The 54,411-nt window shown below is 36.4% G+C and overlaps 1 protein-coding gene across 1 annotated transcript; it reads right to left on the bottom strand.

The window, feature by feature from the left end:
• Window positions 1-15,224: 15,224 nt before the first annotated feature.
• On the bottom strand, window positions 15,225-43,982 carry LOC110709260 (urease accessory protein D-like). The gene is made up of 8 exons (XM_021887474.1): window positions 43,601-43,982; window positions 43,440-43,505; window positions 43,274-43,348; window positions 42,471-42,515; window positions 40,002-40,235; window positions 38,780-38,862; window positions 29,357-29,525; window positions 15,225-15,669 (listed from the first exon to the last, which is right to left on the bottom strand). Exons 1-8 carry the CDS (start codon window positions 43,697-43,699, stop codon window positions 15,556-15,558), a joined length of 885 nt encoding a protein of 294 aa, XP_021743166.1. The 5' UTR covers window positions 43,700-43,982; the 3' UTR covers window positions 15,225-15,555.
• Window positions 43,983-54,411: the final 10,429 nt, after the last annotated feature.

The following is a 54,411-nucleotide window of genomic DNA, read 5'->3' as shown; positions in this document are numbered from 1 at the left end:
CCAAAAGTTGAACTCTTAGACTATAAATTATGAATATCTGACTAAAATTTAATTCCTAATCAATATACCTTAATTCCTGAATAGAATAATAATATTTAAGACTTAAATTGTTAAGTCTGAAAAAATACAACAATACATGATATAAATCATCTGATATCTGACTAAGCATAGTAATTCCTGACTAATAAAATCTTATTCCTGATTATAATAATCAAATTCATGATTAAATATTGTAATGTTAATCCAACACTCTAAAATCTAAGATTGTCTAATTACTACATTAAATATCTTTATACATGAAAAAATTAGATTAATACCTGATTATAAAAGCTAGTATTTGAATTTAAAAATATATTACCCGAGTAAAAACAATAAAATAAATTTAATAACTTACCAACTCTGCTTCTGTTATGTTTAAATTTGGAAAACGATCAACCCATTTTTGAATGGAAGCATAAACATCATTAGCATCATCTTTTTTCAATTCCATATTGAGCTCAATTTTTTTCAACTTCTCCTTAAAAGTTGCATATTCTTCTGGATTATTTTCCAAAGAATTCAAAATTTTTTCCTGTTCTTTTATCTTCTTGACATCTTTTTTATAATTTTCTCTCTTTATTAAATATCTCTGTACAGAGTCCTACAAAACAAAAAAATTGAAACATATATTATGTTATATACATAAAAATTCTAAACATTATAAGTAAAGATAAAAAAAAAAAACTTACAGCAACTCCTGTAAAAAAACAAATCTTTTGTACTGAAATATTCCTCTGTCAGCTATTTGGCTCTCTTCAATATTCAAAGCAGAAGCCCAAGTATCATGAATAACACTATTAATCCAAACAGAGGGGCACACCGAACAAAACTCCCCTTTCACCAAAATAATATCGCTTTGGGAAAGATCTTCAGTTTTAAACTGACAGATAACATCACCTGTATCTTGCACATACAGACTGTTGTTACTCTCCTTAACTCCCTCATCTTCTCCTGTAGGATCTAACTCATACAACTCATCGTATTTTCTAAAAAAGAGGAAGTCACACATATATCTTTTATGCTCAGTTAAAATTTTCAAATACAAAGGCTTATTTTCCAGCAAACTCCTAGAGACAATCATTTCTCGATTTTGAATCGGAATCTTATCAATAGGGGGATCTACCCAATCTGAATCCAAACTAGATGCTTCCAAATTAGCATGCAATTCCAACAGCTGTTTATCTCTTAGATATTGCGATCTCTCAGCCTTTTTTTCAGCATATGCATCAGCAGCAATAAATTTAATTTCAGGAGGGACATTTTTATTAGTAGGAAATTTGTCCACATCAATTAACTGAATGTGAGTTTTAGGAGGCCGAGGGCCTATTTCATAAACTCATCTTGAGATAATTCAGTAGCAGTAGGAGTAGGAGTTTTATCTATTACAATAAGGGTAGGAAGCAGAGCACTAGGAGATTTTACAACTTCAGTTGGAACAGATTCATTAGCAACCGTTTCCGTTTCAACATATTTATTTCTCAATAAATCTAAAACTTCTGTTATATCTCTAGGCTGAGCTTCCTACAGAAAAAATAATATGTATTAAAATAAAAAACAAATAACTTAAATACAAACAATAATAACCTATATTAATTATTGAACTAAAATTTCTAATTCCTGATAGGAATATTCTTATTACTGACAAAATTAATCTAATAGCTGATTGAATAAAATTTTTTCCTGATTAAGAATGTATTATTTTGAAAAAAAGAAGTAAATTTCTGATCAAAAAATTATTATTCCTGACTAAATATTCTTACTACAGATAGAGGTAATCTAATAACTGACAATGACAACTTTATTCCTGATGAACAACTAGAGTTATAATTTACATCTGAACAAAATTTTATCATTTCTTGCACAAATCATCTAATAACTGAGTAAAATATAATTATTCCTGATACAGTAAATCTAATTAAAAACCCAACAACTATATTTCAAATCCTGACAAAAATATTTCAATTACTGACAAAACTTATATAATATATGACAAAATAAATCTAATTCCCGACTTGAATAATTTAATTCGTGAAAAAAATAACAAAAAAATTACCTGATTCACAACATCAATAGGTGATTGATGTTCTTCTGTAACTTTACTCTAACCAAAATCATCAAATTTAGTAAAAACCTGCAAACATATGTATAACAGAAATAAAAAATAAATAAATTTATTTATATAAAATATTCAATTTTAATACAATAATTACTAGTATTTTAATAAATTATTTAAATAAAATACAAATATTAGACCTTAGATGTGTTGTCATCATCTTTGTCATCTTTTGTTTCTTATTCAACAGTTACCGGAATTTCTTTTTCGGTAACTTCTGCAATTTGCTCCTTTGATGGTTGAGGAGAAGGAGGAGTAGGGGTAATTAAATTAAATTTTGGCATAGACTGATCTCCCATTGAAAAACTCCTACTTCTTGCACAATCCTAGCCTGATTATCATTCAAACCAGCAGAATAAACTTCATTGAGTCCCCTAGCTTTCCTTGGTGTCCTAGGAGGTGATGTTGAAGAACCAAGAACACCCTCCTTACCAACTGAACTAACCACATTTTCACCTGGTGCTGTGACAGGTTCAGAATTTACATCAGTAGTTTCAACATCTGAAACAGGAACATCAGTTACTTTGTCAACAACAGCAACTTCTGCACCAAGTGAAACATCAGCGATAGGTCCTTGGTGAACAACAGCAGCTTCTGAACCAAGTGAAACATCAGCTTCATCTTCATTTTTCTCTGGTATCTGTTCAGGGATACCAGTTTCAGGTACATCAAATTCTTCTTCTTCTTTAGATTCTTTTTCTTCATTTCTATCTTCTAATTTATCACTTTTAGGTATATCTTGACTAAAGACTTTTGACAAATCAAGATCAGCAATAACATTATTCACCTGTATAAAATAATAATTAATATCAAAAATAAAAATTAAGTTAAAATTTCATATAAAAAATAAAGATAAAGGTAATAAAACTTACAATTTCATCAGACTTAAGTTTAAGATCAAAATTATCCAATTTAGTGGCTAACTCTTTGCTCTTCATAGCAGCTAACACTATTTCATCAATTTTAGCTAAGAATTGTGGATTGGAATATATATCATCATCTCCTTGAGATTGAGATTCTTGTGAACTTTTTATTGCGTCATCCTTCAAGTTAGTAGCAAAGTGAATTTGGTTCTCTGATACAATCTTCAAGTCACGACCAAATTTCATCATTTTCTTTTTCACAGCCTGATAAAAAAAAATTGAGTTTAAAAAATGAATGAGTTAAATATAATAACATATCCAACATAAAAGACACTCAATATTCTAATTCCTGATAAAAATTAAATAATTTCTGAATAAAACAACATTATTCCTGAAACTGATACCTTATTTCCTGACTATAAAAAATTAATTGCTGACAAAAAATAACACAAACCTGACAAAAATAATGTTATTCCTGTTAAAAGTAATATAATTTCTAATGTAAACAATGTTTTACCTAATTGAGATATATTTTTTAACCATTCTAATTCCTGACTAATAATATATAATTCCTGATCATACTAATCTTATTTCTGACTTGAACTTGCTAATTCCTGAAATTTAGAATGTTAAAATAAACCAAGAACTTAATTAAATTATCTAATATACTAAAAAAACAAACTAAATCCTTATTATAATAATCTTATTTATGGACTAAAATTGTTAAATAGAAAACAGTTACTATTGACATCATCAATTGGGTATTTAATTTTTTTTATTACTGATAAACATATATAAATTCCTGATATAAATATTCTTATATCTGGCTTAATAATTTCTAACTTTTAGAATTATATGTAAAACTTGAATGCAATTGAGATATAAGTTATTTCCTGACTAAAATTATTCCATTCCCGAAAAAAACTATGATATTCCTGATCAACATTATCATATTAATAATGATATCAAATTTCTTACTCCTAATAAAACTAAACTAAACTAAACTTAATGACAGGTTATAATAAAAAAGCTTTCAGAATTTAGTGCATAATAACAGATAATAAATAATGAACTCTTGAATTAAAAGCTTTAATAAATTAATAAAAAAAAAAGAGATTTTAAACTTACATCAATATCCATTTTATCAATCTCATCATCAGTTGGGTTTTCTTTAGGAATTTTGTACATGACATATCTAGCTTTTTCATCATCAGCTTTGAACTCAATTGGGGCAGATTGTAAACCCTGACCATCCTTATTTTTACCAGAATCAATTAGGGCAGATTGTACACCCTGACCTTCCATATTTCCACCAGAATCTTCATCATCATCAGTATCTTCAAGTTTAAACTCAATGTTATCTAGCTGAAAAGATTTAAGAATCTCCTGTTCACTTTTGCCAGCATACTGTAATGGTAATGTATGAGGATACAACTTCACAGAACCATAATCAATATTTTCAGCAACCGCTTTAATCCTCTCATTCAGAGATTCACATGACCAATTCATTACAAATGGCTTCCTATCTAAAGTGGTCCCAAACTCAAACTTTTGCAAAAAAGCAATTATAAAGGCAACCAAACAACCATTTACTTATTTTGATTTACTTTTCAATTCTTGTCCTTCCTTCTTCTTCAAAACAAAGGGCTGAAACTCTGCTATAGATGTACATAACCAATCCATCACATAACCAGCCCAGTTGTAAGTCTTTATGAAACGTACATCTTCCAAAGACTTTATGATGTTAAAATTAGGGGACTTATCACCAATTGGAGCCAAAAAATTATAAACAGCAAACATAACAAAGAGTCTCTTAAATTCATAACCACCACCCCTATATTTCTCAAACAATGATTGATAAGTAAGAAAATTAACATACGTCTTCTTCTTCTTACTTTGAGCTGGTCTTTCAGATTCCTTCTTCTTGCTTTCAATACCTTTTTTAGATTCATCACCAGTTTTCCTCTTCTTTTTTTTGTTACTTTTAGATTCATTTTCTTTTTCCAAATCTTCTTCTCCATCCAAACCTAAAAATTTACTCCACTCTGATTTCAAATAATCATCAGGATTAAAACCTTTTTTGTTTTAGGAAATCTCTTTTACAGGTATATCAGTAAAAGGAATGCCCAAAACATCAGCAATATCAGAACTGTCAATATGAATGGCATGTTCTTTTTTTACCAACAATCAGATTTCTTGCCTTAGGATTATAATGAGTTACCATATAACCATACAACTGGTGACTGATATTATCCTTCAAGTTCATATTAAGCAACCCACCAAACCCAATATCTTTTACATCCTTTTTTTGCTGATCACTTAAATCTTCCATGATTTGACAAAGATGATTAGGACCAGATTTATTACCAAGCTCTAAGTCTTCAATATCATCTTCACTAAGAATTCTGAAAGTTTGAAAAGTAAAAAATCACATTAAAATTGAGAGATTTTTAAAACATATATTTAAGATAAAAATCTTTAAGCAAATCACAAAGTATTGAGAACCACTCTGAGTGAAATAAAAGACTAATAACTGACAAAATTAATTTAATATCTAACTAAAACGTGCTAAATGCTGACGTTTAAATTGTTATTTCTTAATAAAATTAACCAAAGCATGAGATTTATTTTCTTACCATTCTAATTCGCGCTTCCTGACTAATAATATTTAATTCCTGATAATATTAATCTTATTTCTGTCTTGAACTTGCTAATTCCTGAAATTTAGAATGTTATGCTAGACCAGAATAGACAAAGAACTTAATTAAATTATCTAATATATGAAGAAAGCAAACTAATTCCTGATTATAATAATCTTATTTCTGGCTTCAAATTTTTAAATACAAAACTGTAACTATTGACATCATCAATTGAGTATTTTACTTTTTTTATTACTTATAAACCTAGATCAATTCCTGATATAAATTTGCTAATATCTAACTAAAACTTGATAATTTCTTACTTTTAGAAATATATGTCTGACTTGAATACACCAATTCCTTAAGCACACTATCTAATATCTGACTACACAATCCTAATTCCTGGCTAATAAAATATAATTCTTGAAAATAATAATCTTATTCCCGACTTACCAAAATACAATATGATAACCACATATGTGTGTTTATTTCCCAAGAAAATATACAAGTATTCAACATGAAACAACAAATACAAAATGCTATGTCTTTTTGCGAAATAAATAGAATACAATTTCACACCTAACAGGTCGACTTCGTTTAGACCCAGGTTTAGGACCACGCTTCTTCAATGGTGGTTCTGAATCGACCCTACAAAACGGAATAATAAATTATAAAAATGATTGTTAAAAAAAAATGAAGTATAATAAACCTTTCAGCCATTGCAACTGTATTCTCTTCTTTTCGAGCTTGTTTACTTCGTTTATGATAAACTTTTAAGGGAGAAGAATCTTTAATCGACGACATTAATTGAGTCGAAAATGAAGAATGTTAGGGTTTATAAAGAAGTAAAAATTAAGTCGATAGTAATGGAGTGAAATTAAAGCTAGAAAATGAAGTAGTTATGCGAATTAGTCGGAAACGTGAAATTAAGTCGATAATAATGGAGTGTAACTGTTAAAAATGGAGTGGAAATGCAGAAAACGTGGGTAAGAAGAAGAAGGAGGAAGGCGGAATGATGAAAAAAGAGCTATTTAAGGTTCGGGCCGCGCGCGGGCTAATCTTTAATAAACGGGCCGAGCGCGCGGGCCAGTAAATAGAGTGAAACGCTAAACATCGCCCGCAATTTACCATATAAAGCCCACAAATATGATATGATTTGACCATTATGCCCTTTTTCTAAAATTGAAATAATCTCGGTGTAAAAAATGTGGAGCCGTACTGGCTCGCCGGGGGAGACCGGATGGCAGGCCGGAGATGCGGGGGACGCCGGAGGTACGTCGTCGTCGACGGAAAACGAGGTAAGTCACCGTTAAAATTCACGGTTTACCGTCGGAGTGGCTCCGGCGCCTAGGGTGGACGCCCAAACCGTAGCCTGGACGTCCAAGCCGGACGCCAGAACCACCAGAGTGGCGTCCAGCCCAGACGCCCAGACCACCAGAGTGGCGTCCTGGGCAGACGCCACTCCACTGGGTGAGGCGGCCCTGCCAGGCGCCAGTCCAGTGGCTGTGGCAGCCCTGGCAGACGCCACCTTTAATAATTAATTTTTTTTTTCTTTTTTGATTTTGTTGTTGTTTTTTATTTAATTTTTTTGTAAAAAAAAAAATCGAAAATGATTTTTTAAAAAAATTCGAAATGGGTTTTTTGTAAATTAAATTTGAAAATTCGAAATAGGTTTTTTTAAAATTAAATTTGAAAATTCGAAATGGTATATTTTTAAATTTAGTTTGAAAATTCGAATTGGGTTTTTATAAAAATTAAGTTTGATTATATATAATTATGTTTTTTTTTTTGTGTTAATTCTGTGGAAATATAGAAATTAAATGTATTATCCATTAAATGTATTTATTGTAATATATAATTGATGCAGGAATATGGTGGAGATGGAAATGATTACAGTGGGATATTTGGACATGATGGTCCATTCGAAGAAGCTCAACAGGCGATTGATTGGGCAAAACAGGTTGCAATTGCAGCTGGATTTTGCTTGGTAGTAGCAACTCATAAATCTCAACAGGATGGTAGAATGGATCGCATTTTGAGATGTGACCGTTATCGCAAAAGAGAAGAAAGAGATTTTCGTACAGCCACTCGGTTTGACACAAAGCGGAAAGGTTGTGGGTGTGAGTTCAGAGTAAAGGTTCGACAACTACGGAGTCGTGACGGTTGGGAAGTGATAGGTTACTCTAAATGGGGGTATCACAACCATGCGATGATAGTATATGAAGAGGGTCATCGACAACTGAGCGGCTTAAGTCCTGCTGCGAAACTAGTTGTGAAAGAAATGAGTGATGCTCAAGTGAAGCCTGCTAAAATAATAGCATCTGTGTTAGAGAAATTTCTAGAAGACCATCCAAACCGAAGACACATCTACAACGTCAGACAGCAACTCAGGTTTGAACGGTCAGAGGGAAGGAACCCTATACAGCAGCTGCTACACCAGGCACAATCACGTGGTTACCTGTTCTGGTTTGATTCTGATGAAGATACAGCGGAGGTGACTCATCTTTTCCTTGTGCATCCTGATTGTGCTGATATGATCAAGTCTTGGCCATTTGTGATTTTGATCGACTCAACGTACAAGACAAACAAGTACAAGTTCCCTCTGGTTGAGATGGTTGGGATGGCTCCAACGAACCAGAACTTTCTGATTGGTCATGCAATCATCAGGGATGAGACGGCTCCAAGTTATTATTGGGTGTTGGAGAAGCTGAGAAACTACATCGGGCCTAATGTTCATCCAGCAGCCATCGTCAGCGACTGTGAGGGAGGTCTCTTTGCCCCCATAGCAGAGCTGTTTCCCGAATCGAACCACTTATTGTGCACATGGCACATCAACAACTGTGTGAAAGTGAAAGCCTACAACCTTTTCAAGAAGAATTTGGAAATGGCAGAGAGATTGGTGAATGGTAAGTGGCGGAAGATCCTACAGGCTACCACAGAGGAAGCGTATGAGCGAGCATTGGCTAACTTCAGGGATTCGTACCAGTGGTGTCCGACACTGGTGGACTATGTGATGCATCAATGGGTCCCTCACAGGGAAAAGTTTGTCAAATATTGGACAAACCAGGTACTTCATTTTGGGAACACTACAACATGTAGAGTTGAGAGCGCTCATAGAGCTACCAAGGACTGGATTGATTCATCGACCGCTGCTTTGGATACACTGTTCGCTAGACTGAACAAGTCAATTGAAACTCAGAAGAACGACATCAGGAACTCTCTAGAGGACTCCAGACGACGACATGGTACGATGTATAGCCATTTTATATTTAAGATTCTCCAAGGTCGTGTGTCGCACTACTGCTTGGGGTTGATTCTCACTGAGCTGAACAGGGTGAGGGACTTGGCTGACGAAGTGTATACTCGGTGTGGGTGTACTATTTCAGTAACTCATGGATTACCTTGCGCATGCACCATTCACCGCGTTATTACAGAAGAAAGGGCGTCGTTACATGTTGATCAGGTCCATTCATTCTGGAGGACGCTTGTTATTGGTGAGCATGCAGACAATCAAACGGCCGACCGTGAACAGGAGGAGTTGGAGCAGTTCCGTTCGATGTACGACCGAGTGTCCTCCAGCCATCCTTCTATTATTCGTGACGCTACTCATGTACTTCATGACATGTTCCACCCGTCTAACTTAGATTATGAGGAACCCGAAGGAGTTGACCGTCCTCGAGGTCGACAACGGCGGAACAGGAGTGCGTTTGAGTATATCCGTGGTCTTGGTCGTGGTCGTTCTCGTGGTCGGACATCGTCATCTAGTCGTAGTCAATCTTCATCGTCTGTGAATATGCCCCTGAGAACTGGTACGTTTTGGTTGTTTTTATTGCACATAGTTTTAAAGTGTTACTCCTGCCTTCTTAACTGTCTATAATTAATTATATGGTGAATAGGAAGAAACGATGTTGATCAGTTTCCGTACAAGGAAAGGATACCTGCGATCATCATGTCGTACTTGGAAGGGTGGAATGATGTAATCGGAGATGGTAACTGCGGATTCCGGGTCGTGGCTGATGTTTTTCAAATGGGCGAAGACAACTACGGTTTGGTGCGTGAGTTGATGTACAGCGAAATTGCCTCTAACCGAAATGTTTATCGTCATGTGTACCAGGATGACTTGGATGGCGCTCTGCGGCGTATCCGGTGGGGAGGTGGACCTTGCGGCGAAAATCATTATTTTGACGCGCCCCTAGATCTGTTTGCCGTTGCAAACATTTACAAATGCGCAGTCATGCATTTCGGCCTGGGAGTGCATAGTCAAGCTTATTATCCTTGTACCACGGTTCTCCCTTGGCGGTCGCGTGAGACTGTCACCACACCGGTCAGAGAGCTAGCTATTGCGTTTCTTGGGTCGTCATACAGACATTTCATCCGACTAGACATGTCAACCGATTTTCCGGTGCCACCGATTATACCTCGGTGGTACAACATTCGCACAACGAGCGTAGAGGGTTGGGATGCGCTATATAATGACCGGATCCACGAATGGAACACCCTAGCTGCATTTTAGTTTTTCATGTTTACATTCTTTATTTGTAATCTTATTTGTACGTTGCTCTTTTAATGAGAACATTAATATTTTATATTGTATTGCTTACTGCATTCTATATGTTGCATGGGTAAGTTGCGCGGATCCACGAACGGTTATATCAAAATTTAAAAACAGCACTGATAATATGTTTAAGTTGGAAGCTAAAAGAACAATCTAAAATGTTACAATTTTACAACATAATGTCCAACATAATGCTCTATAAATAAAATACAATAACCATCAGTAATTCCTCCTCGACGACGACTCCCACTGCGCAAGGGTCTGTTCCAGACTATCAACAACAGCTCTCCCTGTTGCACTCATGCTGTCCTTCTCAAGAGAGAGTTTCTGTACGTCTTGCATTATCTTTCCCATCCACTGCATACAACAAAAAACAGAAGATGAAATACAATAACAACAAATAAAACTTAATTAAAAGACAACGATAAATATAATAAAAGACATACCGCTTCCGTGGCAGTAGGCGGTGGCACATAATCATCATCGCTGTGGTCGAGATCAGCGATCAACCTCGGGTGCGAATACCGGTTGAACCATTCCATGTAGTAATGGTCACACATGGGAGTAACCCCAGAGGGCGGCCGCTGCAACTCCGCAGTCCATAAGCGGGCCACCATCGGAAACTGGTCCCACGTCCCGGTCATGATATCCGGCCATTCCACGACGTAGTCCCTCGACGATGCAGGTCGGACCGCCTTCATCGGGCACGCCGGGGGAGGAGGGACAACTTGGACAAATCCAAGCTGGCGAAGACAACGCTGGGGCATGTACGCCTCGACGATGTCACGATACTGAATGAGTCCCATGTACAGGGTCCTGGGTACCCTAACACTAGGGTTCGGGCCGAAAGGCATCCAGTTCACCTGTACAATAACAACATATAAAATTTAATAACATGAATATAATATGTGCAAATAATAAAATGTAGACTCTATAAATAAACGTTACCTCTAAGGGGGACAGCCTGTCCAGCAATAACCGTATCGATCGGAGGCGGTCAACGGACTTCTTCTCCGAGCGCGGACTCCACGCACAAGCACGCGGCATCCCCTCATCAATAGGAACTGGGTCACGATGTGGTCGCAATGCAGGAAAGTACTCGTATATCCAGGTCTGCAATAGAGTCAGACACCCAGTGATACCTGCCGCGTCAGCCCGACTCGCAAATCCTAGTTGGCGATACAAATACGCCAACGTAGCCGATCCCCAGGAAAACTGGCCTACACTGTCGGGGTCACACGCCTCTACGATGTCGCATGGCCTGAGCTTGTTTCCGCCGCTCTTATCCGGAAACAAGGTACATCCGAGGAGTAGAAAAACATAAGCACTCAGCTGTGCGTCGGGCGTCCTACGTGCACTCGGGTACAAACACCGCTGCAACACGGATGCGATCTTCACACCTCCGTGTTCCCAAACACCTAGCGCCTCGGTGTACAGTGCAGCCCTGTCCACCGCCAACAACTCCGCCAGCGAATCTGCCTGATCCGCATCAGCCACAGCACAAAGTCGTTTACCCTCAACACGAATCCCCAGAATGGCCTCGACGTCATGTAACATGATCGTCATCTCACCGAACGGAAGGTGGAAAGAGTTTGTATCCGGCTGCCATCGCTCAATGAAAGCCGTGATCAGCGTACTGTCAATCTTATCGTGCATGGTGGCAGGAACGTGCTTCACCCCAGTGCCCTCCAGTCGCTCGAACATCTCGCTCTCCGCCGGCCAGGCCTCAGCCCATGTACGCAAAAAGCTACAAGTCTTTTCCCGGGTATGACATTTCAACAACCCCGTAACTGAAGGCCTCTCCTGGTCCTCCCAAATACGGGCAGCTATGTGTCCTAGAAAGCTAGGAATCACACTCCAGTCAACAGGCCCACCGGGCACCTCACTCCTAACAACCCAAGAATCATTACCGGCCGTCGACCGTTTCCTGCTTGCCCCAGATACAGTGGACGCAGATGATGTGCCAGATCTACTAACAAACCTACCACCCCTACCCTTACGCACCTCCACCATATGCGTCTCGTACATGTCATCAACCCTCTGACTGAATGGACCGTAATCATCATACGGTCCACTGCCATCGTCCACATCCTCATCCTCATCTGCGCCCTCCTCCTGCTCCTCCTCCTGGTCACCCTCCTCAGCATCATCATCGTCATCTTCATCCCGACGGTGGATCCGTTCTCTACGAACTGAGGCCGAAATACCACGGGATCTGACATGTCTATGCCCCGACCTCTCCACTGAATAACTTCTATTAAGAAGCTCTATATTCTTCCCCCCACCATGACGACCCAGTGAATTCTACACAAAATTTTAAAATATATAAACATACAAAAATTTATACGATAAATAATCATCATCGCAAATCAAATAAACTAAAAACATACAAATAATTGTAAACAAAATATAAACGTAGAAAAAATACAACGAAATTGAAAAAATTTATAAAAATAAACAACAACATATAAAAACAATTCAAAATTATATTACAAAAAAAATAAAATAAAATAAATTAAAAACTATTTTTTAAAAAAATAAAAAAAAAAAAAAATTGGGGGGGGGGCGCCCTGGCTGGACGCCCAGCCGGCGGTGGTGGCGCCAGCTGCAGACGCCGCCACCAGTTGGCTGGCGCCTGGGCTGGACGCCACAGCCACGGCTGCGGCGCCTAGAATAAACGCCACAACCGTGGCTGTGGCGTCCAGCCCAGGCGCCAGCCAACTGGTGGCGGCGTCTGCATCTGGCGCCACCACCGCTGGCTGGGCGTCCAGCCAGGGCGCCCCACCGCGTTCACGGCGGTTTTTCCCTTTTTTTTTTTAAACAAAATGTACCTTTCCTCCTTGGGACATCCTTCCCTCCGCCGCCGCCGCCAATTCCTTGCCTTGCCGCCTCGACATTGCCGTTATTTGAATTTTTTTTTTTTAGAGAGGTTGAAAGAAGATGAGCAATGAGATTGTGAGTGATGAGAGTGTGAGTGTTTTTTTAAGGTCAAGGGCAATTTTGGCAAACCAAGTGAATTTTGTGGGCTTTATGTAGTAATTTGTGGGCGATGTTTAACAAATCCCTAAATAGAACGGACTCACATGAGTCCGTTCTACACAATATTTTTCGTTTGCACATAATTTGTACCTTTTCCAGTTTTCTCTCTAATTTTTGTCTATGATTATCACTTTTATTAATGTATTTCATCAACATTCTCCTCCTATTTCTTAAATAATGTGAAAAAATACAAAGGAAATTCTCAATGGTAGCCTCCTACTTTTGCTTATTCCCAATGGTAGCCAAATTTTTTTTCGGATTCTCAATGGTAGCCTTCAATTTTTACAAAGTTGTAACCGTAACCTTATTAAGTCTAAACCATTAAATATCTATTAACTTAAATTGTTGTCATCCATTTTCTCTCTGCTTTCATTCATTCATCTTCCATGGCAGCCACCTCCAACCCCAAAACCCTCCACCCGCAACACCCTCCCCACTCCAACAACCACCACATCTCTGTCCCCCCTTCCACCGCAACAACCACCACATCTCCATCCCCCTTTAGTACTCAACCGCAACAACCTCCCACAGTCCCACGAAATTGGCCTCCAACCCCAAAACCCATCACAAAATCAGCCACCCACCAAAACCCCACTCACGAAAACACCCCCATGGAAACTGCTGCCGCCCACCAAATCCCCACCCAAGAAACCCGCAACTCACACAATTACCACCTACACCTACCAAAACCTCAACCACGAACACCCTACCCATCTTAACCCCTCCTAAGATACCCCCAACCCAGGAAAATCACCACCCATATATTGAAAACCTCATCCACGAAAATGAAGAACACTAGAAATTGATTGAAAGAAAAAGGGGGAGAAAAGAAGAGTACTTTAGAGAACTACACAATTAAGAGTTTTGAGGTTGATGGACATTGACACATTTATCAAATAATGGTGATGAAGGTGGAGAGATAGATCTTTTGATTTTGGAGGTCAAAGAAAGAGGAGAGATAGAGTATGAAGTTTTTTTTGGGAGTTGTTTTTCTATTTTTTTTTTCCTTTTTACTTTAAATATTAGAATAGTTAATTTGTTTATCACTCCGTAGACGGAGTAAGTTAGATTTAACGGAAAATCAACGTTAAGGTTACCATTGTAAAAAGTTGAAAGTTTAGCGCTACCATTGAGAATCCGAAAAAAAATTGGCTACCATTGAGAATAAGCAAAAGTAGAAGGCTACCATTGAGAATTTTCCAAAATACAAATAGAAACTATATTATGAGACAAAGGGAGTATTAGTTAAGTGTATCCTCTCATCATCTTGCACAATCAGGAGGATCCTCAAGATATCCAGTAAGTGAGTTAAAAGGATGGACAAACCTTATTGATGTTGGCACTCTGACCATCCCAAAAATGATTATTGGTAGGGAAAGCTCTAAGGGCCTGTTCTAATTTATTGAACTGAGCTGAAATGTAATGAACTGAACTGAACTATTTATGAGAGAAGGAAATTAGGAACTAAATTGAATTGAACTGAACTATTTATGAAAGAAATAAATTAGGAATTGAGCTAAGCTGAATTGAATTGAAATTCAGCTGAAGAGAACAAGCCCCAAGTACTACAGCCGGGGTTAATGGGAGTGGAAAATAATAGATTACAATAGTATAATAAGTCTACATCTCTTTAACTTAATTTAGAAGTTTGATTTGTACTTGGTGAATTTGCGACAAGGAAATCCTTACGAGAATAATCTTGCACAAAAATTCCTAGTTATGAACTTAAGGTCTGTAGGGTTTAGCCAACATATGGAATTGGGTGGGATTTTTTACGCTTGCCATGTAAGGAAATGAATTTGTTTCTCGTGTATATTCAATTTTTTTTTTGTTTTTTACATGTATTACATACTTTAAGCTCATCTATTATAATTTGGAGCCAACTATTTATGCTTACCTTACTAAATCCTATACAACTATTACCTCATCTGCAACACTCTCCTATAAAAAAAACGTCAACTTATCTTGAATTTAAGTTATGAAGGGAAAATCAAGTTGAACCAGAGTCGTATTGGTTTGTGTCAAAGAGAAGAGTAAATACAATATTATTGTCTAGTTGTGGTATTATTATCCAATCCATTTTCTCTATACAATTTCAAATCCTACACAAGGACAGTTCAAAAACCATTGAAAGTTGTGTTTCAATCAATATGATGACATTGTAGCTTGCATATGTAGCACTAGATTCTGAGTCAGCAAACAAATCATTCGACTTCACTGAAATTCAACATATAATTGCAGCATTAACATCAATGGGCAGTTTATTGCCAATTATTACCGATGCAGAACCCAATTTCACCAGGGCATTCAGGTATATGGACAGGCCCCAAGATATGGCTCTAAGCAAGCCAGCTGATGGTGTAAAAATTGATACACAGGTTCAGTCGTTAGAGCTGCTATGCGGACGATAAGACCAACACCCTGCCAAGGCATAACACAGATGATTTAGACAGTAGTAACCTGGTAGTTGGTAAGTCGAACATAATAAACCATTGACAATTAAGGTTCAAACTCTACATGGTCCCTATTCCTTGTCACATAGGACACATACGTTGTATGTCTCCATCATTTCATAAATCAACATGCAACAATGACGTGGAATCCAAGAGACTTAATGTATCCTTGAATGTTTAAGGTTAGTTATAGGCAAATGAAAAATTTAACCTCAACCCGAATTATTGCCCACCTAAAAAAGAACTCTGAACCTAATCACGGTGATAAGCAGGAAAAAAAAAAAAAAAAAAAAAAAAACAGAGGCTGGAAGTAGTCGAAATTGATGCTTGATTGATTGTTCATGGTTGCATTTTTGGTATGGAAAAAATGCAGACTTTTAACAAATACGGAATTTTTCTAGTTTACAATGATAGAATGACTGCAACACATGAAGTATGGAGATTAGTGTAGATATTTAAGGAGTGAAGTAGAAGATCCTATGAAGTAAAGATGCTTAAAAAGTGGAAGCAACCCTTTTAACTTGCTAGCTTACTCCACCAGAATTAGTCTTGACCTTGCTGGTTTGATTAAAATTTTCACTTTATACTTCTAAAATTAATAAAATAAAATAAAAAAATAATAAGACAAGAAAATTATTGGTTAGCCCTAGGTTCAAAGTGCATTGGCTCTATAGAATAACAGTCAGTGTCGACATTCATTTGTATGATGTATATGTGACAATATTAGACATGTCGAGACAAAGACATAACGGAGAAAAAGACCAGGATAATGTGGAAATTTGTCATGCCCAATTAGAGGCGGCTCCTAAAGGTTTCAAATGGGTCGTTCAGATCGATTCCGATCAAATCATATTTAAGTGATGAGCTATTAAATTCAGCAGGTGTTTGGGCCAAGCCCATTGTCCTAAGCCCATTGATCTGGAATTACGAAAATACCCCTCCATGATTCAACCCATCATTAATCATTGCAAAGTACAGATTTACCCTTAATCTGTCCAATTAAGTACAACTTTTGCCACCTGAAAGTACAACTATAAATACTTTTTCAACCATTAATGATAGGAACTTTTTCTGAATTCACACACTCTCTCTCTCTCTCTCTTTCTCTCTATTTTCTCTCTCTAGAGATTTCCCTTGCTGACTTAAGCATCAAAGGGGCTTTCCCGGGTCACACCCCTAAGGCAGCTAACCTTCCTTGTTTTGCAGGCCGAGCTCTCGGACGTGCAAGCGTAGCTCTCAGACACCCCTTTGCTAGGCGGAGCCAAAGGACACTTGGACAATCGGACACAAGTTCTAGAACATCTTAATACCTTACTACTCTAAGACTCCCAGGAGCCAGGAACAGGTGTCACCGTCTGTGGGGATAACTAACAAAAAGCCATGGTGAACACTAGGCGTCCCCGCATCTTGATTAACTCAGCTACTTCAAAAAGATACCAGGGTAGCTTGGTTAACTCAGCTACCGGGATAGCTTGGTTAACTCAGCTACTTTAAGACAAAGAAGAAGGACCCCTCCTCATCCCGCTCGCTCCCGCTCGCTCAGCAAGTAGAAGCCCGGATCGTCCTCCCTTCCCTGGCCGAGGAGGCTTGGGATTGTCAAGAATATCACCCCCTTCAGCCTGGAGATAATGAACACACCAATTCCCCCGAAGGTCAAAATCCCTACATTAGACCCATATGATGGAAAGACAGACCCAACAGACCATTTGAACGCTTACAAGGCACAAATGGGAGTCTAAACCGAGTGTGAAGCCTCTTGGTGCAAATTCTTCCCCACCACTCTCGAGGGCATAGCCCATACATGGTTCAACAGCCTTAACCCAGGAAGCATCCATGCTAGCCAGCCAATTCAAAAAGCATTTCATCGTTGGGAGTAGGCAGACAAAGACTAGCGTTCACTTGATGACGGAAAAGCAAGGAGAGAATGAAAATCTTAAAGACTACATCAAGAGGTTCAACACCGAGTCTCAACTCATCCCTGACCTCCAGAAAATGTTGCTTTCCCAGCCCTTCTCTTCGTACTCAAGTTTAACAAGCTGAAATTTGAGCTTGTGCAAGATGAAGTCACTACTTTCTCCGAAACCATGGAAAGAGTTGAAAGAATCATTGAAGCAAGCGAGGTGTGCAAGGCACCCTTGGGTAAGGACAAGGGAAAAAGAAAGCATGAAGACAACTATCATGAGAACAGAATCAGAAAGCCGAGCAAGGCCAAGAGTGATGATAAAGGACTTAGATACGATGTTATCCTTCTCAAGCCGAATCCAATGAACACGCCAATAGAGCAAAGGAACAAAAAACTCTGGACTGTGGCCATACCCTCCAGAACTGTCGGGAAGTCAATAGAGCACTTGATGAGCTAACAAATGAAGGCAAGCTTAATTGATATCTCAAACAACCCCCCCCCCCCCAAAGACAAACAAAGAAGCAAGGTTTCCAGAGTTTTGCAAGAAGCTCATAACACCAACATGGGCATCAATGTCATAGGCGAGGGATATGCCTCAAAGCACGCAAAGGCCATTTGCTATCTCTTAAGGAACCCATCTACGATATTGGCACTCCCTCATCTACCCCAAACGATCAAGCTAGTATTCACATTCTTTGTTGTGGACACCCCTCTGCCATACAACATGATCATTAGCCGGCCCTTGCTCAATAAAGTTAACATCTGTTTCTTTAGTTTGAGACTAATGATGGCTCCATGGGGACAGTGGCGGAGCCACCCTTGTGCACGGTGGGTCACGGGACCCAGCAAAAAAAAAGAGCCATTAAATATTAAACGTTGCATTAAATAATCATAAGTGCCCATTAGTCTAGTGGTTAAGGCTTCACTCCTATATATTGAGGTCATGAGATCAAGGCCTTGCAATAGCAATTCCTTTGTTTTTTGCTTTCTTAGTTCTTCCTTTTTTTTGTTTTCGGTTCCTTTCTTTGTTCTTTCTTTTTTTGCTTTCTGTTATTGTTCCTTTCTTTGTTCTTTGTTCTTTTTTTTTTCTTTCTTTGTTCTTTCTTTGTTTTTGGTGGAGGCATAATATAATTTTGTCAAATATCATATACTACCTATATGGCAATATATATATATATATATATATATATATATATATATATATATATATATATATATATATATATATATATATATATATATATATATATATATATATATATATATGTTTTTTAGCACTTATTTTAAATTTATTTATTACTCCCTAATTTTGAGAACGTATTTTGTTGAACACGTATTCTCACTAGGTAACTTGTTGAAATTTATTACCTTCATCCCTCAAATCTTACATTCTTAGTTCCCATTAGGTAACTTGTTAAAGCTCGCCATTCTAAATCTTTTTGGCAATTTTATTGGTAATTTGTCATTATCCGTCACAAATCCTCCTTCCTCTCCCACAAGATATTTATTTTGACAAACTTTTAAATAAATCGAATGTACAATAAAATATTGTACATCCGTTATAAAGTTACCCTAAAATGGGTAAATATGACCCTAATATGAATAAAAGTTACCTTAGCATAAATATAAGTTGCGAAGTATTTATGCTTTATTAATAAAAGTAACCCAAATTTTTTTAAAAGTGACCCTAAATTTGATAAAAGTGTCCTTCGATGTACAATTTATTATTGTACACCGGATGTATAACATTAATTATTGATTTGTATGCGGTTGATTGGTGACGGTGAGTCGGTGACCCAACACCCCTAAAATACTGGATCCGCCACTGCATGGGGAAGATATATAGAGACCAACTCGAGGGGGGGGGGAAATGCTATGTAGATAGCTTGAAACAACTCGATGGCTTGGTCAATCAAGAGGATAAAGGGTCCAAGAGAAAGGCAATGGACGTAGACAAACCCTAGCTCCCCGTAATGAACTTCTATATGGATGAAAATCTAAAGCAATACGGTATGCCTAAGCCTATTGAGGAAGATGAAAGCATTTCTCTAGGGGATGACCCCACTCGGACTGTGAGAGTGGGAAAGAAGTTAGACCCCCATCTCAAGGAAAAAATCATCCAATTACTTAGAGAATTCAAAGACATCTTCGCTTTTTTATAGCATATGAAATACCGGGCATCGATCCTAATGTCATGACGCACAAGCTAAATATCTGGGAAGGCTACAAACCTGTCAAGTAGAAACTCAGGCATGCCGAGCCGAAGAAAAACAAAGCAGCATCAGCAGAAGTCAAAATGGTTCTCGAAGCGGGTTTCATTCGAGAATGCCAATATACTGAGTGACTATCTAATGTTGTACTTGTTAGAAAGCCAAATGGATCTTGGCGTATGTGTGTGAACTTCACATATTTGAACAAAGCCTCCCTAAAGGATGATCACAGATTCGACCGCTGGTCACACCCTCCTAAGCTTCATGGATGCCAATGCTGTGTACCATCAAATACCCATGTCAGAAAAAGATCAAGCCCACACAGCCTTCATCACTAGCAAAGGATACTGTTATAATGTTATGCCATTCGGGTTGAAGAATGCCGGGACTACATACCAACGCTTGATGAACAAAATCTTTGAAGGAAAAACGAGCCAAAACATTGAAGCCTATGTTGATGACATGATCGTTAAAAGCAAAGAGAGCTCAAACCACATAGTAGACCTAAGGGAAACATTCACCACCCTCAGAAAATATAAAATGAAACTCAATCCAAGAAAATGTGTCTTCGGGGTGCAAGAGAGAAAGTGCCTCGGCTTTATGGTGGATCAACGTGACATTGATGCTAACCCGGACAAAATTCAAGCCATCCTCGACATGGAATCCCTCGGGAATGTGAAAGAAGTGCAACGCCTTACAGGCTGCTTAGTTGCGCTTGGGCGATTTCTATCCCGATGAGTTGACAAGAGCTTATTCTTTTTCAAGGTCGTCAAGAGGCCTAAGTTAATGTGGGATGAGGAATATGAGAAAGCCTTCCAGCAATTAAAAGAACACTTGATGAATACCCCGAAACTTGTTAGCCCCCTGTCCGGGAAGACATTGTATGTGTACTTAACCGTATCCGAATATGCCTTGATGCGGTTCTTGTTGCTAAAAGGGATAGAGGTCAAATTCCCGTCTTTTTTGTCGGCCATGCCCTAAGGGGGGCTGAGACACAATAAGCTGGGAGTCATGATTTTCATGAACTGACACAAGTTTAGCCCCAATATAAGAGCTTCGTACTCGGCTTCATTGTTTGATGCATGGAAAGCAAACTTGATGGCATATTTGAACTTTTCTCCCTCCGGGGATGTGATAACTAGCCCAGCCCCACTTCTAGCCTTACTAGATGGCCCACCGCATAAAGAGCCCGGGGGCAGAGGTGTCCATTGGAGTAGGCCTGTAGGCGCACTCGACTATGAAGTCAGCTAAGGCTTGTGCTTTTATGGCTTTGCGGGGCTCAAATTCAATTCCGAAATCAGTCAATTGATTTGACCAATGGAGGAGCGATTTTTGCTTTCTAGCACTTTCTTGATTGGTTGGCTAGTGAGAACTTTGATCGAATGTGCTTGAAAGTATGACTTTAACTTCCTGCTAGCCATCACTGAAGCTTACACCACTTTTTCAATGAGAGTATATCGTGTCTCAGCCCGCTTAGGGCATGACTGACAAAATAGACGGGAATTTGACCTATATCTCTTTCAGCAACAAGAACCGCACTCAGGGCATATTCAGATATGACTAACATACAATGTCTCCCCGGTAGGGGGCTAACAAGTTTCGGGGTATTCATCAAGCCGTGTGTGGGGAGAGTTAAGAGTCTTAAGAACAGCAGGTAATCCAGGTATGTTGCGTCTTGTACTCTAGTCATGTTCAATAGTATCCATAAGATATATAATATTCGGGTTTATTGTTAAACTACTAGGGTAGATTAAATAATCGACATTAGTAACATAAATTTAGTTTGGTCAAGTAGGATTTGGTTGCACACACATGCACACACAAAAGCACTGAAATTCTGCCATCCACATCCCCTCTTTATGTTGATTACCTAACAAACCTTACGAAATGCCAATAGTCCTCTCCCTCTATCACTACCTCTCCCCTCAACATGTGTCTCCATTCCGCAGACCAAATCATTAATTTTGGTTACCCATGAGAGTGATAGCGGATAGCCTACAGTTTTCAACTTATTCTTGTAAACCTTTTGTTGCAATCAATCAATCATCAAGCTTTCTACCTATTTTTTTTGTTCAATAACAGTTGCTTAGTTCGAATTTCAGTTCATTACATACAATCAAGAATCTAATTGAAGTTTTGGCTCAAGGCCTTAAGCTATCCCAAAAAACTTGCTTGCAGATTTAGGCTCATATGGTGATACATGATAAGATTCCTCTTCGGCCATACACACGTACTAAGGGTAATCCACGTTCAACATAGTTAAGGTAACTGTGGTAGCATGATAGTTTTGGCTCAAGCCCTCCTTTCGTACATGGGCGCCCCTAAAGTGTTTACAATACTCTGTAATTACTAATTTCTAACAAATGAGAAAAAGGACGTGTTTTAACCGCTGACTAATCCAAGTCATCTTGCCCAATCTTTAGGAGTGTAGTGAAAAGAAATCTATTGTTGATTGAGTAAGCTAAGGGAGTCAAAATCATGATAAAAACCAAGAACAAGAATGTAGTTCACAATTAAGTTTGATTCTCAAGTTTATAAAGCTGCATTTGGGGTGTAAATTTTCTCTATCTAATAGTCGCAGCTGGTTAAATGTCAGCTTATTTTCTGCAGCAAGACAGAGTTGTATTCTCAAGATTATATAAAAAATTTAAAATCTTCCTCTGGCCTTAACAAAGGGGACGATTGCTTATTCACATCCTTTCTCTTTTTTCTAATTTAGAAGAGAATAATAAATTAATATTGATAAGTGTTTTATTCGTCCACTTATCATGGCACTTTAAACACGATTTTGTACTCTTTCCCCTACTTCAATCCCTTTTTCTAACTCTTTTTATGCACATTTATAGCTTTTGGCTTCTCCGATCTTTTTTATGTGTGTGTTCATGATTGTAGATGCATTGAGAAATAGGTTATATAGCATAAGCATGAAGAACTATTTTGGAAGCAAAGCTAAGTAGGAGAGGGCGCTCCTAGCCTCAGCACCACAATCTGCCTTTCTCAATTTCAAGTCAGGCGCTCCTCCCTGATCCCCTCCAATCTGCCTACCCCCTGCATTACAAGGAGCGGGCGTGCACCTAAGGAGGAGCTGACTCCTCCATGAGTTCAAACATTCTGCCCCGTGCAGTTAGGAGCGGGCGCTCCTACTACTGGAGTGGGTGCTCCTTCTGTTTTGGAAGCCAATTTTGACGGATTCTACGATGTAATTTTTGGGCGTTTAAATACGACCCTTAGCTTCCATTTTCTGGACCTTCTTCCCTTTAGTTTTCTTAGGCCCTTAGTTTCTCTAAACTCTCATTAATTAGCTTAGATCTTCTCAAACTCAATCATTGTAATTGTTAATTGAAGATTATTCTCTTGAATTCAACACTTTCTCAACTTTGAAGCTTCATTAGTTATATCTTTCCTCTATCTCTTTGCTCTTTATTTTCTATTTTTATTTACTTTGAATTGATAATTTCTTCCTTAATCTTGTTTAATTGTTGTTACATGTTCAATCTACCTTGTTATTATTACTTTTCTCAACTTGTTAGATTAATGCTAGAATTAGAATTTGTTGTTATGATGTTCTTTACCATGATTAGTGAATAGTTAATTAGCTAGGGGTTGGATGAAGATCCAACCAAGCCATTGGTTGATTGATGTTTGTGCTAGCATGTTCATTTTGGGATGATGATTGATGGTTAAAGAATTGGTTAATTGCATGTGTAATTGGATGACCACTTATTGCTCATGTAGTAACTTCTATGCTTGCATTGAGAGATGAAGTCTAGTTGTGAGTCTTTTCTTATATGATTATGCTAAATTCCTCTTGATTATGGTTCCTTGTTTGGATGATGTAGTAATCTTAGACTCTTAGTTGCAACAATTAAGTGAGAAATCCCAATTGCTTGTGCCTTAATAATTTCTTGGACCGATCGAAAGACAAACCCGAGTTAGTAATCTACTTTCCACCATTAAGACTTGGTTGGCCTATCTTATTAGTTGAGTTTGGTTTAGGAATGCTTAGTGTTGTTGCTTCGAAAGAAGGCAATGTGTTGAGTGCTCTTTCTATCACCCAATTTGTGTTCATGTTTGACTATTGTTTTGATCTATTGGTTTGGTTGGTGTCGATTCCCATTTCCCCCTAGTGTTTGTCTCCACAGTAGTTATTTAATCAAAACCCCCAATTTGTGACCGAACTAGATTGCAACCGTTTCATACCCTTGGTGTTCTTTACCCATTCCCTGTGGATACGATCATTTACTTACCCTAGACTTGTCTTAGGTTGGTTAGGTAGAAATATTGTTTAGTTTTAGGGTGATTGTCCAACGACCGATTATTACTTTACCAAAATGGCGCCGCTGCGGGGGAATGGCGTTAAGCATTGAGTTACTTATGGAATAGGCATTGAGTTACTTGTGAAATATGTGAGACTAGTTCATTTTATTGCTTTATTTTTCTTTGTTTTAATCTCCCATCTAGTCTTCTGTATTTTATGCCCAAACGCAGCAATAGGACACTTTCTCTTGTAACGTTGAACCTCGAGCTTGAAAAAGTAAATAAGGGCAAATCGAAGAGAAAAGAGGGCGATAGCTAGTGGTCCTACTTAGTGAGCCACAAGTGATAGTTGAGTCCGATCATTCTATTTCTAGTGAATCTAGTGGAGACACCACTCCATTAGAACCACTAAGGACAAATTCTCCAACTTCTCTACCTCTTCACCCATTCAAAATGGCTCAACCTAACAAGACTTTGAGAGAGTTTAGTGTCCCTCAACCATATCAAGAAGCAAGTGGGATTGCTACTTCCGCTATTGAAGCTAATAATTTTGAAATAAGGCCCGCTCTTATCACCTTGATAGAGGGTCATCAATTCTCCGGGGCAAAGCATGAGGATCCCATCGCGCATCTTAAGCAATTCACATGGTATTGTAGCACCGTGAAGGCGAATAGTGACTCCGGAGTACATTCTCTTAAGCATGTTCAAATTCTCTTGCTCCTATCACTGAACCTCCTCTCCAAATTCAAGCTCCCCCTCCTAAGTCAAGTCTAGAGATAATAAAAGAAATATTTGTTAATGCTCAAAGCAAGACCAATGACTTAGAGGAGAGTATCAAGCAAAAGCAAGTCCATAATAAGATGCTAGAAACTCAAATAACTCAACTAGTTAATGCTCTTAAAAGTAGCAATTCTAGCACCTCTTTGCCTAGTCAAGCCATTGATCCTACGGAACATTGTAATGCAATCATGACTAGATGTGAGACTAGCATAGATGAAACTCCACCAATGAGCTTGCAAAAAGAGAGTGAGGGTGAGGGGGTTAAAGATGATAAACAATGTGAGGTGTCTAAGTCAAGTGAGGATGAGATGGTTATCATAAGTGAGTCCACCACAGTGAGCTTAACCGAAAATTGTAGTGCAATTATCAAGAACCACTAGCCCACTAAACTAAAAGATCTCGGAAGTTTCTCTATTCCTTGCTCTATAAAGAACATTTCTTTTGAAAATGCCTTATGTGATCTAGGAGCTAGTGTGATTTTGATGCCTTTTTCGGTTTATGAGAAGCTTGGCATAGGTGGTCTGGTACCCACTAATGCCAAACTTCTCATAAACCGAAAAAGGCATCAAACTCACACTAGCTCCTAGATCACATAGGGCATTTTCAAAAGAAATGTTCTTAATAGAGCAAGAAATAGAGAAACTTCCGAGATCTTTTAGTTTAGTGTGCGAGTGGTTCTTGATAATTGCACTACAATTTTTGGTTAAGCTCACTGTGGTGGACTCACTCATGATAACCATCTTATCCTCACTTGACTTAGACACCTCACATTGTTTCTCATCTTTAACCCCCTCACTCTCACTCTCTTTTTGCAAGCTCATTGGTGGAGTTTCATCTATGCTAGTCTCACATCTAGTCATGATTGCACTACAATGTTCCGTAGGATCAATGGCTTGACTAGGCAAAGAGGTGCTAGAATTGCTACTTTTAAGAGCATTAACTAGTTGAGTTAGTTGAGTTTTTAGCATCTTATTATGGACTTGCACTTGCTTGATACTCTCCTCTAAGTCATTGGTCTTCTTGCTTTGAGCATTAATAAAATTTTCCATTATTATCTCTAGACTTGATTTAGGAGGGAGAGCTTGAATTTGGAGAGGAGCTATGTTACTTGGACTCGGGTACCCATGTCCAATATGGGTACGTGTCCAAGCGCCCGACTCGGCTATTTTGTGAAAAAATTCCATGATTTTGAACTAAAAGTGAAGTGTCCGGGTGTCATACCCATGTCCGAGTGTCGAGGGTCCGACACCGGTACGTGAGGTGAAATGAAGAGTCCGAGTAACGTTGGAGAGGAGGTTGAGGGATAGAAGCAAGGGTTGGTCTATTTCCTTTATTTAAACCGGGTGGGTTATTGTTAGAAGAATATTGACCTTTTTGGTGGTACCTATTGTCATTTTGATGGTTCACTTGATTATTTGACACATAGTTACCATTACCTTGGTTCCTATAATTTCCTTGATTATTGTTTTGAACATTTCTTTGATCACTATATTAACCTTGACCATTTCCTTGGGTTTGGCCCCCTTCTCCAACCAAAGTTTGGGTGATGTTTCCATCCCTCATTGTAAGTGTTGGAATAGGGGTCATACCTAGGATTGGTTTGACCATTGTTGATTGCATTAACTTGTTTCATGGAAGGGGAAGAGCAGCATGAAACATTTAGCAAATAGCATTCCGAAGTCACAGGATCATCACTTCCACTAGCATCACAAGACATCATTTGTATTGATATGTTATCATTTAATGAACTAGATGCATGTGAATTTTGACGTCGGGAAGGGGATAGAGAAATAGGATTGCAATTGATCAAATTTAGAAGACAAAGCATCTAATTTTGAATTAATCATGTTGATAGCATTTACCTCATACTTTCCTCCTTTCTTAGAAGTGCTTCTCTCATCGGAGCTCTAATTGGTGTAGTTTTGAACTACATCCTCTATGATCTTTAATGCCTCCGTGGGTGGCTTGTTCATGATAGGTCCTCCCGATACTCCGTCCAACAATATTCGATCCGCTCTCAAGAGACCTCTATAAAACCCATGGAGCAAGAGCCAATCCTTCATGCCATGGTGGGGGCATTGTTGTTGGTAGCTCTTGAATCTCTCCCAAGCATCATAAAGAGACTCGTCGAGGTCTTGTTGGAAGTTCGAAATCTTTGACCTCAACTCCGCCGTTTTCCCAAGAGGAATGAACCTTCCAAGGAATGCTGAAGTCACCTCATTCCATGTGTTCAATGAGTTTAGAGGCAACCTATCTAGCCAATCACTTGCCTTTCCCGTTAAAGAGAATTTGAACATGCTTAAGAGAATGTACTCCGGAGTCACCCTATTCGCCTTTACGGTGCTACAATACCGTGTGAATTGCTTAAGATGCGCGATGGGATCCTCATGCTTTGCCCCGGAGAATTGATGACCCTCTATCAAGGTGATAAGGGCGGGCCTTATCTCAAAATTATTAGCTTCGATAGCGGGAGTAGCAATCCCACTTGCTTCTTGATATGGTGGAGGGACACCAAACTCTCTCAAAGTCTTGTTAGGTTGAGCCATTTCGAATGGGTGAAGAGTTGGAGAAGCTAGAGAATTTGTCCTTGGTGGTTCTAATGGAGTGGTGTCTCCACTAGATTCACTAGAACTAGAATGATCGAACTCAACTACCACTTGTGGTTCACTTGAAGTAGGACTCAACTATCGCCCTCTTTTCTCTTTGATTTTCCCTTACCACTTTTCAAGCTCGAGGTTCAACGGCATAAGAGGAAGTGTCCTGTTGCTGCGCTTGGGCATAAAACAAAGAAGACTAGATAGGAGATTAGTAGGTTAGTCAAAGAAAACAAAGAAAAATAAAGCAATAAAATGAACTAGTCTCACATATTTCACAAGTAACTCAATGCTTAACGCCATTCCCCGACAGCGGCGCCATTTTGCGCAGTTAGGATCGAGCGCGTAAGAGAGAAGGCGCTCCTCCTGTTCTAGAAGCCGATTTTGATGGATTCTACGATGTAATTTTTGGTTAATTGCATGTTAGTTTAATGCTAGAATTAGAATTTATTGTTATGATTTTCTTCACCATGATTAGTGAGTAGTTAATTAGCTAGGGGTTGGGTGAAGACCCAACCAAGCCATGGGTTGATTGATGTTTGTGCTTGCAAGTTCATTTTGGATTGATGATTGATTGTTAAAGAATTGGTTATTTGCATGTGTAATTGGATGGCCACTTATTGCATATGTAGTCACTTCTATGCTTGCATTGACAGATGGAGTCTAGTTGTGAGCCTTTTCTTATATGATTATGCTAAATTCCTCTTGATTATGGTTCCTTGTTTGGATGATGTAGTAGTCTTAGTTGCAACAATTAGGTGAGAAATCCCAATTGCTTGCGCCTAAATACTTTCTTGGACCGATCGAAAGACAAACCCGAGTTAGTAATCTACTTCCCACCGTTAAGACTTGGTTAGCCTATCTTGTTAGTCGAGTTTGGTTTAGGAATGCTTATAGTTGTGACTTCGAAAGAAGGCATTGTTGAGTGCCCTTTCTATCACCCAATTTGTGTTCATGTTTGACTATTGTTTTGGTCTATTAGTTTGGTTGGTGTCGATTCCCATTTCCCCCTAGTGTTTGTCTCCATAGTAGTTATTTAATCAAAACCCCTAATTTGTGAACGAACTAGATTGCAACCGTTTCATACTCTTGGTGTTCTTCACCCATTCCCTGTGGATACGATCATTTACTTACCCTATACTTGTATTAGGTTGGTTTAGGCAGAAATATTGTTAGCTTTTAGGGTGATTGTCCAATGATCGATTATTCCTCTACCAAATATCAATCAACAATTCCCACAAATTAAAATTTTGCTATGAAAAGAAATCCGTTGGAAATCAGGTTATCCCAAACTACATTTTGGAAAAAGTGGCTCACTTGAAAGAAAGGGTGAGTACTCTTGTTTGAACATCATCATACTGTTCATTGTTGAAGGACATTGTGTGCTTACAAGTTACTATATCTATGAAAACCAAGGAAATATAGCCTGTGCAAGGCAAAGGCAGTACACAATGCGATTAACCAAAAGTAGCACAACACTAAGCTGCTAAAAAATAAACAATTCCCATCAGTATAAAAAATATCAGTACAAAGGACTTACATCATTAATGGAAAAAAAATATTCTGGCAGTTTTGGCACGGCCATGACGATCCTAAACTATGCATTAGAAAAATTGGTGCACTTGAATGTGGAGGGAGTGTACTATTGTTGTATTTTATCCTTGCTATAGTGTTCCTAGCTATGGGAGTATTGTGTGCTTATAAATTACAATATCTATAAGAAGCAGTTGAATGACAAACTTTGCAATGGTAAGGGATGCTTTGCTTTATCGTAAGTAGCACAGCAATAACAAAAACAAGGTTCCCATCTCTAAGCATTCAGTACATGATTAAGTTCATTAAAAATTTAGGGAGCATAACTAACATTCAATATCAACTAACTTTGAAATGAATAAGACAAGAAAACCATACCTCAGGGCCAAAGGTACTACACGATGCAATAAAGCTTGGTTTTGTGAAGCAAACCTCAGAACTTGTTCTCATGCTAAGCCTTGGAATGTTAGTTTTGACTTGAAAATATCCAGACATCATATTTTCTACATTTTTTTGAACCTGCTTCTGTAATGGCTTCATCTTTGGTCTACAACCAGTAAATCACTCGATCAAGCATGGTAAGTTCCATAAAACAAAAGAAAGGCCTATGTAAATAAGTACCGTCAAATTAAACAAGGATGTTGACATGGTTCCTACATCATAGAATCCCATATACGACATCACTTTACTGCATAATACAATTAACACAATTGTTCCTTCCCAACATAGTTTATCTAATTTACTTCTTCATCCTTTCATATTAAGTTAGTCTATTTTTAAAATTCGCAATGTGCCATAGATTTACTAGCTTTTAATGTACTCCGTATATATTTTTCATATTACCTCTCTTTTACTACTGCTAAAAATTAAGATCCCGCATAGGTATATAAAAAGGCAATCCTAGGTGAATAGAGTACTGAAAAATATATAATAAGGACCCATCGACCCAAGCCAAATTTTAGTCCAAATTTTAGATATGGGCCTAATAGGCACTTTTGGTAGAATTACCTAATACACAGTACACTCCATATGCAGTATGAATACACAATATGCTAGTAATAATCCATAGTATGTTTACTAGTTATTTAGATAATAATGTTATATTTCCAACGTTTATATTTGTATATAATAAAGGAAAATTTGCCAAGAATTACACAACCTTTCAGCAGTCTTTCAAAAATGAAACGACCTTTAGATTATTTCAAAATAACACAACCTTTGACACATATCTTCCGTAATACAACGTGACTTGTTGGTTACCTATGACACGTGTAAAAGTGTCAGTGGTCAATTTCATTATTTTTAAAAAAATTTCGTTTAAAGAAAAAAAACCTTAACTTATAAAAAGGAAAAAAAAAAAAAACCCTTACACAACCTTTGCCAACCACCCTCCTCCTCGCTAGTGTCATCCCACCCGACCCCTTTCTCGGTGCCTTCCCTTCCCTTCCCTTTTCCATCCCTGTTCGCGATTTTGACCCCACGTCCTACCCAGTTTTATCTTCTTTCCCTACCACGTTTTAGATGCTAGCACCCCTTTTCCTTCACACTAGCTCTCTCTTTTCCCACAGGTTAGGGTTTGGTTAGGTTTCAAGGGTGGATCGGCGCATAGTTTCCCAGTGATAGGAAAGGATGGTGGTGATTTTGCGGCGGACTTAAAGGAGATTGGTTGGGATTTGTGGGTTTGTTTCAAGTATAGAAGTGGTTTCTAGGGAGTTCGTGGTGGATGTATGTGGAGGTAGAGGAGGTTCACGGAAAGAGGGTGGTGTTTGTGTTTTTTTCCTTTACTTTTTTTTTTAAAAAATTTTTTAAAATTTATTATTTTTTTTTATTTTTTTTTTAAAATTAAGATCATTAATATTAATAAAATGTTAAATTTTTTAAAAAATAAATCTTAAGAAATTACAACAAAACACTTGTCAAAAGTAATCGGTAAAACAAGTTACCGATTTTTCGTTCTATTTTTAGAAGATATGTGTCAAAGGTCGTGTTCTTTTGAAATAATCCAGACGTCGTTTTACTTTTGGAAGACAGTTGAAAGGTCGTGTTATTCTTGGCAAATTTTAAAAGAGGTTTTAAAACTTTTTAAAGTGAGCATAATCTACCTTATCTCCGATAATATGTGGGTTAGCCCGAGTTAAGTTGTGCCTAAGAAAGGAGGCATGACCATCATCAAGAATGATAAGGGTGAGACCATTTCTACAAGTTCAGTCACCAGAGAATGTATATTGATTACCGAAAATTCAGTAAATTCACATAGAAAAATCACTTTCACTCCTCCTTTTTAGATCAAATTTAGAAAAGATTGGCATCACATAGTTCCACTATTGTTTCTTGGATGGTTATTCGGGATTCTTCTAAATCCCAATCCAACCCGATGATTAAGAAAATACTACCATTACATGCCTATATGGCACCTTTGCTAATTAAAGGATGCCATTTGGACTTTGTAATGCACCTTCTATTTTTCAAAAGTGTATGATGTCCATTTTTTTTCCAAATAATCAACAAACAAATCTAAGACTCAAACCGTAGGAAGGACAACTACATCACACATGGAAAAGAATAAGACTGAAATAGAGGGAAATCAGTCGAACATCAGCTATTCACATAAATAGAGCGGGGAGACCATCCTAGCCACAAACATGCTCAATTCTAACCAAATTAGTAAATAGGTTTCCGAAACTTTTCACAAAGCACAAATGTATCATAGGAGCATAGTTGTGTAGAACGCTTAAAATCAACTCCAAAGCAACTGACTACTATATACAAAGCAAAAAGTAATCCCTCCCCCAAGCTAAACTTCACATTGTCCTCAATGTGCACATATCAAATAAGAACAAGCAAGGGAAAGAGAAAACTAGGCCCTACTGGTAGAGGAAGGATCATACCTAGGGGCAGAGCTAGGACCACCCTCAAAGTAACGACATCATGTCACCCATTTTGTGAAATGCTGGATGCAAAATGTTAAATTGATTTTTCATTTCATCGAAGGAGGTGGCCATGCCATCTTGGGATTTCACTAGGTTGTTATACCCCGTCCTTATCACCTCTAAATCTCTCCTTGGGCCCTTGAAATTAGAACTCAAAGTACTGAAACCAGTCCTCAAATCCACTATATGCTCTTCCGGTGGTGGTTGTTGATCACCTCGAGCACCTTGATTTGCGGAGGCATCTTATTCCATATGCAGTGGGTCACCTCCCACCGGTAATGGATCACCTTTGGGGCGTGGGGGAGGCCAAACAAAATCCGGAGGGATGATCCAAGTCCTAGAACTTGCAATTTTCGACAATCCTTCACTGGGTAGGTACGCATACGGTGTAGGGCTTGCAAGACTTAGCCGACTAACTAGTCACTCGTAGCCTTGGCCACCACGCTGCGTACGTAACCAATTAATTGTATTCATGCACTTTAAAGATATTGTGGTGGGTCCAACCGTTCAACAACCTTTTATCTTTTGGAATCTGCAGGGTTAGCATTTTCTCCCAACCCCTCACATCAAGTAAATAATCTATGAAACAAGCACCGGGGTTAAAGGTCCTTTCAAGAACATCTTCATCTCCTTGGACGTCCTGCACGAAATTAACCACCATGTGTCATAGAAATTACAATTCTTTTAATGAGCAACCCCCCCCCCCATTACCATGTCCTGAACTTCTTTGGTAGTTAGGGTTATACGTTGTCCAAAATAGTTGAACTTGATTGCCTTAGGGGTGTAGAAGTCCAACTTATGAGTGATTGAAAGAGTAGAAAGGACCTCACAGGTGATGTTAGAGTATGTATCGGCTTGCTCAGATAGGAAATCACCCCAACCTAAACGTGCAAATAACCCTTGAATTTCATTATTCAGTGACGACATCTAAATCAAAGAAACTAGTGGGGATGATGGGTCTGTTGTGAATACGTAGGAAGTTGTCCATGTATTTCTTGTCGTCACCGAAGTCTATTCCATGTATGTCAAATTGTGGTGCTTGGATTGGTGGTGGTGGTTGTGGTTGAAGTGGTTGTGGTGGTAGAGTGTGAAGATTGGAGGTTGATGTGTTTCATGGTTGTTTTCTTCTACAATTGGAAGACGAGGCCATGGTTTTAAGTCAAGTCAAATATGCCCAAAATCAATCCAAAGAAACAAACAATCAAGAGAGCACAATAAAAATTCAAGTTGTGAAATAAAGTTAAGTAGTACACCATGTCCAACAAGAATCATCAATCACAATAACAATAGTCATGCTTTATCATGCAAATTCAATATTACTAAGCATGTAGCTACTTAAAAACTCTCAATCACCCATAATCAACAACAATAATCACTACATTGAGCAAATCCAACCAGATTTCATGAGACTATTCCCTTCTTCCGATGGTTATCAATATATCTTAGTGGTCGTTGATTATGTTTCGATGTGGGTTGAAGCTATTGCTACTTCAACCAATGATGCTTGTGTGGTAAATAAATTTTTAAGGAAATAATTTTCCCTCGATTTGGTTAACACGTGTTAATTAGTGACAGAGTGCATCATTTCGAAGCAATGCTTAAAAAGTATGGAGTATCACATAGGCTTGGCATTGGTAATCACCCACAAACTAGTGGCCAAGTTGAGGTGTCGAATCGAGAAATCAAGTCTATCCTATAGAAGACGGTTGCAAGAACAAGGAAGGAATGGTCTATGAAAATTGATGATGCACTATGCGCCAACCGAACGACATTCAAAACGTCAATTGGTACAAACCCATATAGAATTGTGTATGGAAAGGCATGCCGATTACCCGTTGAGCTAGAGCACCGTGCATTTTAGGCTATAAAAAGTTTGAATTTCAATGCCAAAGCAGTGAGAGAAGAGATTGTTACAATCAAACGAGCTAGATAAGGTCCGCCTTGAAGCTTACGAGAGTTTGAAATTGTACAAAGAAAAAACAAAAAGATGGCATGACAAGGTCCTTGGGAAACAGAGTATAAGGAAGGTGGTCTAAGTCCTTCTATTCAACTCTTGAAATTGTTTTCAGGTAAGCTTCGTTCTAGGTGGTCGGGTCCATTCAACATCCAAAAATTTTACCCATGAAATCTGGTTGAATTTGCTCAATTGTAGTGATTATCGTTGTTGATTGTGGGTGATTGAGAGTTTTCAAGTAACTACACGCTTCGTAATATTGATTTTTCATGACTTATGGAGCATGAATATTGTTATTGTGATTGATGATTCTTGTTTAATATGGTGTACTACTTGACTTTATTTCACAACTTTAATTAATTTAAAAAAGCTAAGCATTGTGGTAGTTCTAGAATACCTTGATTGTTTTCTAATGTGGAAATTTTTTTGTTGTGTTCTCTTGATTGTTTGTTTCTTTGGGTGGGCATATTTGACTTGACTTAAAACCATGGCCCCGACTTCCAATCGTAGAAGAAACCAACCATGAAACATATCAACCTCCAATCTTCGCACTCCACCACCACAACCACAACAACCACTACCACCACCACCACCAATCCAAGCACCACAAATTGACATATATGGCATAGACTTCGGTGACAACAAGAAATACATGGAGAACTTCCTACGTATTCACAAAAGACCCATCATCCCCACTAGATTCTTTGATTTAGATGTCGTCACTACTTTGGGTGTGAATAATGAAATTCAGGGGTTATTTGCACGTTTAGGTTAGGGTGTTTCCTATCTAAGCAAGCCAATACATACTCTAACATCTAAAACGCACATAAACGGATACGGGTACAAAAATGGGGACGGGGACGGAAAACGGCAAAATGAAAATTCCAAAAAATGGGTACGACAAGGATACGATGTCTGTGAAATAATCCACACAATTTAAAAAATAAAAATAAATGAAACCTAAATTCTACTGAACATGAGTCATAGTCATAGATGTGGAATAAGTAAGACTAAAAAAGAAAAAAGAAAAAAAGGGAGTGAAAAAAACTAACATAATTACAACTAATTTATCTTTTTTTAAAAAATACAATTACAGCTACTTTACCTATTGTCCTATTCCACGTGATAATTCTTTACTATTTCCAATTCCATATTTTACTTCTACTAGTGCAGTAAGCTACAGTACTTTATATAATTATTTTTATACCAATTGAAATGTTATAGAGTCGAAAGTTAAATAATTTTTTTAGAAAAAAACCTTCTTCTCCTCTCTCGAAAGGTTTAGTAATGGCTGCCTGGGATCTTCACTAGCGTCGCTGTAGGTGCTAAAAAGTGTAGGTGGCATCTTTAAATATTAGAGTTTTCGAGAAATCAAAATCGGGTAAGTAAAATTAGGGGTTTTCTAAAAAAAAAGTGGGTTGGGCTTCTATTAGGGACGTCGAAAAGGAGGTAATCCGTCCCCGAAACATCTCTAAAGTTGCTCCCTGCCGTCCCCAAATTTTCTTCCCATACCACTTTTCAAGGGTACGCCTTGGGGACATATCCAGGCCGTACATGTACCGTACCCATCCCCGATACGTCCCTAGTACGGGAAACGTCAAGAGGTTGGCGTACCCGTGCATCCTTGTCTAACATCACCTATGAGGTTCTTTCTACTCTTTCGATCACTCGTAAGTCGGACTTCTACACCCCTAAGGCAATCAAGTTCAACTATTTTGGGCAACGTATAACCCTAACTACCAAAGAAGTAAACAAACTCCTAGGTTTTCCTATTGATAGGAAGTTAGGTCAACCTCACCAAACTAGGATAGAGGAGTAGAGGGCTATGATGACAGTGCCTTTTGGAGAGATCTTACCGGCCTAATGCAATACGACCCGAGTAGATCTAAGGTCTCTTGCGTAATCTATCCTGTTATTCGCATTATTTAGAGACTTCTTTCTTGGACTATCTTCGCTAGGAATAGTAATGGGGAGTTTGCTCATCAAAAAAATTGTAATTTCAATGGCACATGATTGTTAAATCTATTTGGGACGTCCAATAAGATGAGGATGTTCTCCAAAGGACCTTTAACCCTGGTTCTTGTTTCATGGATTGTTTACTTTTGTGGCTGAGGGGTTAGGTGAAGTTGCTATTGGGGGGATGATTACTTTACTTATTATTGGCTTTGGTGCTAACCTTGCAGATTCTAAAATATAAAAGGTTACTGGACCCACCACACTATCTTTAAAGTGCACGAATACAATGAATTGGTGAATCTGTGACCCTAGGATTTTTATTATTGGTTATTCTCTCAGATTAATTCATACAAAACTCTTATTTGTTTCTTGGTAATTTAGACTATATTAATTAATTAGGAATCGAAAGACTTTTTCCCTGCGGATACGACCCTACTTCCCTATCTATTATTAGTAAGTGGTTTTAGGAATTACTTTTGATTAGGTGATACGACTTTATCGTGTTAGTTAGCATGTTGTTTTCCACCATGAATTGTGAGTAGTCTTTTAGCTAGGAATTGGGTGAATGGGTTTATTAATCTTGGATATTTTCAAGTTCCATATGGGTTGATGTTGTTTGCTCTTGAGTTGATTAATTGCATGTGTACTTTGGTGGCAAACTTTATGCTCATTTGTTCACTCTTATACTCGGATTGAAAGATGAAGTTTGGTAGTAGGTCTTCTTTATGTGCAATTAGACTACATCTCTTTTATGATTATGAATGTCTTGCTTCATTGATTAGGGTGCTTTAGTGTGATAATTAGGTAAGAAATCTCAATTATTTGTGCTTCATGTTATCTCGTAAAGACAAAGACAAACAAGAGCTAGAAATCCACTTCCTAAGATTGTAACTTATCATGTTAGTTGTTTGGTTTAAGAAACGCTTAGTGTTGTGGCTAGTAATGAAGACAACATTGAGTTCCCGTTCCATCACCCAAGCATATTCATGTTTTATTCTATTTATCGATTCATTGGTTTGGTTGGTGTTGAATTTCGTCTCCCCCTAGAGTTTGTCTCCCATAGTTTCTCCCTTAGCTTAATAAGGACATAAAGTAGTTAAGTAATCAAAAACTAATCATATGACCAAGTTAGCTTATAGTTGTTCGCATGTTTGATGCTTTATTAGCTATCCTCTACTTGCCTTAGACTTGTTTTAGGTTATAAGTATTGTTTGGCTAAAATGTTTCATTTGAGTACGTGAAACATTCCTTTGTAGTGACCACAATGACCAACCTGTCTAAAACTTCAAACATGCAACTTAACCAACCCACGAGCCATGTAACTGGTGTGTGTCGTACCAAACTATTTGGTGGGTTAGTCCCAGCAACGTTCGCATTAGTTGACCCATGGGTAAACATCTTCCCGCTGGTCGTAGCCAATGTTCACCTTAGCCATCTCATATGTGTTATAGTTCACACAGGGTTTCTATGTCCAAGACTACGCCTATGGCTCATAGTCATATAGCCACCTTTGGTTAGCCGCTGACCCATGGGTAAACATCTTCCCGCTAAGAGTTTTATTTTAATGTGGCTAAGAATTTCTAGCAAACACCTTTGTTACCTTAAATGGGCTCAAGCAAACTTGTGGTGCAATCCCATGATAGCATGGCCAAAACTTTCGATAAGATGAAGAGCCAATATACTTTTGATGCAGTCGGAATATTATGGTCTTAGTAACATGATGCGACATTATTTTAAGGGCGGTCCTAACTCCGCCAATTGGGCCCAGTGCTTACTTCCCTTTTGAATGCTTTTATCGTTATATGTACACATTGAGGACAATAATGGGAAATTTAGCTTGGTTGAAGGAATATTTTTCTTTGTATATATTAGTTGTGTTAGTTTTTCTTTATTTTGAGTGTTTAACATCTTTAGTGTCTTTAATACGACTAATGCCCTAACAATGGTGTTAATGCATGTGCGACTTTTGAAATTGGAAAACTTGTTTTTGAAAACCCATTTACTGATCAATTTGGAATTAAGCTTGTTAGGTGGCCAAAATGGTCTCCTTACTCGACTAATGTAAATAGCTTGAGAACCTTTGTGAGATTTTTGAGCCATATTTGACTAACATGTCTTATTCAGTCTCTATCTTTTCATCTGTGTTAGTTTTATTCATGTGAAACGATTTTTTGATTTGCCTTGCAACTATTTGAGGCTTATGATGCAATATGTACGAATGATTGAAGTTTTACAAACTATAAAAAAGGCAGATTTTTAAGTACTATAAAAAGCAATTTTTCTGTAGTATTTTCATTTCTTTTTCCCATTTGGTAAACTTTTTACAGTACCTTCTATGTATAGAGTAATGATCTCATTATGTGTATAATTAGTAAGATTAGATGATTGAATGAGAAATGAAATTAAAAAATAATACTTGGAAGTGATTCTTGTTTAAAATTTACGGTTAACAGAATTCAGGGTTTTAGGAGGTCATAGTGTTTGTAGCATTTAGTAAGGTCAATATTCTTGGTTAGCAATCTGTCTAAGGTGTGAACCCTTTAATTCAAATGTAAGCTGTTTTATGTTGAGCAATCTGTCCATGAAAGCTTTAAATTTCTCAGCTTAAATTTAGGTGAGGCATCCTTACTAGTTTTCCATACTAAGACTTGTCTATAACATTTTTTTTAACGGAATCATTTTTTTTTCTTTTGGTCTTCAGTGTCCAAAACATTGCAGTTTGATGCTCTTGGCACCAAATGTGTTGTACTTCTTATTTTCCTGGAACCGTTGTATTATAAACAAAACTATCTTAGTAGAAATCTAAAGGCCGAAATCTAAATATGAGCATGCCGTAGAATTACAATGGGAACAGCAAACAGTTTCACTCAACCTCATACAGTTTATTAAAACAGTGTAAAGAGCATGATTATAGCATGATAAAACGAAGCTCAAAGATCCAGCATAAAGAAATGATCATACCCCAATACTACGATCATTGCTGTAACTTGATAATCCTGCATGCACTCTGAAATACTGCTAGTGGCTCCTTTCTCCAACAGTATCTGCAGCAGCAAGATCCAGTCATTCTTGAACAGGGTAGATCATGGGAGCTAAACATCTAGAGCTTCAGCAAGATATGATTTGCATGTGTGACACCTTCTCAAACTACATGTCCCCGTCATTTTTTTTTTAAATAGCCCCATAAAGTCATATAAAAATAGGGGACATTGTTCATACTACATTCTCCATAATGTCATATTTTTTTAATAGCCTCATAAAGTCATATAAGAATAGGGTACATTGTTCATACTACATTCTCCATAAAGTCATATTTTTTTAATAGCCCCATAAAGTCATGTATAAATAGGGTATATTGTTCAAACAATGAGAATATGCGCAGACTATGGTATATAGTATGAATTGGTGCTTTGACCAAACAAGAGATCAAAGTAGGTTTAATTGTATTACAAAATTTATATGTATAAAAATAAATAAATAAATAAATAAGCCTCTTGGATAATTTATGGTCAAGAAGTCAGACTGTGACTCGTGCTCAATAACCAAGCAAATGGTCTGCAGCAGGATTTTGCTCTATTGGTTAGTAAGACTAAAGAAGAAAAGGTATAATCTGTGCCATGGCATCACCTCATAAGTAACAGAAATGTATAAGAAAACTACAAGGCATCATATCAAGCAAGCCTGTCTTCCACCCCCTAAAAATTTTGGTAAAGAATACCAAGAAAATTAGACGCTTTATTAGTCCATACTTATAACTGGATACTGCAAAAGACTAACAAATGCATACAGACAATATTCAAAGGTATCAACAGCCAATCCTGGTACTTTTTAGAAATAGATGAGTTTGTGCAACTAAATGCCGGGAAGAAATCAGAACTTCTGTAATTATATAACATTTCCATCCTCAGATAGAAAGCTAGCTGGCAGATGATATACAGGTCAATATGCACTGGCAATATATTGCATTATATTATGAGAAGAGATTCATGACATATCAATTTTATGTAAAACACAAAGACTATGTACACAAAGGGCTTCTGCCTTTGGTGGACATGAGAACATATGTAGACAAACCAACCCAGAAAAAGCAGGGACACCAGACATAATGATATATAAGGAATTCAAGCAAGGGAGTATCACTAAGTCAAGATATAGAAGTTGCTCATTAAAAGAAAGAGCAAACCGTATCAAGAAACAAAGGTTGGCCATCTTCACAGAAAATATTGTTGGTACTCTTGCATGATTCAAAATTCCATCTTTCTCCGCTTTCATAGCGTCCACTTGTAAACCAATCAACAACCAATAAGTTTGAGTCTGACAGCACCCTGAATACTTGCTTTTGAGTATACCTTGCGGTAGCAAAACATGTCACTGGATCTGGAATGATAGCAAGTAACGCTTCATGTCCAACCCGTGCCTACTGCATAAGAAATTTGGGTATTGTTACTAGCAATAATTGGTGTATACAAAACCCCCCGGGCAGATGACACAAGGACACTGCCATTATAAAACACTAAGCAACTACCTAACCACCGACTAAACCACCAGAGCTACAATGTAATAATGTTCAAATACGCTTAAGAGAATAATGACCAACAAAAAGTAATCTTCCACTGTCAAGATAACATAGTCCAGTGGACGGGAATTGGTCCTTGATTGAACTTGATCAGGACTAGCAGAGAGCATGACTTAGAGGAGGGGATCTAACTACCAATCAGAAAAATTGTTGAAGCAAGCTACAAAAAATTAAGTAGAACAATATACCATCCAAAACAGCACCATTGGATAAGCTTAAACCCACACTCTAGTGCACTGCCAAAAAACTAAAGCATCTAGTCAAAATAGCTTCATCTACATCATATTCTTTTTTTTTTTTTTCAATTAACATCTTAATGATCACTGATTGGGAAGCCCTTACAATTTCAAGTCATAAAATGCATACACGCTTGTCAGGCCAATTAACTAGAAAGAGAAACTCAACATGACTTAATTTAGGAAGTAAGCTTCCGAGGCACTTGAATAACCAAGAATCATCACAAGTAAAAACACAAAAGATTTATAATGACCTTGGAGCACATGAGGCTTCTTACAGAAACAATGAGATGGATAGGCTATCAAAAGCTATACAAATATGTGCATTCAAAAGATACATTAACAAACAAGTACTATGCTCTTTTACCACTGGGACTAGAGACATCACGACAATTCCTTATAACCTTGATAAGAAAATGGACAAGTATCTTAAAAATGATGAAGATCCACTTTCTCAAAATTTTAACTCGTGGAAGATAAGTTTGACGGAAGCTAGAATGATATACCCAAAATGAGTGAAAAAGTTTCATATGAAACACAAAATCTTCTTATAATAATTCTCTATGTTTGTTGTTTGGCTTCAACTTTCAAGTCTTGAGTTGCAATCATTAACTAAACTCAAAATGACTCATAACACATATAGTGCCTTAAGTCATCTAGTCATACATAAACAAAAGAAGCTTCATAATTTAGCACTAATAAACAAAGTGGCATACATCATTGCCAACACCCATCAATCTATACACGCAGGGGCGGAGCTACAAGGGGGCTGGCAGAGGCCCGGCCCCTGTAGCCCAAACTCGTTTCCCTTATTTTTATTAATTGGCCCTCGCTGTTTTTTAGTATATGTACTAACTATTTCACATAAGTCACGAAGAAACTCTTGTGGCTTAGTGGTTAGTGGGCTTTCATTTCTCTTCTTTGTTTTGAGGTTCGATCCTACTAAGTCACATTAGTAGATCGTTCATTCAATTTTATTTTTTTATCTTTCATTTTTTTTTTCCTTTCTTTTTATTTTTGCCTAAATTCTATACTAAACTTTGTTCAAAAAAAAAAATTATGTACTAAACTTCTTCAATTCTAATAAAAGTAGATTATCTTTTCAATCTTTCAATTGGGCATTTTTTTTATTTTATAAATTATCGTATTTATTGTATAAAAATTTAAACTACCGCCTTTCTAGTATAAAAATTCAAATTTTTACTTTTGTCTAATTGTTTAGTAATAATTTGTCTATAGATCACCTTTTTTTTTTATATATATATGATATGATTGGTATAATCATAAAAAAGAAACTCTTAATTTTAAAGTGAGCTGTACGGTTGATAGTCAACATGTTGATTTACAACAATTTTATACATAGAAAATAATATCGCCAATAATTTTAACATGTAATCTATTATTGGCATTTTTTTAATATGAAAAACCATAAATTGCAATTTAGGAAAAAAAAAAAAAAAAGGAAAATGCTGACGAACGCCCCGAGGGAGTTGGATAAGCTAGTTAAAAGCAGAAAGATTAAATTAGAACTAACATTAATTACACCGGTCGCCGCGTGATTTTGTCATGCTTTTCCAAATTAATACCACTTTAGGTAAGATTTTAAATGCTTAGCAAGATCCAAAAAAAATTGTTATGATAATGATCCACATATTTATATATTGATTCAACCATCGGCCCCCTAGCTTAAAAATCCTCCGCCCTGTATACACAGAAATCTTTGACAAAAAAGCCAAAAGATATCTGCTGAACCAATTGTCTTCCTTACATCAAAATAAATAGAACCTAAAGAGTATGCTAGGTATAACAGCCTTATTAATTATTCAAATGGGAATCATACCTCCAAAATTTGCTCTGAGCCCTTTGATGCAACAGATTTGTATACCTTCACACATAGAAATATAAATTTTAATGTCTGATTTCCATTGAAACATATTTACCATATAAAATCAGCCTGTAAACACATTTTCTATTCTTTGAATTAAACCATCAAGTCGGTACACTATTGTATGGCAGCGGCAATATTAATGATTTTATATGTAATTTTGCAACGAACATCACATGCTAATGTCAAAACATGTGTTTTTCTTTTTCCACACTTAATTGACTAATACCCAACAATTTTTTCCATACATATATACTACAGTTCGGAGTAAAACATAAAACGAGCATTACTAGGGTATTGCATTACATAGTTACCTACACCATATAAATTTATTATTACTAGGTTAGTTCCCGTGCCATACACGAAAATTTTCAATAATCATTTTTAAACTATCATTATAATTTATAATTAAACAAAATAAAATCTAAAAAAATAGTTGACAAATTTTGATGTAAAAAGTTATCAAACTTATGTTAAGAATGTTTTTTTTATAGCTATATAAATATTTTGTGTTAAAGATATGTCAAATCTTTTTTTATTTTAAGTAATTATATTGTATAAAATTAGAGAGCTACATTTGTATAAGATTTGTTTCTTAAAAAATAAAAAAATAAATAAAAAAAAAAAAACTAAGGAGCTGGTGTGTCTTTTAGTATATAGTTATTGATGATTGATGATTATCGCCTCCCAAACCGGCCGTTAACATCGAACAATAGACCACATTAAAATAACCATAAGTTCAAAATTAAAGAAAGTACCTTAGTTGAAGTCTGTGTAGTCAACACAGCAGTGCACCCATCTCCAATGGTAAAATTACATTTTATTGAATCACCCTAAATCCCAACAATTTCCACAAATTCAGGCCAAATATAAGTTAATTAAAGGCGAAATTAAGGAAAATTGAGAAGAAGAAAAAAAACATACAGAAACAATTCCACCTCCATAGCTAAGAGAGTAAATCCAGACGCAATCAGCATTTCTATTACCCACCTGAAAAAGGGTTTTTTACAAGATGATCAAAATCAAACAATAATGCTTGAAAAATCATAACCCAGAAAATTTGAAGTCGAGAATTTGTTGAATACCTTATTGGGTACAATGAATTTGAGGGGATACTTGGAGAAACAGCGGGATACGGTGGATTTGCCACCGACTTTTGCAACTTCAATCGACCCTGTTTCCATTGACTCTTGTTTAGGGTTGGCACTGATCAAAATTGAAATTTGAGCCTGTGTAACGTCCTAACGGCTATCACTCTATCACTTACTGAACTGGAGTACAAGGTTTATAGCGTTTTTTTTTTTTTTTTTAATTCAATTCTACTAAAGTGTCTGTAAATTTGAAATTTTTTTCAAAAAATTGACGGCTGTTAGAAGATAATGGGAATGCCAATTATTAATTTGGTGTTGCAATACTCATATGAGTCCACACCTTATGAATTTATATGGCTATATGTATGTAATTATTGTACTCCTAATTGAACACTCATGACTATATAACGACTGTCATGCAAGTGTAATTGGCATAAGAAAATTTATCGGAGTAACTATTAAATATATTATTTTCATTTATGATGTCAGGTAGTTAGTTGTAACTAACTTGTATATAAATAGCTTAGTCTTCATTTATTCTGATTTTTGTACAATACAATTCTAATACTTCAATATACAATTTTCTCTCGTTTTCCTCACATTCTCTCTACATTTCTATATGGTATCAGAGTCGTATCTCACTTGAGATTAGGGTTCTTGAATTTTTCGATTGATTTTGTTGATTGACTCTGTTTTTCGCTTGATTTTGTTTGTTCGATTGCGAAGATTTCTTGCGATTAAGAAATTTTCTTGCATATCTTGGACTTTCGGTGATTGTTTTTGATTGTTGATTGCGATTTTGTAATCAATTTGGTGTGATTTGATTCTCGTTTTTTTTCTCTCGGTTGATTTCGATTGCGATTTCTTGTTGTTCTAATGGCGGCAATGGATGTTAATGATGCCATGATCCTACTGCTTCGTTAGTTGCTGTTCAATTTTCTGGTCAGAACTTTATACGATGGAGTCGTAGTGTCAAACGTGCTTTAACTGCTAAGAACAAAGATGGTTTCATTACTGATAGTGTTTAGAAACCTGAAATTACTGATAAAGATTATTAGAAATGGAAGAGAGCAGATTATATGGTTGTTAGCTGGATTTTGAGTTCTATGAGTGCTGATTTGGCTGATGATTTTGCTTACATTGAGTCGTCAATGGAGTTGTGGTGTGAATTACAAGAAAGATTTGGTCAGTCTAATGGTCATTTGGTTTATCAACTTAAGAAGGAGATTGATGCTTTGAAACAAGAAAATATGACCATAATTGCTTACTATGGAAAAATCAAGAAATTATGGGATGAATTGTAGAGTTTAAGAGCTTTTCCTGTTTTTTCTTGTGCACTGAATTCTTGTACTTGTCAATTCCTCAAGAAATTGGCATATCTTGATGGAGAAGATAGGTTAATGCAGTTTTTACTTGGAATTAATAGTGGTTTTAATTCAACAATCACTAATATTCTGTCGATGGATCCTTTACCTACTATCAATAGAGCTTTCTCTATTGCTCAACAAATTGAGAAGCAGAAGGAGGTTAGTGGATCTGGTGAGATGATTACAGAAAGTAGTGCTATGGCTGCTCAACTTATTATGAAGAATGGGGGTCAACACAGGCCTAATCAAGGTGGTTATAATCAAGGAAGAAGAGATTGGAAGAAAGAGAAGCTGGATAAAAGATGTGATCATTGCAAGGGTAAAGGTCACACAATTGATCAGTGTTTCAAGTTGATCGGGTACCCTGAATGGTACAATGTCATTAAGGCATCAAAGGCACCTGTGAATCAGTTTGGTGGTAACAGGATGGCTGCTAATGTCAGTCAAGAACAGGCAGATTCTCCATTTGATCTGAGCAACAATGTGAGTTCTGGAGCTGTAGATTTTGAGATGCTGACTGCAATATGTCAAGAAGTGATGCGTTCTATGAAAGGAAAGCAGGTTGCTGGTGAATCCAATGTTTCATTTGCCAACTTTGCAGGTACAGAATCTTGTTCACTTAGTTGTGCAGTGCATAATGTAGGTGATAATATTCTGTGGATTATTGACTCTGGAGCATGTGATCATATGATTTATGATGATAAGTTACTGGTGAATAAAAGAGTGCTTGATAGACCTATTAGGGTAATTTTGCCTGATGGTACTTTCAAGCATGTGAAGTTGGTTGGTAGTGTGTGTTTGAATGAGAATTTGGTTCTACATTATGTAATGCTTGTGGATGGTTTTAAGCATAATCTGATGTCTATTGGTAGATTGATAGATCAGACTGGAGTTAAGGTGGTATTCACTAGAAATGGTTGCTTATTTCAGGACCTTTCTAGTAAAGCTGTGATTGGACAAGGAAAAAGGCAGAATGGTCTGTATTATTTTGCCAAAGAGAATACAGAATTTCTTGAAGATAGAGGTAATAATTCTATTGGTAATAGTAGTGCTATGTCAGTTGAAAATAATGGTTTAGTTGTTACTTTACCAAACTAAACTGATAATAGTGATATTAGTAGAAATAAGGAAGTGAGTTTAGACCTATTACATGCTAGGCTAGGGCATGTTTCTTTGTCTAAAATGAAGCATATTGGAGTTTGTAAGTGTGATGCTTTAACTGAATATAACTGTGGAGTGTGTTTACATTCAAAACAACACAAAATGCCTTTTCCTATGAGTACTAGTAGAGCTGAAGCAATTTTTTATTTGATACATATTGATTTGTGGGGACCTTTCAGAGTTGTTGCCTTGAATGGAGCATCTTATTTTCTTACTGTCCTGGATGATTATAGTAGGGTTACTTGGACATTTTTGTTACATAACAAGATGCAAGTGTCAAAGACAGTTAGTAATTTTCTATCAATGGTAGAAACTCAATTTCAGAAGAAAGTAAAAGTAGTAAGATTTGGTAATGGGACAGAATTAGTAAAGGAGCAATGTTTGGAGCTGTTTGTTGTTAAGGGCATTATACATCAGAAAAGTGTTCCTAAGGTTCCTCAACAAAATGGGAGAGTTGAAAGGAAACACAGACATCTACTTGAGGTAGCTAGGGCAATTAGATTTCATGCTAATTTGCCTAAGAAGTTTTGGGGTGATTGTATTCTTACTGCTGCTCATTTGATAAATAAAATGCCTGTTAAATTGTTGAAGTGGAAATCTCCTTATGAGTTGTTATTTCAGAAAGCTCTTTCATACTCTGAATTAAGAGTAGTAGGTTGTCTTTAATTTGTTATTATGCTTATAATCTAAGCACTCACAGAGATAAGTTTGATTCTAGATCAAGAAAATGTATATTTCTTGGTTATCCTTTTGGTCAGAAATCCTTCAAATTGTATGATTTGTCAACTCATAATGTTTTTGTGTCAAGGGATGTTATATTCTTTGAAAATATATTTCCATTTCATGGTGAAAACAAAGATACAAGTTATGTCCTGTCTCCACATGATATTGTCAGTTTTAGTTCAGAAACTGATATAACCCAAACACAACCTCAAACACAAACCCAAACACAACCTCAAATACAAACCCAAACACAAATACCTATTTTTCATCAGAATGAAAACATAAATGTTTCTTCTGATATTTTATCTTCATCTTCCTCTACACAATCTTCTTCTTCTTCTCATACAAATCAAATACATAATGTTTTTTATCCTATTTCTAAACACAATTCTGTTCCAAGATGTTCTTCAAGACCTATTAAACCTTCTACAAATTTTAAAGACTTTGTTAACACTTATATTCCTCACAAAAATACTGCTGCTGAGCATTCTCAATCATCTCAGTCTTTTGCAGTTAACTCTTGTCAGATTGTATAGCCTAAGTACTATAATCAGGCTAAAAATTACCCAAATTGGGTTGCAGCAATGGATAAAGAGTTAAAGGCTCTTGAAGACAATGATAATTGGGATCTGACTGTATTGCCTAAAGGAAAGACAATTATTGGTTCCAAGTGGGTGTATAAAACAAAATTGAATCCTGATGGTATCATTGAAAGGTATAAAGGAAAAGTAGTTGCTATTGGGTATCAACAAGTAGAGGGTCAAGATTTTACTCAAACTTTTTCTCCATTGGAAAAATTGGCTACTATTAGAGTGGTGATTGATGTAGCAACTGTGAATAAATGGCCTTTATGTCAGCTTGATGTGAATAATGCATTTTTGCATGGATTCTTGGATGAAGAAGTCTACATGCTTCCTCCTGCTGGGTATAAAAAGGCACAACCTAGTCAAGTTTGTAGACTTAAGAAGTCCATATATGGACTTAAACAGGCTTCAAGACAATGGAACAAAGAATTGAGCAAATTATTGAAGAGTATTGGTGTAATACCCGAATATTTTATGAGTTTATATAATGTATTTTATAAATAAAATAGTTTATTTTATCTATTAAATAACTTTACTAATATCATATTTTATTTTGGAGTTCGAAAAGTTTTAAAACCCTATTTTATTTCAATAGCACTGTACAGTTTAAAAAGTACATAAACTATTTTAAACCCTATAAGTATTTTTAACCCTTAAAAGATACTTATTATTTTTTTTACAAAAAAACCTTATATTTATATATGCATATACGTTAAAAAAGGGGGGGGCAATGTGATATATATTTTTTTTATGCTCTTGTTCTTATATTCTAAGTTTGCTGCACAAGTGTGAGTTTCGGCATCGAGAAGATCATTGTTTATGATGATTAATTTTGTTTCTTTTTCCCTTTTCATAAATCCAGTGAAAGAGCTTTACTTGTAATTTGGTATTGTGAAGGTAATCACGTGTCTTCTTTTTTTGAGATGTGATTATTTGGTTTAGGAGAGGATTTTATTAAAGGTGATTTCTAGTTAGTAAAGTGGCATACCAATTCGTTTGCTCAAGGTACGTACAAGTTACGAAACCTTGCTTGTAGGTGCATGTCTAAGGACGAATCGAGAACTTAGTATCATGTATAGGATTGACTGAGTTAAATTGTTTGGTTATACATTGTGAATTTCAAATGATGTGCACTATTTTATATTGCAAGTATTATTTGTGCTCTAATTATGCAAGGTGCGCTTTCAGGCAAAGGTATGTGATTGGTGTAAAGATTAATTTATTACTCATTCATGATTATGCAAACAGGATGAGTAAAGGAAGAATTCAAGTCTTATAAGATGAGGTTAAGGTTTGGGGTGCCTTATGCACTCAAGGTGTTTATACACCGAGGTAGTAAAGGGATAAATAATAAGTGTTGTTTGTCACTGTAGGCGTCGTTCGAAGTGCGCCTACGTAAAAGCATGTTGTGAATATGCTTGACACTCATAGGAAGTGGGAATTGACACAATACGATTAGGGACAAATAAAGTAGGGAGCCGCCAACAAGTTTTTAAGGAACTTGTAAACCGTTCACGGATAATAAAAAGGCAACCACGATAAGGGACAACGATAGGCAACAACGATTGACCCGTGAAGGTTACACCCCATTCATAATCCATGAGATTACTAACTCCATATGGTTCGGAACCACGAAAGGAGGATCGGGGATGATGGTACGAGTGAGTCATGGAGTCACATTCGCCCGTATTGGCCTCTACTCGATTCTTATAGTGAAAAGTGATTCCTGCGATCTCAAAGGCATACAAACAAAATATTCAATTTGCTCCAATCTATTATTAAGCTAAATTGGTTTAATATTAATGCAACATATTATTCTAAAATATTGTGATCACTTGAAATAAATAACAAGATTAAAAAGGAATCTAAGCCGGTTGTCCAAATTATCTTTTTAGGCGTGATTTTCAATTACATATTCCCTTTAAACATGCAATATGGTGACCAATAAATATAATAAAATAAACATTAATATTGGAAGCGATTCAACAATAATAGCGTTAGTCAAATCAAATATAAAATAACCCTAATCATGATACTAGCAATATTAAAATAAAATAAGAGTAATTAAATTGATTAATTACTCACATTCTACGCGTTCCTTTAAATTGCTACATCATGAATAAACTGTTAGTAACTTCAATAAAAATATAAATCAAATGAACTTAGTAATTAAATTAAAGTAGAGTTGATTTGGTCCAAACCCTCAGTCAATAATACCTTTCACGCCTTGGTTTATGTATAGAACTGTGGGTATTGTATGAACTCCTTGGAGTGCTTAATTAGGGAAAGTATTTTGAGAAAATAGGATGGCTAGTATTTAGGCTAAAGAGGGAGAAGAGAATTATTTTATGATCAAACTTGTTGATTATTGAAAAATGGGAGATATTACCTCTATTTATAGAGAAAAAAGAAGGTCGAAGAATCAAGAAAAGATAAGAATTCGAAATCGGATAAAACCCTTACGATAGACAACAGTTTTTGCGGTTTTTGTTTTTATCATATCTTTTGATCCAGAAATAGGAATAAGATTAATAAGATATCGTTGGAAATATCTTGAAGTATACTTTCTAACTCAATTGGAATCATATTAAAATATTTTGTAGAACAAAAGATATAGCCGAAATAGTGAGACGGTGTCAGTTTTGGATAGAGTTTGACATTTTATACATATCTTTTCCGTTATAGCTCGGAATTGATATTATAATATATCATTGGAAAGATAATTTCAAGGGCTATCCAACTATATAAAATTTGGATAAAAACTATGAGGCACAAAAATAATATATGTCTATCTTTGAACGTCTTTCGATTCGAATAGAATTAGGACTTTCAAAAAAAGGAGTTTTATTCAATTTCAAACTATTTAATCTTATCTTTTCAAAAAGGATAATCAAGATCTTTTAGAAACTTATAGAAGCTTTTAATTAATCTTAATTGGTTTAGGAGTGGGATTAAATAATTTTGTCTCTCCACATGATCATTGGGTCGTAGGTAAGGTGGGCTTAGGTTCGGTTTGGGCTCAGTTTAATATTTTGGCCATAACTTATTAGTTATAACTCGGATTTGGGCTTCTAATATATCGTTGGAAAGCTCTTTTAAATCCCCATCCAAATATTCAATAAATGGACCCATATTATGGACCAAAAAAAACTTTAATAAACGTTTTTATATAAAGGACACAAAATGAATGATTTTAAAGGACACGAAATGAATTATTTTGGGTTTAAAGGCACGAAAAGAGGAAAATAAGTTATGGTTTGGGGAAATGGGATAGAAATTTGTTTGTTTTTGTGAAATGGAAATATGGATTTAAGCACTCCAAGATTAAATACTCTACCTGACCAATAATGGCGGTGAAAGGTTGTTCATTATCGGGTTTGGTTTTGGGGAGACATTTTTAGGTGTCTACAGAAGCCCCCACTTTGACTGAGTTTGTAGAAACGTCAGTTTCGAAAACGATAGTCAAAGTAGTTGATAGGGACGGAGAATGATTTAAGACGTTCTGCGATCCTAAATCACTTTGTATACGCCGATACCTGCAGAAAATGTTAATTCCATAGATAAAAGAGTAAAGGGATAGAACGCTTATCTGACACCAGTGTATCGGTGACAAATGATTTTGGTATTTTCCTATGCTTGAAGGAATCCACCGGATGACGTTTGTTGAAATGCTTTTTTCAAATATTTTTATCGAGGACGTCTGATCTACGAGTCTCCTATTTCAAATATTTTTCAAAACTAGGAGTTAGGTGAGATCTCATACTAACTACGGTCACGGAGTCGCGCCCGTGGTCGTTGGTGTTTATTGATGTTTCCGAAAGGAGGCATGGGGTTTTTCTTTTATTGATGTTCCAAATGGGGCATGGGTTGGACAACCTTGTCTATTGCAAAATTCAATGAATAAAAATAATGATTTACCTATTATTAATTAATGGAGTCTTAGTAATCTAAATAGTTGAGTCATGTGCCGAGTCTATAAACTAATGATGCGTAATGGTTGATTATTAGTAGCATGCTAGAGATTTCTTTTATGTTTTGCAGCTTGTATGTACTCAGCTTTGCTGATTGCATGCTTTGTGTGTCTTTCTTTGGTCATGGCCTTCGCCTTTCAATGACCCTGTGACGATCCAATTTTTACACTTGTAATATTGGGGAGCAGATTAACCACAGGTTCTTACATACGCAGCATTCGCATCAGGGTTGTGGGAATTTGAGTAGTGAGTTGGTTATTATTCATAGTTTATTTCTTTTCATGGGTTTGAATTTATTTAAACTCTGGTTTTATTTATTTACTACTTTTGTTGGGTTTTGAATAAGGGCCTTAATGGTTCCAGCTTGTATCATTTAATTTGGTTTTGGTTATTGGTTTTAAAACTTAATTATAACTGAGTTAGTTTTTCCGCTGCTATTTTCTGATAAAGCCTTAACGTTTGAACACGTGGCGGTAGCACGCCAGTAATTCTCTTGGATTTTGTTCAGGGTATTTACAAGTTTTAAGAGAGAATTATTGGGGTGTTACAAAGTGGTATTATTCAGCTTTTGCTGACGTGTGTGTTATTTTGTTTTGCTACTTGTGTTTGCGGCCATGTCTTTTTCTTATGGTGGCCCTGCGATGATCTATTTTGGAATTTGTCCTTAATGGTGAGCAGTCAAGTTTGTCTAAACAGGTTGATCAAGTGGTTGTAGCTAAAGGAGTTCAAGTGTTTCGATTAGTTTGCTATAACAAGTTTGTAAAGTTGTATAAATAGCTCACTTAGATTTATTGGGTTGTAATTATTGGGATTTTTGTAAGCCTTAACACTCGACAGGTTGTTGAGTGTGGCGGTAATGCCTTCAATTTAGGTGTATGCTTCCGCAAATTTTATTTAAAGGTCGTTTATTTTCCTTAAATTCTTATTTATTATTAATTAGTAAATCGGGGGTGTTACAAAATGGTATCAGAGCCTAACCGTTAGTGAGATTAACGCAGGGATCCTCATATCCCAGCGTGTTTTGGTTTAGGAATGAACCTGTTAATTAAGAGTTAGGATTTAAATTGACATAGGGTAAGCCGTTTCAAGAGTAGTGTTTCTCTATGTGTTTCTTTTTATGTGACTAACTTTGAGTTCGGAGACGAAATCCTTTTTAAGGGGGATAGTATGTAATACTCTAATATTTTATCAATACTCTATCTATATATTTTATATAGAAAAGGTTGATTTAGTTATTACTTCCTTTCAATTTACAAATAAGTTATTTTTCTAATTTTAAGTTTTGGGACGAAACTTGTTTTAAGGAGGGTAGATTGTAATACCCTAAATTTTTCTACTTTAAGTTTCGGGACGAAACTTGTTTTAAGGAGGGTAGATTGTAATACCCTAAATTTTTCTACTTTAAGTTTCGGGACGAAACTTGCTTTAAGGAGGGTAGATTGTAATACCCGAATATTTTATGAGTTTATATAATATATTTTATAAATAAAATAGTTTATTTTATCTATTAAATAACTTTACTAATCTCATATTTTATTTTGGAGTTCGAAAAGTTTTAAAACCCTATTTATTTCAATAGCATTGTACAGTTTAAAAAGTACATAAACTATTTTAAACACTATAAGTATTTTTAACCCTTAAAAGATACTTATTATTTTTTTTTTTAAAACCTTATATTTATATATGCATATACGTTAAAAAAAAAAGAGGCAATGTGATATATATATATTTTTTTTATGCTCTTATTCTTATATTCTAAGTTTGCTGCACAAGTGTGAGTTTCGGCATGGAGAAGATCATTGTTTATATGATTAATTTTGTTTCTTTTGCCCTTTTCATAAATCCAGTGAAAGAGCTTTACTTGTAATTTGGTATTGTGAAGGTAATCACGTGTCTTCTTTTTTTGAGATGTTTGTTTATTACTCTTATTATCATGTGTAATCACACTATCAACCCTTAATTAGATCGTTTGTTTATAATTTGATTGTATTATTTATTTTATGTAATCACACGAACTTAATTGATTTTTTTGACTTGTTTGATTATAAATTGTTAGTATTAATTGTACTCCGTATTGTTATGTGTAAATTTTATAATTTGTGAATTATATATGATCATGATTTATATGTATATGATTAGTGTGTGGTATTATATGATTTAATTGTCGCATTGATTGATTGTGTTATTTCTAGGGTTTTTAATGTTGTTGTTATAGGGAGTATTGTTTTATTGAGGTTTTAGGGTTGTTAATGCAGAGTATTATTTTTGGGTTGAGATTTGATTATATTTGGGTTATTAGTATTTTTTTTTAGAGTTGAGATATTGTGATCGAATTGTCATGTTATTTGGGAACTCGTGCCATTATTGAGATACTATTTATTATCAAGTTTATGATTATTTGATCGATGTATGAGATTAAAAAGGTTGAGATTATTCTTTTGTTATTGCTTTGAGGCTCGGCGTTATAGACCTTAGTCCTTGGCTTGTTGGTAAAGAGATAATGATCATGAGTTAAGAATGAGGTACAATCGTTATTATTTGTTTTTCTATGGTCCCCTACAGTGGGAATTGGCCCGTATGTGGTCTGGTTTAAGGTGTTTTTTTTTGGTTATTGGGAGTATTCAAGTTTTTATACTTGTTGGTTTTATTCGAATTACCCATGTCCAAGGTTAGGTATAGAACAATGAGCATGGCACACTTATGGGACATATTGAGTAAAGGTTCATATTATTATTCGAGGTTGAGTTGTTAAAGGTTATTTTCAGAGTACAATGTGTAATGTAGTTTCGAACTACATTGTTTAATTGAGTTAGTATGGTCTATTATTCAATTATACTCTATATTCTGATTTGTGGAGATTACTCAGCTTTTGCTGACGCGTGTGTTATTTTGTTTTGCTACTTGTGTTTGCGGCCATGTCTTTTTCTTATGGTGGCCCTACGACAATCTATTTTGGAATTTGTCCTTAATGGTGAGCAGTCAAGTTTGTCTGAACAGGT

This window comes from Chenopodium quinoa, unplaced genomic scaffold (assembly GCF_001683475.1).
Source record: "Chenopodium quinoa cultivar QQ74 unplaced genomic scaffold, ASM168347v1, whole genome shotgun sequence".
Classification (NCBI taxonomy): Eukaryota; Viridiplantae; Streptophyta; class Magnoliopsida; order Caryophyllales; family Amaranthaceae; genus Chenopodium; species Chenopodium quinoa.
This window is presented reverse-complemented; position numbering and strand designations above follow the sequence as displayed.

Bases quoted from the DNA above. Each gene is read 5' to 3' on its own strand.
- LOC110709260 (XM_021887474.1), bottom strand. From the start codon at position 43,699: ATGGAAACAGGGTCGATTGAAGTTGCAAAAGTCGGTGGCAAATCCACC. The intron at 43,506-43,600 runs GTATTCAACAAA...ACCCTTTTTCAG, and splicing joins AATTCATTGTACCCAATAAG to GTGGGTAATAGAAATGCTGA. The intron at 38,863-40,001 runs GTTTGCTCTTTC...TTGCTGCTGCAG, and splicing joins AACCTTTGTTTCTTGATACG to ATACTGTTGGAGAAAGGAGC.